General features: G+C 41.3%; 2 protein-coding genes across 2 annotated transcripts; one reads left to right on the top strand and one right to left on the bottom strand.

Annotated features, from left to right (window-relative positions):
• The first annotated feature begins 21651 nt into the window (after positions 1 to 21651).
• On the top strand, positions 21652 to 50986 carry LOC122671190 (plastidic ATP/ADP-transporter-like). The gene is made up of 5 exons (XM_043868293.1): positions 21652 to 22543; positions 48450 to 48704; positions 49733 to 49876; positions 49971 to 50318; positions 50402 to 50986. The coding sequence occupies exons 1-5, from the start codon at positions 21779 to 21781 to the stop codon at positions 50786 to 50788; spliced, it is 1899 nt and encodes a 632-aa protein (XP_043724228.1). The 5' UTR covers positions 21652 to 21778; the 3' UTR covers positions 50789 to 50986.
• A 16601-nt stretch (positions 50987 to 67587) lies between these two features.
• Positions 67588 to 68199, bottom strand: LOC122672200. The gene has a single exon (XM_043869697.1). The coding sequence runs from the start codon at positions 68197 to 68199 to the stop codon at positions 67588 to 67590; it is 612 nt and encodes a 203-aa protein (XP_043725632.1).
• Between the last annotated feature and the right edge of the window lie 3890 nt (positions 68200 to 72089).

Genomic DNA, 72089 nt, shown 5'->3' with positions numbered 1-72089 from the left:
AATGCAATTTGAGGCAACACATAATCACAAACTTGAAATAGATATCCCTAATAAATGGAAAAGAGGAAGAAAATGGAAGGGCATAACTGAAAACCCTAGAAGTGGAGAGGAAGAGGGTAAGGAAGGGAGAAACAGGGAAGGATCCCTTACCTGGAGACAATAGAGGTGAGTCTTGATGCCTTGAACCTTGAATACACAGAGAGAGGGGCGAGAGATGCATGAATGGAGGTTTCTTAGAGATCCTTCATGATGTGGTTCCGTTCTTCTCTTTTAGAGCCCAAATGAGTTTGAAAAACTCGTGGCTGTGTTTTTATAAAATTTAGCGAATGGACGCACGAACGGATCCACCATCGTGATTCCGTCCATGAATCCACCCAGCATAAAATTGTAATTTTTCGTTCTTAGGACTGCACGAAACATTGAACGGATCCACCATCGTGAGTCCGTCCGTATTTCCATTCGTCTCCGTATTTTTACCAAACTAAACTTTCTGGGAATGGATGAACGAACGGATTCATGTTACATAATCCGTCCGTTAATCCGTCCTGCCCATTTTGCGATGGAGCCATGAATGGACTCACAACAATGATTCCGTTCGTGAGTCCGTCCGTATTTCCATTCGTCTCGGTATTTTTACCAAACTAAACTTTCTGGGAATGGACGAACGAATGGATTCATGTTACATAATCCGTCCTGCCCATTTTGCGATGGAGCCATGAATGGACTCACAACAATGATTCCGTTCGTGAGTCCGTCCGTCTTCTTTTAGGAATTTGAGCCCAAATTTTGAGACCTTGTGGCCACACCTATATATGATGATTATGTGCCTATACCCTAGTTTTACACCCATGTTGTTTGGGCTATTCGTGGTTATTGTTTAACCGAAATTGAATGCTATGAGGTCGAAATGTTAGGGCCTACTCCAGCCGGACCAGCCAGCAGAAAATCGTGACAGACACTAGTATATGTTGTGACTCCCCTCTCATGTGAGAGAAGATGAGTTACCCTTGAGGATGAAAATCCTTCACCTTCGTGATCAAATAAACCAAAATTAGTCAAGAAACCTAAACCTATACAATATGGAAACCTTAATGAGAGTATCAAATGCAAGTTTGTGGCCAGACAGAGCAAGAAGGGTAACGACCTACTGTCAGGCTTATTACTTTAGATGACTTAGTTTAAACAACTAATGGAGACCTTGTGCAGGCAAAAGCCATTCATAAAACCTCTCGGGTTAGTGACAGCCCTAATTAGAATTTTACTTGGCCTATCCAAACCTTTAAATTAGAGTCGTAGATGGAGTTCCAAATTGTATTTAGAACTCCTAATTGACCCGTACTTAAGATTTGCTTACCCTTATGGATTAACCTTGTTGGCGGATACATTCTTAGGGACGTGAATATAATTATTGAGTTTATTTTGTACTTATGCATATGTGAAACATTGGAACCAAATAAGTACCTCCCTCAAACCTTAATGTTTAACTATGATGGCTTTCATGTATTACTAGTATGACCTTGCTTCGATCGTACTATGTTAAAAACTAGATCGAGTCCTGGCCTCAATCAAGTTAACTATGGGACAATGGTCCCTAAATTTAATATTGGCCTGGGTAGGTCATGGGTAGGTTGATTGGCGGGACCTGCTTAAAAGAAATGACTTAGACCAAAACTGATAAGAGATTGTGTAGTTCTCGAAGGAGGACTAATATGGGCTTACTTCTGTTGGAAGGTTAAATTGTGGGCTTATGAGTTCATGAAGGCCGGAACTGAAGGGTGTGACAGGACCTTTTCCAACAACAGATATGAATGAGGTAATGGGTCACCAAATGCGTTCCCTCCGTGCTGGGAGTGAACAATAGGAGATTCCATCAATATTCCAAGTCATTCTAAAGTTGGGTTAGATAATGAAATAAGCCGAAGTGGAACCATTCAGAATTTGAACTCTGTGTCAAGGGCTAAATAAAGTCAAACCCTGTAACTTAAGGGGGGATGGCATATACTATTGACTCGATCGGAAGATCAAGGGACTTTTTGTTCCTTGTGACTTGACTTAGTGTTCGAGGCCCTATTTTCTTGGTACATTTTAATCATCGACCCTTAACCCGACGGAGCCCCGGGTTACTGTGAACCACACCCCCTGTGGTAATACGACTCTACAAGAGAAATTTTAAATCCTGACTTGCTATGCCATGTAGGCATTGCCCTACTTTGACTGGACCCCTAACTTAGTCCGTATGGAAGTTGAGTAGGAGGTGTTATTACTTAAATTGTCTTCACCCATTGGAATCCTTAGATGTGTCAAATTTCGAGGACGAGATTCTTATAAGGTTGGGGGAATGTTACACCCACACCCAAAATACATCCTAATACCCTGGGTCAATTTGGACTTTTACTAATGGGTAATGCCACGGTGACAATGGTCGACACCCATGACCTTGGAACTTTAAGTTCTATTATAAGTATCTCCTCGCAGTCCTGAAAGAACGGGTCAAAGCCCCGCAATTTCTTTAAGGTTTGGGCCCTGACAGTTGCAACAGAATCACTAAACTGGTTCTGTTCGTGGATCCGTCCGTACTGTTTCTTGCCCTTCTGTTGTATTTTCGTGTGGGACCCATGTCCCCGTGTCCCGGACATCATAATTAGATCCTCGGACAGGATGGACCTACACCCTTACCTTCTTTTGGTTAGTTGGGCCATGAAAGTAGGCCCACAAGACTTAACTTAAGTGAGTAATGGGTTCTCCTATTTAGCTTGAGCCAAACAAGCCCTTAAACTAATATGCCTTTATAGGACCTTAGGCTAAGCCAAATGTGCCCTAACCAATTAGACTTAATAGGTTGTGACTGTAACGCCCCCAAATCGGCCTAGGGGTAAGGGTCGTCACACAAATCCACAAGATCGAAATGGTGTTAGATAGGTGAACCAAAATTGAACCATTAGTCAAATCTCCTAATAAATCCTCAATAATACCATCATATAACACAGTGGAAGACTTAAACAGTTAAATTCAACATTCGATTAATATGAATTGGAATATTCAAAACTAAGGTGTTGGTGGCACCACACTAAAAGTAAGAATAAATCCTTATTACATCCATCCATCCAGATATTAAAACAAATCATGTATCAAGGTCAAATCATTACAACCATCCCAAATAAAAGAAGGTAAATGATTCCATAAATTTTCTAATCATCCCCAATCTTAGTATCATCTCCTCCAACAATTCCAATGCACACATCACATGAGCATGGCTCCTGACTCTCGTTCTCTGTGTGGTTAAATAAAGGGGTAAGCTTGGGAAAAGCTTAATGAGTAAGGGGAAACAGAACATAAATATCGATAAACAAATGCATATCCAGAAATGTAATAGAATCTCAAAACATATGTTATATAAATCTGAAAATATCACAAATTCCAGTAAAACATATCATGAGTTCAAATGTTCATAACACCAATTCCAATTAACAGCCTCAGTAGGTTCATAAAGTGGCACTGCTAAAAATCAACATATCACCAATATAATCAATGGGATGGGACTCAGGCTCTTGGCTCACAGAACCGGTAATGGGCTCCTATGGAGGAGAAACCACGTTCCTTAAACGTCACGCTCTTGCCTCACCCCCCAGTCCACATACCTAAACATAATGGAATTATGAGCTTCGAGTGCTTGGCTCACAGAACCGGACCATGTCCTTAAACGTCACGCTCTTGCCTCACTCCTGTGCTCAACAATCCACCCCAATAAATAACCCCTTGTTGGAAGGGTTGCAATCCAACAATATTACATTCAAATCATATCTTATAAAATGACAAGTCTCATCATGCTTTTGATAAAATCACAATCATGCATTCTTTCCATAGAAATCAAATTATAATTCAAAACATGTAAAGTTCCTCAAAATAGACTTCAAAATAATTATGCACAAATAGTCACGTTGTTTCAAATCATGAAATTTCATAAATGATAAATCAAAGAAAAGAGATTTGTATATAAAAATAATACATAGGTTCTAATGGGTCTCACTCACCTTGCAAGTTTTAATTCAATTCTCACTGCACTTCAAATCACAAAAATAACGATCCAATATCCCCTACATAGATTATAAATAGCAAAATCAATAGGTTTATGTACCCTTACAAAGCTGTACCCAACTTGTAAACACGGACAGCCCTCAAATTGTAATATTTTCCCCACTTGTACATATCTAGAGACTCTCAAAATTTATAGGGGACCAATTTACCCTAATACCAATATCTCCACCAAGAACCATCTCTAAATTCTCATATTTCATATTTAAATCATTTGTTTCAATCTTAGTGCACAGATTCAGCCAGAATCTGCGCAACATATTTAAAAGATTCATAAATACCATATCCCAAACTTATTTTAATCCGAATTTTTTTTTATTAAACTAGACTGAATAATAATGATTAAAACCAAATTTCAAGTCTAAATTCTAAATATTACTTGGGTTTTCATTATTCCCAAGTTCAGGTTCAAATTCTGCCAAGACAGCAGACTAGTCCCAAGTTCTCATTTAGATGGGATACCAAACGAAATTGGATGGACCTCAAATTTGAAACAATATTCCATCTATATGTCATCCATAATCCCACCGAAATTGGGGTCCAAAATCTTCACTAATTAAGAAATACAATTTTTTTTCTAACAACAGACAGAATCTGTCCAAAATTGTACACTGTAACAATACAACCTCAAGAATCAATCTCCTATATTCAAATGATCATGAAATAGAGTATAAAAATATTAAAATGTATACCTTCAAAACATAGAACAAGTCTAATGAAGCCTTCTCTCTTGCTCTTACATAAAACTTAAGTTTTAATCTCTTAATTTATTTTACAGTTTATTAATTCATTAAACTTTAAGTTTCTTAATTCTCTCCCTTCCATTAATCTATCTCAACTTCTCAAGTACACCTTGACAAGGGAATCTCTCTTTTCCTTTTAATATCGATCTATAGTATCTAAGTCAAAAATCAATATTGTGTCCACCAAGCTATCCAAAGAAAAACAAATAAAATTCCTTTCAATTGCTTCCCTCATGAATTGATCCTTAGACCTCCTTAATTCCATATAGGGTCCTAACCATTAGGCTAACCTCTCTTAGATGTTAATAAACTTATAAACAAATATATTTGGATACTAGCAACATATAACCATGCACATAGAAGGAAAAATAAATAAATAAACAAGCATACCCTGCACTAACACTAATAAAATACTAGCAAGGTTTTACCTCTAGTGTGCATGCTAACAACCAAAATTCCACCCTTCATTGATCCATTGGTACAGATTCTGCACACAAAGTGAAAAGTCCAAATTACCCTTATATTTTGGGCATGCGTATTACAGTGACTCTAGCCAAACAGGCCTTGAGGCCCATTTAGACCTAAAGGACTATTCTTAGTCTTAGGAGCACCTAGGTAAACAAGCCCTAAGGCCTCTTTTGGTCCTTAAAAGATAGGGCTTAGCCCCATATTCTCCCATCTCTCCCCCTCCAAGCCAAACCGTGGAGCAGAAGAGGTAAGGAAGAAGAAGAAGAAGTAGGGAAGAGGAATGGGAGGGGAAAGGAAGAAGATGGAAGGCATGCCAAAGGGGTTTGGCTGCCCTACCTTCCCTCCTCTTGCTGTCTGGACAAGGATTGAAGAAAAGAAGAAAAATGAAAGAAGGAGAGAGGAGGAGGTGGATCTTCAAGGCTGGCTAGGGCTGGGATTAGAGCTCCACTCACCAAGGTATGTTCTATCTCTTGATACCACCCTCTTCTCCATTTGCTCTCTTGAGTTGGATAATTTTCTTGAGTTTTAGCTAACCTAGGGTTCCATTTGGGACTCAAGGTGAGGCTTAGCCCTTGAATGGGACGTTAATAGTGAAGACCAAGCTCTATTGAAGGCTTCCATCAGCTACCTTGCAGCTTTATTGCTGATTCCTTGATTTTCAAACCCCAAACCTCATGTTGGACCAAGATGGGAGTTAGATCCTTGTGTGATCTTGGATCAATGAGGTAGGCCTAGGTTCTAGTGACCCTAGGGAGACCTAGGACTCCCCTCCATGATCTTGAGGGCCATGTGAACTCAAGGTTCCAAGGTGGGGGAGAAAACCTTAAGAAATCTCAGAATGAACTCCGACGGATACACGAATGAAGTCACTATCGTGGTTTCGTCTGTTAGTCCATCCAGTGTATTCTAGTAACTGGTTCGAACAAATGCAGGAAGGGATTTACCCTGTTCCCTCCGTCCATAGTTTTGTCCGCTCTCGGGAATGTCTCAGGGACCAAACAAATGTAGGAACGGATTCATGAAGAGGTTTCGTCCGTAGTTTCGTCTGCTCTCGGGTATGTCTTAGGGACCGAACGGATGCTGGAACAGATCCAAGTGGAAGTTTTGTCCGTGGATCCGTCCCTCATACTTTGAACTGTTGGCCTGAACAGAGTCAGGGACAGACTCACCCTGTTGCTTCCATTCGTGAGTCCGTCCGTGTTGTCTTGGTTGAAACCCCATTTTAACTTTGGGGACATAGCATGGGACCACTTTATACATCATTTAACTTTTGCTCTCGCATTCTTAGGCTACCCAACTCAATGGATAGAAGGTGCACCGGTGAGATTCATATCAACCACGTCGGGTGATACCCGAGTTCGGTGAGTGGGTTTTGGGTGATTTGTTTGGATTTGAATATCTATTAAACAATCATTACCATGCTATTATATGAGTATAAGTATCTTATGCATTTCATTATTGATCTTGATTGTGAATAGTTAATAATGTGATGTGATAATGTTCTCATTTGGGTATCGGGTCACGGTGCTGACTGTACCGGTACCGGAACCCCAGAACTAATTATAAACTTGTTAACTGTCATTCTGATCTGTATGCGCAGTGTCGTGCTGGTTCCCGGGTTCTAGATGGAATGGGACGTTGATGCACCCGAAATACCTCTTGGGATGATAGGACTTGCATGTAGTATACCTGTGGCTAGGATTCTTGTTCTCTTATGCTACGACCCTTACCAACAAGGGTTTATGTGTTGGATAGTCTTAGCACCTGTTGCCTGTGGGGGAAAGAGGCCAGGTCAGGGGTAGTGATGGCTATCAGGGTCTGCCACTGTGTGGTCTGATGGCTTCTACCGGTGTGGGCTCCCTCGTGATAACTGAGGTTTCAATGTAGCGATAAGTTAAGTGACCCATAGTGTCTCCCGAGTTATCACAGTAGCATACACTTGATTGTGGAGCTAACCTTGTTGCGCAACCTCTTTTAGTTGATATGCAGGTAATCTCTTGATGAGCACCTATGGATGCGAATCAAGTAGAGCCAGTGGCTTGGACTTGGATATCGATGTACACCCAAGAATGGTGCCCCTGTGGCATGATTTAAATCTTTATTACTATATTCATCTTCATTCATGTATGAACTTCATGTGTAAATGTATGGAAATTACTAGATGGGTACGGGATATTATAACTGTATTAAATGCTATCATTAGAGAACCGATACTCTGTATTTATATGATTCAAAATGATTTACGCTTCCGCTAATCTCAATCTCTATATTTGGAACAATTTATTCCATTGGGTTTACGTTCCCTGCCATTATCATGCCTTGGTAATTGGTTAGACTCTGGTTCAGGACACTGCGTCTGTGATCCTGGTAGTATTGGGATGACACCTGTCGTCCCAGTCACCCATTTTCTTATAATATATCCTGTATTGGGATTGGGCATGACAGCTGATGTACGAAGGGCTCAGTCAGCTTGGAATTCCTTCAAGGTCTGTTGAGCTGATGGACACATACACAAATTGTTGGAGTAAATATAGGAAGCTGTTGAGCTGATGTGCGAAGGACTCGGTCGTCTGTTGAGTTGATGTGGCTAACAGCCCCCCTCAAACTGACGGCACACGCTGTTACATGAAGCTGGCCACAGAGAGTTTGGAATCGAGCTATAGTTAGACCTTTGGTGAAGCAATCTGCGATTTGATCACGGGTTGAAAGATAATTAACTTTCATATCTTGTCGTGTTACACAATCATAGGTAAAGTGGTAATCAACTTCGATGTGTTTCGTTCTGGCATGAAATACTGGATTGGTGGCGAGATTGATAGCATCGATATTGTCACACCAAAGTACAGGAACATCATTGATGAATACCTGAAGGTCTTTAAGGAGAGCTCGTATCCATGCTAACTTGGCCGCAGTGATTACAAGAGCGCGGTATTCAGATTCTATACTAGATCTGGATACAACTTGTTGTTTCTTCGCAGCCCATGATATTAAATTGTTACCCATGTAAATACAATATCTAGTAATGGATCTGTGGTCATCGACATCGCCTACCCAATCTGCATTAGAATATGCCGTACGATTTAAGTTTGGGCCAGGTCGTATGTAGAGACCAAGAGTGAGAATCCCTTTTAAGTATCATAGTATCCTCTTCACTGCTAGCAAGTGCGTTGTTTGGGGTGAGTGCATATATTGGCACACTTGATTGATAGAGTATGTAATGTCTGGCCTAGTGATGGCTAGATATTGGACCGCACCCACCGTACTTCTATATAGGGTAGCGTCATCAAGTGGGTCACCATCATTAATGGATAGTTTGAAGCCAGTAGATACTGGCTCAACAGCCGCCATATTCGTCTTTTGAAGAAGATCAAATATGTATTTCTGTTGGGAAAAATGGATTCCCTTATCTGTCTGTGTTGCATGTACACCGAGAAAGTAGTGTAAGTGCCTGAGATGCTTCATGGAGAACTGACTGCCAAGACTTTGGATGATTTGTTTTATAATTTCATTCGAACTCCAAGTGATGATTATATCATCAACATATAGAAGAATATAAATGAGGTTATTGGGTGTACTGTAGACAAATAGGGAAGAGTCAGCCATAGAGTTGGTGAAGCCAATTTCTAGTAGATAATTTGTGAATCGCTGAAACCATGCTCTGGGAGCCTGCTTGAGCCCATAGATGGCTTTGTGTAAGCGAAAAACATGCTTTGGGAATTGTGGATCCACGAAACCTTGAGGTTGATCCATATAAACTGTTTCATTTAGGATGCCATATAAAAATGCATTTTGCACATCAAGTTGTTTTATCTGTCAATTTCTACTAACTACAATGGATAAAACTGCCTGTACAGTGGTGTGTTTAACAACATCACTAAATGTGTCTGCATAATCAATACCCGATTGTTGGTGAAAATCCTTAGCCATAAGGCATGCTTTATATCTCTCAATAGAGCCATCAGGTTTTTGCTTTATCCTATATAACCACTTGCAACCAACCACGTTGTCAGACTGTGATGGTGCAACAAGAGACCATGTACCATTGGTTTGTAGTGCATCAAACTCCCTAGACATTTCTATGCACCATTCTTGATACTTATTGGCCTTGGTAAAACATGTTGGCTCGGTTGGAAGAGTAGTATGAAAAGCTATAATCAAAGGATATTTTATTAAACATAAAATCTTTTATTTATGTATATCCATTTTAGATCGTGTGAGCATGGAATGGGAATTGGTTGTTGGATTTGGATTAACTTGGGTAGATGAATTAGGTGTTGGGTCAATGTGAGGTTGTGAAGGTGGATGTGTATCAATTGGTCGATCTAATGCAACATTAAGTATGGAATTGATAGGGTGTTGGGTTGGTGTAGGTAGTGCTATAGAGCAATCTAGTGGTGGTTGTTGACTAGGTAGAGGTTGTAATGGTAGAGTAGTGGGTTGTGAGGTGGAAGGTGGGATTAAAAAAGAACCAAGATGTACTCGAGAAGATGGACGTATGTGTGGCGCGGTGGTAGTGTCCTAGATGTTAGGGTATGGAAATGCACTTTCATCAAATATAACATCTCGTGAGCTATAGACCTTTCCAGTGATTGGATCGAAGCAGTGATAATTAACCATGTTAATCCATACTGTATCATAGAAATATACAGTGAATGCTACGATATTCCAATTTGTTGGAGGTATATGGCCACGGATATGGGTAACAAGCACACCCAAACACTTTCATGAAGCAGTAATCAGGCCGATGGTTGTACATTATTTGATATGGGTTGTGCGCATCTTTGTGGTCCGATAAGGAATCCGATTGAACTGGTACAAATCAGTTTGGAATGCATCAAGCCATAGAGGCTATGGTAAGAATGCATTTGCTAGTAGAGGGCCCTGTTTCAACAACATGACTGTGCTTTCTTTTAACCTGACCAACCTGTTGAGGAGTATATGGACAAGCAAGACAATGACAAATACCCTTAGATTGTAAAAATGATCACATAGGAGCATTTATAAACTCGGTGCCACAATCAGTTTTCAAATTTTTTATGCTTAAGCTGAATTGGTTCTCAACTTATTTAGAAAATGCAATAAATGTATTAAGAACTTGAGATTTTATGGACAAAGGAAATAACCAAGTAAATTTTGAAAAATGGTCAACAATAAGAAGATAATAGTGACAGCCATAAACAAAAACCACAGGAGCTGGAACCCAGACATCCATAAATAATAATTCTAGAGGACTAGTGCTAACAAATGTAGTGTCATGAAATGGCAAGCGCTTGCTTTTGCCATACTGACAGGATGGGTAAATAGTAGCGAGAACACCGATCGAAGAAGGTAGATTATTGTGCCTGATGATATGACACAGTAGAGGAGAAGCAGGGTTACCAAGGTGGTGATGCCAAATGTTGGAAGAGGCATGCTCGCCAATGAGTGCACAAGGTAGCTTGGAGGAAGCCAAAGTAGCGACATTGGGAGGTGGGATCTAGACTAGGTATAACCCGTTATTGACTGGAACGCAGAGGAGGATTCACCCTATGGTTAGATCCTTAACAAGAAAACAATCTGGGTGATATTTTAAAAATACAATGATTGTCCTTAGTAAATTGGGAAACAAATAAAAGATTTTTAGTAATTGTAGGGACATGAAGAACATGATTTAGCATCAAAGAATTTGAAACTTATGAGAACCATAGTGTAAAATGTCCAAACCTGAGCAATCACCTATCATGAAAAGATCAAGGCCGATGTAGTCAGACTGAAGGTTGAGATTTGAAAGATCATTGGGGATATTATTGGTCACACCAGAGTCGGTTACCATGTAGAGGTGTCAGTATTGTAGGCAGTAATCTATTTAGTTGGCTGGCGTCCTTGATAATCTAAATTTAGACGATTGTAATAGTCTAAAGTAGTGTGGCCAATATTGAAACAGATTTGGCATTGTGATTACAATTGGACGATCAAAACGCAATTAAACATTATTTGAAATAATATACTAATATATTTAATAAATAGAAAATAAATTTTATTGTAAGACATTTACAAAATGCCACTGGATCCAGTCCGATTGATCACATGCATTCTCTCTACTTGATATTCCCCAATCAAGGGTAGTGGATTCCATGTTGAGCATCTCTTTCGTTCACGATGCGTCATCACAAATTCAACACACCAATATATAGTCCATGTGTCATCAATCATTGGTGTACTAAAACTCACAATGAAACACCATAACGATAAGGATCTCTTAGGTCAAAGGGTCATTGGTGATGAGTACGCATCTCTCCTTAATACGACAATCAATAAAACATGTGAGAATTTGTACCAGATTCTTTTCTATACACATATATTATGTGAACTTACATTTATGCCCTAAAAACAACTTTTCAAGTGATGTACAATGTAACGACCATATGAACAGGATGCCCGGTTCAATCCCTAGTCGAGAACCATTTTGGGTGAAGACCTATGGAACAAACTTATAAGTGTTATCCTGAACAAATTTTTGTTCACAATGCACCATCTCGAATCCAGCATACCGATATATAGTCCATGTGTCATCAACCATTAGTGTACCAAAACTCACAATGAAGCACCGTAACGATAAGAATCTCTTAGGTTAAAGGGTCATTGGTAATGGGTATGCATCTCTCCTTAATACGACAATCAGTAATACATGTGAGAATTTGTACCAGATTCTTTTCTATGCACACACCTATTATGTGTACTTACATTTATGCCCTAAAAATAAATTTTCTAGTGATGTACAATTTAACGACCATATGAACAAGATGTCCAGTCCTGTCCCTAGTTGAGAGCCATTTTGGGTAAAGACCCATGGAACAAACTTATAAGCCCATAAATGAATTCATGCAATAATAATAAAATTAAATTTATTTATCCCAAATTAACCAGTTGTGATGGACACAATCCAACAATGTTCTGTAAAGTGCATAGAGAAAGGGATCGAAGAAAATTTAGAAAAAAGGATTTTGGGTTTAGTGTGAGAAATTTGCTCAGTTCTAGGCCTAGTGGTCCTGTGGCCCAGATTCTGGTGGGTATGGCACATGAAAAGAAAGCATGCCACAATGTTTCCTGTTTGGAGTCACACACTGGACATTGGTCATCTGTGGTGCCTCATCTTGCACGAGGTTTGACTTGAAAGCCATTGTGAAAAGCCCTCCAGATGTGATCTCTGAATTTGGGATGCATCATATCCGAAGGTTCCATATAAAGGTCCACCATTGAGAAGTAGGATGGTTGTGGTGGGAAGGAGAGGGAAATTGATTTTTTGTAGAGGTATTTGTATGCTAGCTTTGTGGAAAATGTACTAGCTGATGACAGTTTACACCACTAGGTGTCAGGTCCTTGTGTGATGGGTAATCTGATGGTCGATGGAACAGATTAAAGAGGGAGGCTATTGGAACGAAGTTCAGTGTTCTAGGATGATGATTCAATGAAAGAAGAGACCTTGACCTAGTAATTCAAGGAAAGATGATCTGTGGGGGCAGGAAAGATAATGACCTATGGGGTTCAAGGGTCAGTCCAAAAAAAAGTGTTTTGGCCAGAATTAATTTTACGGATTATAATTGAGAGTTGGAAGAATACTGGCTATGCTATTCCAGGTGCAAGACTCTTGTTTTTTTGCTTGGTTCTAGGATCAAAAAGAAATTTGTTGTGGCCATATGTCTCTCTTCGGAATTTGGCCCATAGTGTATGAGAATTATTTAGAAGTCTCAACCCCTTTTAAGAAAGAGAGCCTTGTCTTAAGTGGTAGCCTTCCGAAGGCCCAATCCTCCTTCGGACTTGGGAGAGCAGATTGTATCCCAAGATATGAGGTAGCTTTTGTGAACTCCTTCCCTGTATCCATTTCAAAATCTTAAACACACGAGTCAATAAATCGATAAATTTTAATAGGAAAAGCAACACAAGATATAAGATAGTTAGGAAAAGTAGATAAATATGTTATGTAAGAATCTTACGCCTTGCATACATAAAAGGCTAGATTTCCAGTAAGATAATCTATTTTTGACTCTTTGAACAATTTGATGAAGACTCTGTGATTTGGATCTATAACGAAAAAGTTTGTTCCCAAGTAGACTACCGACTAAGAATTCCAAGAATATTGGAGAATCTTCTATGGTTCTTTGCAGGAGCATTGTGACTAAAACAAATTCCACTTTTATCCAAATCAATATATTGACCATATAAATCATAGAAGAAATCAAGAATGGATTTAATAGTAAGAATACCATCTATTGTTGCATGGCAAAAGATAAAGGTATCATTTACAAAAAAAACAGGTGAGATATTTTCTGGAGCATGTTGAGCCAATTTGATACCTTTAACCATATTCAAATCTCTATATGCAGATAGGAGTCTAGATAGAACTTCCATACGGGGGCAACCTTGTCAGATGCCTCTGGAAGGGTCTATGACATCAAATGAGCTTCCTTCCTACTTGATGGAGTAAGAAACAGAAGAAAGGAGATGGCTGATAAGATCACACCATTCCCCGTTAAAGCCCAAAAATTCAAAGATGGCTTTGATGAGATCCCATTCAATTCAATCATAGGCTTTTGCCATATCAAGCTTTAGGGCTATGAACCTTTGTTTACCTCTTTTTTTATTCCTTAGGAAATGGAAAATCTCTTGGGCTAGAATAATATTGTCAGAAATCTATCTTCCAAGTATGAGAGCAACTTGAAATGGGGAGATAAAAGAGTGCAAGAGACCTTTAAGCCTATTTGTTACATCCATGCCCTACCCAAACCTAACTATGGGCTTGTATGTAGGTACAGTCCTTACGGATGGCAATTTTGGTGATTTGGGGCAGTAGTTAAAGACTCCAGTAGACTGATGGTAAGCACATCTATCGTAGAGTTAGACACCCAACTTTATATGTTTAATATCATAAAATCAAGTGCCTGACCATTGGGCTCAAACCCTAGAAGATGGGTGAAGAAACCGAGAAAGAACCCAACTATTCTGGGCTACAACAAGCAGTTGGCACATCAAAACAGATCGGTTGTGTTGTACCGCATGGCTCTGATAGCAGGGCTGATTACGTTTTGACGGTGGGGCCCAGTGTGTGGGGAGTTGGCTTCTCATATTTTGACCCCACATACTGTAGACATTGATCATTAAACCATGCTCAAAATGGAATCCTAATGGTGGATCCACATGGACATAATTTGGGTTTAATGCACTTCTAAGTTGGGGTAGTCCCCTGCCAAATAGACCTTAAGTGGTTGGGTCTATAAATATGAAGTGATCTCATTTCTTAGCAATTTCCTTGCCAAATTGAGGAAAAAGTGTTGGAGAAGTTGGAGATGGGAAGAATAAGGGCTTAGAAGGTAGAAGACCTTCATTATTCAACAATTTCTTACAAGATTCAAAGCTTAGGTGACTATGAGGACAATGACATGGCATAGTATCACCACGTGTCCTCCACCTCAGAGAGGTTTGGTCTGGGTACGGGTCGAGTTACTGTCCGGGAAAGGTTTTAGGCACCCCAGTCCGCCCGGACTTGCCAGTCTTTCTATTGCTAGGCAAGGTAAGGTCATAACATGATTTTGGGAAGGAATGCAAAGTACAAGAAAGTAAATAAAAAAATGCAAGAAAAGGGTAAGAAGTTATACCTGGAGCTTGGTTGCATGGTAGGGGTTAGTATACATGAAAATAAAGAAAGGACTCAAAACCTACGTAACCTGAGCATGGTTGGCACTAAGCTAAGTAGGGCAAGATAATGGATGTATAGAAACAAAGACAATGATTAGGTACACATACATGGAGAAGCATATTAAAGGTGGGGCACAAAAATATATGCATGGCATGTGAAAAGGTTAATATAAATATATGTATAAGGGAGTCTTAGACTACGGGGGATGAGAATCATGGGGATATGCATGCATGAAGGTGAGATACAATATGGGAGAAAGAGGGAAAACAAGGAGCGTCGGTGATTACCATCTAGAGAGACAGGATCACATTCCTCCGGAGATGCAAAACGAAGTAAGACAGAAAACACATATATTAGACAAGATTTAAAGATGAAGAAGAACCTACCTAGTTTGAAGACAATCAAAACAAAAGCGTGGAGGTTTCCCTTTTGTAACTCAAGGATGGATCTTCTTTTCTCCAGCAAATTGTTTATTTCTTCATTCAAAGCGGCTAGTTGAGCATCATAAGAAATTTCAATCTCACGGCATTCATGAATGACCAATTGGAACTTCTTCACCTTCTCTGAAAGCTACTTTTCTCGGTCAATGACCTTTGTGGCATGCTTTAAAATCTCAAGACAAGCTGAAATTCTATTGGTCATCAATGGGATCATGTCTTTCAACCTTTGGAGATAGGTTTTGAAGACCAAATGGACATCGGGACATGCTTCAATAGTTCCAAGCGTTGTTCGTAAGTCGGTTAGTTTTTCTTGCTTTATAAGTTCTTGAGCTGACATACCTTCGACCAAATGCAGAAACTCTAATGATTCCTTTATAGCAGGAGAACTTACTTTTAGAAACAGTAAAGGAAGCTTTGGCAAGGGGACCTTCATTGTCAAGTCGTTCAGGAGAGCCATCATTTCGTTTAGAGTAGGAGGTGGCTAAAAAAAAAAAAGGGACTTGTTAGCATTGTTTAAACAACCTCTTATAAGGATTAAAAGCAAAAAATGGAATATGTACTTTTGGAGGTTGTTCGAATTCTTCTTCATCAAAAAATCATTGCTGGAGATCGAGCTCTTTGGTGACAAGTCCTCACTAAGGGGTATGGGGTCTTCATCTGTCTTTTGTGGCGCAAAGGGCTTGAGTTTGATCGTATACCTTCAACAATCTCCGAAGATGGTTGCCAGTTGCCATGGTACCAAGGCCAAGGGTACAGGGTCCAACTCAGTCGGTCTAGTGGATGATACCGAGGCGATCACAGAATGAGAAGGTGCTTGGACTTGCGAATAATAGGTCGTCCATCACAATAAAATTCTGTGGAGACCCACGATTCAACATGAAAGTCTTGAGACTTAAACTAAATAAGGTCTACTAGTTTGGCATAATCAACTACGTGGAATCTTTCACGATCAGTAAACACTTTTCGGCCTGGAAGACCATCTGCCAACGTTAATTCCAGGAAGCAAGGAATGGTCTGACCTAGGCCGAACTGACTAGCACTAAATTGTGGGTTGTAGGGCTCAACACCATAGATATTGTTTCCTGAACGCTAAAAGTTGATTCCATGATGAAGGTAACAGGCAACCAAAAACCGAGCCCACAATGCTCGGTCAGAAGGATTTAAAAGGGTAGAAAAGAGCCTTTCTAGGATGCCATTACTTAAATGAAAGGGGGTGAAAAGCTCTGGGGCACGAATGAAGGACAAACAATGAAAAAAAGAAATACTCGTCCAAAGGCTTAAGGGGCACCTTGCCCATAAATTTATAAGTGGCTATTGGGAAACGGTCAACTGGAAGGGGAAGCCCAAACTCGGGAAAATAGGCATATAACCAAGCTTGACAAAGCCAAAGGGGACCCCCTAAAGAAAGGTCAGACTTAACCAGCTTGGTACAGCCACGGTAAAGGGAGGAAATCACGAAGGCCACGAGATCAATAGGCCGATTGTCAGCTAAGGCATTGGCCAGACGTAGGTAAGTTTTGGCAGCTTTATTAGCCTAAGTATAGATTAAAAAAAAAAATTCAATAGAGAAGAAAGGCAACATACTCACCCTTTGTGACCTCGCCATTAGAACGTTGATAGTGAGTAAGGTGAGACAGGTACCCTACTTTCTTGGAGAAATCAATCCCATGATCCTCAGAAGATGCCATGGATTCTCCGTGGAATTCTTCTCCACCAGAACGAAGCCCTAGTAAAGCCCTAATATCCAACAGAGTTGGACTCATTGAACCAAAGCGAAAATGAAAAGTATTAGCCGACTGAGACCAGAATCATAAAGTAGCTGATAAGAGAGGTTTATTGGCATTGATGGGACCTTTGGAAAGATTAATGGCTTCTACTATACCAAGCCTTTGCTAAGAATCCATCTTGTATATAGCTACTCTATCAACCCAAGTGTTCCAAGCTTGCGAACATGTGGGCCAAAAGCAAGAAAAAGGGCGAGGCGGTCCGTTTGGAAAAGAAGGGATACCCGCAGAAAAAAACTTGGTCTCGCTAGCTAGTAAAGAAGTGACGAACTGTGTTTTGGAAAGAGACGGAATGCGAGGGTCAACCACAAAGTGAGAATGCGACGGAATGAGGGACTTATACTGAATAAAATCATCAAGCATGATACCTGTTTCCTTTTTCAGTCGATTGAAATAGGAGAGAAGTTGAGTTTTTGCAGGGAGAGAAGGAGTTGCCAGATGAGTTGGATCAATCGGAATATCGAAAGAAGAAGAAGCAGAGTTCATCTCAGCCCTTGCTTCTGATGATGCGAAAGGATATGGGAAATTCTCAGCCATTAACAACAAAATTAGAAAGAGAAGACGAAGAAGAAGAAGAATGTATGGAGAAACTTCAAAAAGCGCCAGAAAAGAGGGAAATGATCTTCTACAGTCGCTTGCATTCCCTATTTTAAACCAATGTTTTAGAATTTCAAATTGATCCAATCTCTAGGAAATCAGAAGCGTTGCCAATTGGGGGGAGGTAGCAAGGAAGCATTAATGCTTACGTTACTTTTGCCTGCAACTGTCAACTCAAACATCATTGCAGATGTTTTCAATTCCAAAAGGAATATAATATATTTAAAAGGAAGGAGAGGATTTTGAAGACCGACTATATGGTTTGATGAAAACCCAACCAACGGTCTAAAACAGTGTTGCAACTCCATAAGGACTTTACAAGCATCATCCTAAGAGGTTGCAAGGGGCATTGTTTACACCCTAAATTACCAATTAACCAGAAATGACAGACCGAGTACTCTTTTAGATCGGTCAGCAAGGTAGGCTTTTCAAAAGGAGAACGTGGGTAGTGCCAGAACGGTTACAACTGTGAAGCACCCACAATTAAACCACTTCCAAAGTGGTAATCACTCCAAGAAGATGTGATTCCTAAACAGTTGCAAAATCGTTAGAGCAATTGCAGTTAGGGGAACACGTAATACAAACTCCATCTTCACAAGTATAAAAGACAAAACCTTAGAAGTTCATTATCTTTAATTTTTTTCTGCATTTAGTTTAACTCCTTTCTTCCCCTGATCCTTGCAATCATTCTTTCTCTCTCTCCCCCTATCAAGTTCTTCTGCAAATTTCTTATAACAGTGGCACTTCCTTTGTATGTACCTACATCAGGAATCAATAGAAATTCTCGATTTCACATCTCACTATCAATTATTTTGTGATTATCTCTTTTTCTAAAAATATTGCAATTTGGTCTTTATTATAAAGTCCTTGAGGCAATTGAGGCAAGAGAGTGATCCACATAGCCTAATACGAGTCAGAAGTGCAAACTTCTACTATATTGAGTCTTATAGACTCTGGCACGCCCCCGCTCTCCACCAATACTATTTGACTATGGTAGACCAATCTCACGGTAAATCGATTGTTTGAGTAATCTGGAAAAAGAGCCAAACAGGGGTGTAGCAGTCATTTCGCCGCTACTGCGCTGCGCGACAGGGTGACGTTCTCTTTCCCTATCAATTTTATATTCTTATCAAAAGTTTTTTTTTTTATGAGATGATATCCCACTGATACATTGATGAGGATTAAAGAAAAAAAAAGATGAGGGTTAAGTATTCAGTTATTATATCTTTTTTTTTGGTTGAAAGAAGATTCATTGATAATCAACATCCATACAAGCAATGGCATCAAATGATCGGGGACACAACCGACATGGCCGACCTGGCCAAGGAATCCGCCACTACATTGGACAACCTTGGAATACAAAAAACTGCAAGAAGCAAAGGAAAGTTGTAATTGAGAGATGTCCTCACAGGTATTGAGAATCTCAACATTAAAAGACTTAGAGTTCAGCTGATAAATAAGCGAAGAGCAATCAGACTCGATCAAAATATTAGTGAGACCCCTATTAATTGCATGGAGGAGCCCTGCCCGAACCGCTAAAGCTTCAACCAACAACGCAGACTCGCAAAGAACTCCACAAGAGTACACAAAAACCAACTTTCCAAGATGATCCCGCAGCACAACGGCAATGCCCCCTTTTCTAGAATCTTTCTGCGAAGCAGCATCATAGTTCACCTTGATGTACTGTGGGGGGGGGGGGGGTAGGGGACCACTGGGCAGTAACAAACATTGGGGAATGAGGGAGGCATGCTCTCGGCAGAAGGCTGAGAATAGGAGCCTTTAGAAGTAACCTTGCTGAATTCCGAGAAGCCCTTACTAGCCACCATAATGACATCCTCCGGCTTCCAAGAGTGACTTTTGAAGATGAAATCATTGCGCACTCTCCAGATATACCAGAAAAGGAAGGAAACCAAAGAGAATCGATCCTGAGCTAGTTTCTTGTTGGAAATAAATAGAGGGTCCCAGCATTTGAGCCAATCACACATAGTAGGAAAAGCACATTGGGCGCTAATTGAGAAAGAGGAGAGCCGAACCAAACCGCCCTAGAGAAGGGGCAAGAAAAAAATATATGACCCACCGTTTCCACAGCATTGCCGCATCTAGCGCAAGAGGAGTTGATAGGAATGTTCCTCGAAAGAAAATTCTCACCTGCAACAATGCCATCCGCACAACACTTCCATATAAACATTTTTATTTTAGGGAGGGTCTTCACGTTCTAGATTCTTTTCCAATGAACTTTCTTCATCAAGTAATGCAGTTTGATACCAGAAGTGGACGACAATAGACGATTATTAGCTGTAGAGTCCTTGCGATTCTTCAAGATATGGTACATTGTCTTGACAGAAAAAAATTCTAGATTTGGCTCCCCCCAAACCAGCCTATCTTTGTGGGGGTAGAGGCTGAGTTGAATCTTGCAAATATTCTTTCTATCTTCAGGAAGGAAGACTGCATTCAGAACCTCCATTCGCCACATCCTAGTTCTTTGATCAATAACATTAGAGATTTTTTCAACACCACAATTAGCAGGTTTCATGAACCGAAATTTGAAGTTTGATGAAGAAGGAATCCAATTATCGTCCCAGATGGAGATTTAATCTCCTACCCTAACAATCCAAAGCAGACTCAAAGAGAGAGCATCACGGCCTTCAATGAGACTCCTGCGCCACCATGAAGGTTGATGGCCCAAAAAAACCTGCAAAAAATTGGAATTAGGGAAATACGTACTTTTCATTAATTTGGCCCAAGAGGAATCCGGGGTGGCCAAATACGTCAGGCATTTTTAGTAGGCAGAGCTTGATTATGGAGATTCAGTTATTATATCATGTTTATTTAAATTGTGAAGTTTTCTTTTGATAAAATTGTTGACGTGTTAGATGATCTAAGTTGGCACTAACTACTAAGTAGAGAAGGTGATTCTTAACGTTAAATGCATTGTGAGCCATTGGATTGGAATCAGAAGCAACAAACAATCGGTATTGAATGGATCTCATTCCGAGGATAGAAATAGACAACACGTCCCCAGATCTATACATATTTTTTTGATAAGGAACACTTCCCCAGATACGAACGTGGTATTGTGTACCCTTTCTTCCGGTACACAGGGACCCACCATCCATGTTACCATGGAAAATCTAGAAGAGTATAAAAAAAAAAAAAACTAGAAGAGCCACAAATTTAGACCGTAGATGTCGCTTTCATTGCAAAGGGACAAAAGAATAATATTGTGTAATCAAATATCTTAAGGGTAGCAAAATTTGTGGAAACTTTTGTCCTTTTTACGTTTTTATCACGTGATTGCTATGGAGTCTAGAGATGTTTTCGTATTTTCCTCTCATTTCGCGAGGACGGAGATACATGTAGAGAAAGAAATCTCATGTGCCCGATACAACGGGTACGTGAAATTATCACCGCACCTTGATCATTTTCGGGGTTTCATAGGGTGTCATAGTAATTTTTCATGTCGTGCTAGGACTCACATTGGACGGGATGAGTTGGGTGATCTGGGGGTATTCTCTCTCTTATTTGAAAATCATCATTTCATGGGCATGTGAAGGGACAGCACTCTGACCGCAGAGGATAAAAATTCCTCTTATGTCTATCTTTTCTCAAATTCATAAATGTATGAATTTTTTTCTTTTCATTTTTTTTTTCCTGGCTTAGAACCACCATTCTTATCAAAAAATAGCTTAGAACCAACATTAACCTTTGACAGTTTTTTTATTTTTACTTTTACAAAGAAAGATAGCAAATTTTTGACAGAGTATTACTGAGAACTTTCAGGAAAACCATTTCTCCTTTCTCGTGCATGAATCTTTTGCGGATTGGGTGATATAAATTATAAAAAAGATGCACTCTTTTCCTCACAGTGACAGACCTCTTTAAGAATCTACCTTCTCCGCCACCTTATCCCTCTCTTTGTCTTTCTAATGTTCTCCTTCTGAAAGCTTGAATTCTTGAACTTTTTGAAGGGGCTTGAGAGACATGGAAGCTGTCCATCAGACAAAAGGGCTCCTTTCTTTGCCTGCAAACCGTAGAACGAGAGTCTTAAATCCACCACAGGGCTTGAGACATCGTTTAAACACCAAGACCAATAGAGCCTTTGGTGGATTTTCTCTATCCGTGAATGGGTTCCCAAGATATATTGGTTCTGTGTCAAAGAATCATGGGTTTAGCAAGAATGGTAGAAAATTGCATATTTGCAGAGCAGAGGCAGCTGGTGCGGCTGCAGCAGATGGGCAGCCATTACTGGGTGAAGTGGAGAAGCCCAAGTTCTTGGGAATCGAGGTCGTGACCCTTAAGAAAATTATCCCTCTTGGGTTGATGTTCTTTTGTATTCTATTCAACTATACAATACTCAGGGATACAAAAGATGTCTTGGTTGTGACGGCTAAAGGGAGCAGTGCAGAGATTATACCATTTCTGAAGACTTGGGTGAATTTGCCTATGGCAATAGGGTTCATGCTCTTGTACACCAAGCTCGCTAATGTATTGTCTAAGCAGGCTCTGTTTTACACTGTCATCGTTCCCTTCATCGCCTTCTTCGGAGCATTCGGGTTTGTTCTATACCCACTTAGCAATGTATTCCACCCAACAGCCCTAGCGGATAAGCTTGTGGCGGCGCTTGGCCCGAGGTTCGTCGGCCCTGTTGCAATCTTGAGGATTTGGAGTTTCTGTCTATTCTATGTCATGGCTGAGCTATGGGGAAGTGTTGTGATTTCAGTTTTATTTTGGGGTCTTGCCAACCAGGTGAGGTTACTTATTGATGATATGGTCTATCTTTTTAATTTTCTTTTGAAATTTTATTTTGGCCATTCGTATTCGTGCTTGTGCTTTGGGTTTAGCATCTAAATTCTTATCATGAAAAAAAATAAAATTAATTGAATGTTTCTTCTCCTCCTCCCCCCCCCCCCCCCCCTTCCCCCCTCCCTTTTGTTTTCAATCTCATATTAGAAATTAGTAGTTGTTCCTCATGTGTAGGCTGCTAGATAATGATGCAGAATTTGGATGTGTGGTGTTGCATTTCTGTGAAATCTTTTGTTAGGGGATTTTCTTAAAATACTTGTGGATCATTTCATACTAGAAATCTTTCTTTCTTCCATTTGGGTTGGAAAGTTGTTGATAGGAATATCTGATAAATTCTCCTACTAATTGTTAAGTTGAGTGCCTTGATTTCTTAATTGGATGTCGATAACTGCTCTCTTTTTTCACTTCTTTTTTGGGTGGTAAAAAGTTCCCTGGTCTGTACAGACAATGGAACTTACCTAGTCTGCACACATAATTTTGCCACTTGGAATGATGATGAGGCAATTCTGGGTGTGGAATATTTCTGAAATGATCTAGATTGCTCATGTCTCAAATTTGAGCATCAAATTCAAACTTTTGTCCTCCTGTGTATGTCTATGCACCCTATGGGTTGTCCATGCATCCTTTGGCAGTACCAGAATTTTCATTGCATTGTTTTGCCACTTGTGGTGAACTCCATTTGGGCTGAAACTTGAAATGTGGCCGGGGGGGGGGGGGGGGAATGGGTGCGCTTTTGGTCTACTTATCCACAAAATTTAACCCGATTCAATTTATCAGGTTGGCAGATATTGTATGCAGACCAGGTAAGGTTACATGGTCTGTGCAGACCATGAAACCTCAACCTCTTTTTGTACAGATATATCTCTTTTCATAAACTTTCTGTACTTAACCTTTATGGCAGAATGGAAGCTGAAGAGATCTGTATTGGTTCTATATGTTGTTATAAGCGATTCAATTTTATGACTTGATGCAGAACAAAGGGTGTATTCAAGGAAGAAGAAGAAGAAGAATAAGGCTGCTGCCCAGAAGCAGCCACGATTTTGAGTAGTCTACTATCCACGGTTCTATCGGGTTGTTTTGTTTTTAATTTTTGAGTCATGTAATAAACCAATGAACTGGTTGGTTCAATTGGTCTAGTTTAAGTCATGGTCAAGTCTTGTGGACCAAGTTAGTAGTTGTATTTTCTATTTTCATTGTAGGGAGTTAGTTTCTATTTTCATTGTAGGGATTAGTTTCTAGTTAACTCAAGCAGTGGTCAAAATTGGAAGTTTCTAATTTTAGGACTTTCAAATTTTGTCCCCTTGCCATTCTTTCTTTATTGAAGTCAATAAAAAAACCCAAGAGGCCATATTGACCACGATTTTGATATTCAACATTGCTGTCAAGCTTTTACTTCTGCTGAAATTATTTCCTTGGTGTTCGATCCATGGAGGATGGAGCTGGTGTCTGATCCAGTTGACTCCTTGTGGTGAGAAGCCCAAGAGGTCCCTTGTTAATGCTATCTTCGATCTTCTTCAAGCTGTCAAACCCTTAGAAGACCTTTCTCCTACAACCAAGAGCCACTGCTGCCTTCCCCTTGCTGCTGCACCTGGTTTGAGCCTATTTTTCCATACTTTCTAATTCCATTCCCCCTCTCTCCTGCCCTATCCAGCCATTAGTTTTCTTCAAGCTTCTCAGGATACCTTCCCCAACCTAATACCTCCACTCGATCCTTGTTTCATCCCATTCTACCCAGCAGATTGTGGTCTATAATAAATCTCCCTAAAATCCTCAAAAACCTAATTCTCAGCCTGATACTTAAATCGGCAGAGAAGAAACTTTGCTGTTGATTTGTTTTGCTTAATTCCTTGACCTCTCTACTGTCCCAGACCTATTCCTTCATACTAGACCTAACCCTTGACCTAAACCCTAACCTATCAAACCATCCCAGCTCTAACCCATCGAGCTGAACCAATTCCCTTGATTCCAGATCCTATTTGGGACTGGTTGAGCCTTCAACCCTGTCCTACATTAAGTGGTATCAGAGCCAATGTCAGGGAACAATAATTCTAGACCTTCTGGTCCTGATACCATGGCAACTATGCTGGAGATGTTTACCAAACTGAGTAAACCAGATCATTGAGAGCCAGAAGCTAATGGATGAGAGACTCAGCAATGGAGCCTAGAGTTGCTGCCCCTAATCAACACACCTTCCACTTGATGAAGAAGTCCAGCCGGCTTCCTTTGCAGCCAATTTTCCTAACCGGAGGGGTGTAGGAAGAGGCACACAAAGGGTTCCAGCAGTACAACTGAGCTTTGAAGAGCATCTAAAGAGTTATTTTACTAGTGATCAGTCTAAACTTAATAGGCACATTGGTGATTCTCAAAAGGTTAAAGCTTGAACTCAAGGAATACTCGGGTAAGCATGATGCCCAAGTGTTCTATGACTGGTTGGCAGCGTTGGACGACTACTTTGATTGGTATGAAACTATGAATTGTCGAAGATGCGAAAGATGAAGCTAGCACGTACAAAGCTAGTTGGAGCTGCATGTGAGTGGTGGAGAACTCATGAGAATGAGTTAGAGGATCGTGGTAGAGCACTTGTCACATGGGAGGAGATGAAAGAAGAGTTGGTACTTGGTAGACAAGTATTTTCTATTCACTTTTACAGCGCGACTACAAGATAAATTAAATTCTCTTTGTCAAGGGAATTTAATAGTTGCGGAGTATATTGAGCAGTTTGATTCTGTCTCATCTCGTACAAGGATTAGGGAGAAAGATATTCAAGTCTTGTCACGATTCAGATTGGGTCTACGACCTGAAACTAATAGGGCCATTGGCGTTGCGGACGTGGTGAACGTTAGAGACTACTTTGAGAAGGTCCTACGTGCAGAAGAGTTATTGGCTTCCAATAACAAGAGGTTTGATTACCAAGCTGGGGAGATGGGAAGAATTTTCCAGCACCTAAACCTGCTACAACAGGCCCTAAGTTACCAAGCTGTTGCTGAACCTGAAAATGCATCTGAAGAGGAAGATCCTGGTTTACTCCCATACCCATTCGATGATATTGACTATTGATGTAGATTGTAGACAAGTCACTTAGGGCTTATTTTAGTGGAATTAAGCTTTGGGTTGGGTCATATATGTATTTGGACTTTGATCCCATGGGTTTACATGTAATTGACTAATTTAATGTGCCCAAAATATGGGTAGAAAGTAGGAAAACGGGATTTAGTTCATTAGTTTAATTAGAGTCCTATTTTGAGTCTGTTTCTTTATTATTTCACTTTCCTAGTCAATTTAGGGTACCTTATTAGTTAAGGATAGGGTTAGGCCTTTCCTTTTTAGTGTCTAAGTCTATTTTTTAGTCTTCTATATAAGTTTGTAAGGGAGGCCAGCATTGCACACGAATTTGATTAATGAAATATTGGCTTTAGCCTTTGTGAAAATCCTGAGATAGGTTGAGTGAGATGCCCAGGCTGAGATAGCCATTCCCTTCTCCAACCCCATTCCATCGATCTCCATTCAAGCTCCAGTTCTGCCCTTGCTGATCTCTTGAAGAAACGTATTCAGTTGCTGGAAATTATTTGCAAGGTTCAAGATATTTTCAAACAAGTAAGTTTGAAATTGAAATTCTGCAATTATTCTTCTTCCCTTCTAGAAGGTCACATGCGAGGTGATTTTTGTGAGAATTCTGCCCAGCCAAATCTAACCGTTAGAATCTGTTGAAATTTTGATCAAATCTTTCTCAAACCCTAAAAAAGACTTCATCCAAATTTCATTGCCATCTACTCAGCTGATTGTTTGAAATTAACCTTTTACCCCACAATCCTATTTCTACTAGGATTCCTTAGTAACTTCAGATTTAGTCATCTGATTTAACTATAACTTTCAGCATCTCTTCTCTCCCATATAATCCACTCTCCTAACTTAACCCTAACATCTAACCTTAGGTCCCATCAACCCTAACCCTAATTTTACAATTTTCACATATTTGACCTAGCTGAATTACCCCATTCAAGAACAAATCCTGGTTATTGGCTTCTAGTTGATCTTCTGCCAATCTAGAACTACATTATTTCGTATCAAAGCCTATCATCTCCTAGGATTGATGTTAACATAAGGATAATGGAGCCAGAAGTTCCTTACTTTTGCCAAACAAAGGGCTCCATTCCTATTCCTTGATTGGTTGGATTCTCTAGAGGAAAATTTTGACTGGTACAACCCAACAGAGGCAGAGAAACTTAGGTTTGTTTACTTCCAATTGACTGGTTATGCTAAACAATGGCGGAAATCCCATGAAAAGAGACCCAGAGCTAGAAGATGTGAACCTAGGACTTGTGAAGAGATGGAGCACAAGTTAAAGAACAAGTACTTACCGGAATATATGCGAAGAAAGCTCTCCCTTCGACAAGATTACCACCAAAAGACATTTACAGTTGAAGAGAACTTGAACCATTTATTGCAATGACATCTATGAGGTTAATGCTGAAGTTCTTGCAATTTATGTTGTCATGGAAGAGTCGATCCTTGATGTTTCGAATGTCGAGGCTTGCATTGAAGAATTTGAAGCAAGTAAAGTTGAGACAATGAACGATGTGGAATTTGGTACTATAGATGACAAGGTGGTTGAAGAATCCATTGAAGGGACTGTGAGCGACAAAGAAGAACTTAAAGAGTTAGAGTTTGAAGTAGAGAAGATCGAAGGCACAACTGTAGAAGACCCCATGGACATGACTGTTGATTTCAAAGTTAAGCACATAGAGTTTGTCATGCCACCAGAGTTCTTTGAAAAGAAAGTTCCATGCCTTGAAGACTACATTCCTAACATCCATGAGCTGCCTGAGTACTGTTATGGGTCGAAGACAGATCTTCATCACACAAAGTTGATTCCTCCATTTTGCAAAATTTGAGGCTGAATTTTTTTCAAGAAGAGGAGAATTGATGTAGATAAGTCACTTAGGGCTTATTTTAGTGGAAATAAGCTTTGGGTTGGGTCATATATATATTGGGACTTTGATCCCATGGGTTTACTTTGATGTAGATAAGTCACTTAGGGCTTATTTTAGAATCCTATTTTGAGTCTGTTTCTTTATTATTTCACTTTCCTAGTCTGTTGAGATTTGTATTATAGGGGCAAAACAGTCTTTATTTTTATGTTTATTTCTGTCCTTAGTAGGGTTGATTATGTAAGGGCATAATTGTCCTTTTATGTTTGTTACATTCTATTATTTTTATATAAGGGAGCAGACCTGCGGCAGAGTCTCTAATTCTGTCCGTAGGTTCTCTCCTCTTTTGAGTCTTGTGGAAACCTCTCTTTCTTCTTCTTCTTCTTCTCCTTTTCTCCATGCTCTGATCTGGTTATTAATCTCTGGTTTACTAACATAGTATCAGAGCTCTTTTAGTCAGATCAGAGTCCCCCCGACGGTCCTCTCCTGATCTCTTTCTTGCGATTCTCTCGTGGTGTGCAGCCTCCTATAGCTGTACTTCTTATGGCTTAAAACCACTCCTTTCTGAATATTAATGGAGTGATATTTGTTACTTCTTCTTTTCATGGCTTATTGGAGTTTTACATCTCTAGTTCTTGAAGATTATTAAATCGATGCCAGGATTTAAAAAAAAAAAACAAACCTGCAAATCAATTTTTTTCTGGAGGCTTGGTTTTTGGAGTTCTTCGATGCAGCTCTTCTTCCCTATTATGTTTGCATCTTTTGGTGGCCATTACAACCTGGAGTGACTGAGTTTGATGCTTCAAGGGCCTTCTATTTTTCTCACAATACCCAACATCGATTTCTCAAAAAAAAAAAAAAAAAACCTGAGATCGATTTTCTTTTTTGGCTGGCTTCTCCAGTCTTGATATTGCTGATGTTTGGTGCTACTCTCCTTGCTGCCGAGAGTTTTATGTGATCAGAAGTTGCTGGTTTCTTATCTTCTACCTACTTCACAATCGGTTGCTGCCCTGGGTGCCTGCTCTTATCGATTTGTGAGGATACTTATTACGGCTGATTCGGCGACTTCTGACAATGTCAGTGTTCAGATTACCTCTATCAAGTTGAAGGGGAATTCTAATTACTTATTGTGGCACAAGCTGTCCGGGTTTACATTATAGCTAAGGACAAGCTTAGCTACATTACCTCTCCTCCTCCAGAACCTGATTCCAAGGATTATAGCACCTGGAATAAGGAGAATGCTATCATACTTATTTGGTTATGGAACAGCATGGAGCCGGATGTTGCTGCCAATGTAATGTTCCACACCACGGCTAAGGGGGTGTGGGATGACCTCAAGGAATCATATTCTCAAGAGAAGAGTATGACCCAGATTTTCGAGCTCTGAATTTTTTTTCAGTTTTAGTAGTCGGACAAATCCCTCCAAGATTATTACAGTGCCTTTAAGGGCATAGTTGAAGAACTCAATGTTTTCCAGCCACTTACCATTGATATTGAGAAGTTGAAGGCCCAAAGGAATAAATTTTTTGTCTCTAAATTTCTGGCCGGGTTGAATCCTAGCCTCAAGGTTGTAAAGGAACATCTTGCTGGTGAATCTGTCCCCACATTGAATGACACCTTCTCTCGACTCCAACCCATTGTATCTCCTAGTTCCAAGCCTGAAACCAACCCTAAGGAGAATTCAGCTTTTACTACTACTACTAGAGGTTGTGGTTCAGGGGGAGGACGTGGTTTTGGTGATCGAAATTCTGGTGGGCAGCATGGTGATAAAGCAGCCCAGTTATGTTCTTATTGTGGGAAGACTAATCACACTGTTGATACTTGCTGGTCCAAGCATGGTAAACCTGAATGGGCTCAAAACTTGGCCAATCATGCAGCTCCAGAAGATGGTACTGATTTTGTTACTCCTAATGATCCTAAGGCTGGTTCGACCGTGGGAGATTCTTCTACCAACCTCCGTGATGAGATGCAAGTCGTATCAAAAGTCTAGAGGCATCTATTTCCACTACTGGGGCATCCACTACCGCTGCCATACTGGCTTATGTAGGTACACCTACTGCTTTCTTTTCCACTTCCACACCCTGGATCATTGATTCAGGGGCTTCCACTCATATGACTGGTAAGTCATCAATTTTTAGCTCTATTTCATCTGACTCCCATACCCCTCCTGTTATTGTGGCCAACGGTTCTTCCACACCCATTACCGGTCATGGTACTATTTATCTTGATTCTAATATTTCCCTTTCCTCTGTTTTTCATGTTCCCTAGTTTCCTTTAAGCCTTCTTTCTGTGAGTCAACTTACCAAGAATCTGAATAGTTCTGTGACATTTTTCCCTTCTTATTGTGTTTTTTAGGACCTTCACACGAGGAAGAGGATTGATGGAGGTTGTGAACGAGATGGGCTATATTATCTGAGTGGTGCTGCCCCTTTTGCTTCGACTGCGGCTACTATTGTTGGTGGAGAGTCCCCTTTTAGATGGCCTTGTAGGCTAGGCCATTTATCTTTATCTAGGTTATAGATAATTTTTCCTCAGTTTAAGACTTTGAATAAATTAGAGTGTGAGGGCTGCGAGTTGGGTAAGCATCATCGTGCTACTTATCCCTCTCGTCCTTTGTCCTGTAGTACTTCTTTATTTTCATTAGTGCATTCAAATGTATGGGGTCCTTATCGGGCAAGTAATAGACATGATTTTCGTTATTTTGTGATTTTTGTGGATGATTATTCCAGAACTACTTGGTTGTACCTTTTAAAGGATAGATCAGAATTTTTAACTATGTTTCCGAATTTTTGCAATAAAATAGAAAATCAGTTTAATGCTTCTATAAAGGTCTTTCGGTTTGATAATGCTTTGGAATTTGTTCAATTTGAGATATCCTCTTTTTGTGTTACTAATGGAATAATTCATCAAACTAGCTGCTCCTATACTCAACAAAATGGAGTAGCGGAGAGAAAAAATAGGCACTTACTTGAAGTTGCCCGGGCCCTCATGTTGCATATACAAGTGCCCAAACATTTGTGGTGTTATGCAGTTCTTACTGCTTGTTTTTTGATTAACCGAATGCCATTATCTGTTCTTGGTGACAATTCACCTTTCTCTGTTTTGTTTCCGGATGTTTCGAGTTTTACTTTGCCACCTTGTGTTTTTAGGTGTGTTTGTTTTGTTCATAATCACCATTTCCATGGTGATAAATTGGATCCTTAGCCAACCAAGTGTATCTTCTTGGGTTACTTTAGGACCCAGAAGGGATATAGGTGTTATGATCCTCTTACTAAGAAGCAATATGTTAGTGCTGATGTCACCTTCTTTGAAGGTACCACCTATTTTCGGATTAGACTACCATGTCTAGTGACCTATTAGTTGTGTCTGACCCTCCTCCTATTCCCGCCATTGTTCCTTTGTCTTCTCACTACAGGTGAACCAGCACGAGAGTTACTTTGGGCAGCTCCATTCAGATCAGCCTGGCCCATCTGCATCGCTTCCTGTACCTTCCTCAACCTCTGGTGGAGATCTAACCTTACCTACTTCTTCTGCCCTTCTAGCTAATCTAGCTCCTGATGGCTTACCAATTACCACTCGGAAAGGTAAACGTTCATGTACTCAAAAGTCTTTAGTTGCCTATCCAATCGAGAAATTTGTCTCCTTGTCCCATCTTTCATCTTGTCCTCATAGTCTTGCTACTGCCTTATCTTCTTATTCTGTGCCTCGCACTCATACTGAGGCTCTTACTATCCCTGCTTGGAAGAATGTCATGGATGTGAAAATGGATGCCTTGCTAACTCGACATACATGGGAGTTGGTGGATTTACCTCCTGGTAAAGATCTGGTTAAGTGTCGGTGGGTGTACACTATTAAGTATCTTTCTGATGGGTCTGTTGAGCGGCTTAAAGCCCATCTGGTTGCTAAGGGGTACACCCAGACCTATGGTGTTGACTACTTTGAGACCTTCTCTCCTGTGGCTAGACTGAACTTTGTTCATCTAATTATATCACTTGCTATGAATTTTGATTGGCCTTTATACCAGTTGGACATAAAAAATGCTTTCCTTTATGGTGACCTGCTTGAAGAGGTCGATATGGAGAAACCTTCAAGGTATGTTGCTTAGGGGGAGGATAGTAGACGTGTGTGTAGGTTACACAAAGGATATTTATGGGCTAAAACAGTCCCCCGAGCATGGTTCGAAAAGTTACTTTCAACAACACTTTCAAACTAAAGATTTGGGTCAGCTTCACTACTTCCTTGGGCTTGAGGTTATCCGAAGTAAAAAGGGAATCAGTCTGTCCCAAAGGAAATATGTTTTAGATCTCCTGACCGAAACTGGTATGCTTGCTGCAAAGCCAGTGGACATTCCTATGGATCCTAGTCACAAGTTTGGCTCTGATGATTGTGAGGGTCTTAAGGATGTACATGCCTATCGAAGTCTGATTGGGAAGTTGCTATATTTGACACTCACTAGGCCAGATATATCCTATTCTGTTGGGGTTCTCAGCTAGTTTATGCAATCCCCATGTAAGTCTCATTGGGATGCAACAGTTCGGGTTCTTCGGTACTTGAAAGGAGCCCCTGGGAAGGGACTGATTTATCGGCCAAATAGACATATGGAGCTTGTTGCCTATTCTGATGCAGATTGGGTAGGTTCGGCTAGTGACTGTTGGTCTACTACAGGGTATTGTACCTTTGTTGGAGGAAACTTGGTTACGTGGCAAAGCAAGAAACAGACCACTATTGCCAGGTCCAGTGCTGAAGTGGAGTATAGAGCCATGGCTTATACTACTGCAGAGTTGATGTGGATTAGGTCTCTCCTTCTTGAGATGGGGTTTCCTATTCCAACCCTTATGAAGATGTTTTGTGACAACCAGGCAACCATCCATATTGCTAGTAATCCGGTCTTTTATGAGAGGACCAAGCATATAGAGGTGGATTGTCACTTTGTTCGGAGCGCCGTCTTGAAGAAGCTTGTTGAGACTCCTTTTGTCTCGTCATCTGGTCAAGTTTCTGATGTGTTCACCAAGCCCTTGTTTGCTCTTAGTCTTCGGTCGTGTTGTAGCAAGATGAGTATGGGTGATATATATGCTCCAGTTTGAGGGGGAGTGTTGAGATTTGTTATTATAGGGGCAAAACAGTCTTTATTTTTATGTTTATTTTTGTCCTTAGTAGGATCGATTATGTAAGGGCATAAATGTCCTTTTATGTTTTTTACATTCTATTATTTTTATATAAGGGAGCAGACCTGCGGCAGATTCTCTAATTCTTCCGCTGGTTCTCTCCTCCTTTGAGTCTTGCGGAAACCTCTCCTTCTTCTCCTTGTCTCCATGCTCTGATCTGGGTATTAATCTCTGGTTTACTAACGTAGTCACTTCAGGTTACAGTTGGTTTTTAGGTTGGGAATATAGGTAAGTGAAGGAGAAGAGGATGGAGAAGAAGAAGAGAAGAAGAGAATGGAGGAATAATATTTCGGTTGTAACTTGTGTGTGTGAGAGATGTCTCTCCACAGCTATATTGATTCATTAGTAGAAGTAAAAGAATTACATACACCTCCCTAAGGAGGTAAACAGTAAAAAAGGGAAAAAGATAGAAATTACAAAATAGGGCAACTAGTTAATAGGCTAGTTCCCAAACTACCCTTAGAACATAACTACTAGTAACTCTAACACTGCCCCGCAAGCTGGAGAATATATATCATGCATTCCCAGCTTGCTTAAGAGTGTACTAAACTGAGGAAAAGCAAGAGCTTTAGTGAAGATGTCTGCCAGCTGATCACCAGTCTGCACAAATGGAGTACAAATGTGGCCAGAATCAATCTTCTCCTTGATGAAGTGCCTATCAACCTCAGTGTGCTTGGTTCGGTCATGTTGAACCGGATTATGGGCAATACTGATGGCAGCCTTGTTGTCATAGTAGAGTCTCATAGGGCCTTCAATAGCAAATCCCAGTTCCTGAACAAGCCTTTTCAACCATATGAGTTCACAAACACCATGAGCCATAGCTCAAAATTCTGCTTCTGCACTAGATCTGGCTACAACATGCTGTTTTTTGCTTCTCCAAGTAACCAAATTACCTCCCACAAAGGTACAATAGCCAGAGGTAGATCTTCTGTCTGTAATGGAGCCAGCCCAATCAGCATCAGTGAAGCCTTCCACTCTCGAGTGATTGTGTTTGGCATATAATAGTCCTTTCCTTGGAGAAGACTTCAAATACCTAATAATGTGGTACACAGCATCTAAGTGGCCACTCTTGGGAGCATGCATGAATTGGCTCACCACTCCCACTGCATAGGAGATATCTGGGAGAGTCATAGCAAGATAGATAAGCTTCCCCACTAGCCGTTGGTACTTTCCCGCATCAACCAAAGGAGAACCACAATCTTCTCCCAGTTTATGATTCTGCTCAATGGGAGAATTTGCTGGTTTACAGCTTGACATCCCTGTCTCTGTCAACAAATCAAGGACAAACTTCCGTTGACATTTGTTGATTCCTTTCTTGGTTCTTGATACTTCAATCCCTAAGAAGTACCGCAAGGGACCCAGATCTTTGATTTCAAACTGTTGTGCCAGGTAGTCTTTCAGTTTACTTATTTCAGTTATATCATCCCCTGTGACCACAATATCGTCAACGTAAACAATGAGGGCTGTGATAGTACCATTGCCCCGCTTGGTAAAGAGAGTGTGATCAGCTTGACTCTGGGAATACCCATTTCTCAGAATAGCCTGTCGGAAGCGCTCAAACCATGCCTTGGGAGATTGTTTGAGACCATATAATGCTTTCTTGAGAAGGCACACTTTCCTTCAGCTGAAGGCATTTTGAAGCCAAGAGGGGTTTGCATGTACACCTCTTCTTCCAAGTCACCGTGAAGGAAAGCATTCTTCACATCTAACTAATATAAAGGCCAATCATTATTGGCAGCCAAGGATAAGAGGACTCTTATAGAATTGTGCTTGGCCACAGGAGCAAACGTCTCCTGATAGTCAATCCCATAAACTTGACTGTATCCCTTGGCAACCAACCTTGCTTTGTATCTTTCGACACTGCCACCAGATTTATATTTGATTGTATAGACCCATCTGCAGCCAACTGGGACACGTCCCTTAGGAAGGTCCACCAATTGCCAAGTACCATTCTTCTCAAGGGCCATCATCTCCTTAGACATAACTTGTCTCCACTTTGGGTCAGACATAGCATCGATGACATTCCTGGGAATAGAAGCTGTAGAAAGAGCAGTAATAAAGGCCATACTTATGGGAGAAAGAGCATCATAGGAAATAAACTGGGCTATAGGATTAGTGCAAGCTCTTTTCCCTTTTCTAACAGCAATAGGAAGGTCTAAATCACAAGGAGGAGAAGGGATGTCACCTAACTGAGAGTGATGAAGCTCAAGATGTGGATCTGGATCCAAAGAGGACTCTTGGTAGGTTTGCTTTCTTTGATTATGTATGCCTTCACCCTTTCTGTATGTAATGTGGTAATCCTTCTCCTTACTAGGACCACTTTCAACCACCAATTCTGTGTTCACATCTGATTGAGATTGATCACTAGTATTAACCACATCCACAGTCCTGTGTGTACTCAGAAATGGTCCTATCACCTTGTCGCATGGAGTTGATCTTTTGGTGAAGCTGGTAGACCTTGGCAGAGTCACCCACCTGATCATAAGTTTGTGAAACGCTGCCCCAGATGGCCTTGGCAGTCTCCTTTCTTATAAACCTCCGTCCAATCTCAGGGGTTATAGAGAAAATCAGCCATGTCATGACTGTAGAATTGTCGGCTTCCCATTGTTCATAAGTAGGTGAGGTAGGTAGGCTCAGGAGCCGTAATGGTACCGGTAATATAGCCAAGTTTCCGTTTGCTTCTTAGTGAAAGCCTTACGGAGTGTGACCAATCCAAATAGTTAGTGCCATCAAGTTTCACAAAGGAAATCTGTGTAGGCACATTCTCATAGACAACTGGAGGAGCTGTGGGGAGAGGCTGTGAGGTAGCCGAACCAAGTTCAGATGTAGGTGTATCAACCATAGTGTATGGGAAATAGCACTTGACCATAAACAGATAACAGCCAGCAAGGGGGAGTGCACACTCAACCCACAGAAATTATCCCAACACACAAAACAGAGATTCCAGCAAGAAAAAAGCTTCACTCCCACACTCCCCAATAAGAAAAAACAGCTTAAACAAGCTCCAATACTCACATACAGATATTCATAATCACTTCTCAACCAGACAAGAAGCCCAACATACCCTAAATGCAAGAACAAGGACAATACAGCATTATCGGGCTTACCTGGGTAGAAAATCTGTCACCACGAAACTGAGGTGGGCTCAAAAGATGCTCTCATCCATCAAAGAGGACCACAAGCACAATAAATAGGACCCCTGTACGATCCTAGTGGGCTGGTCCAACAGTCAAACCCATGCTGAAATGAAGCTGAGCCATGGATTCAACCTTGAACAGGCGGAAATCTGGGCAGCAGAACAGTTCCAACGAAACTGAGCTATGCTTGAACAATACCTTCATTCATCAAGGAGGCACACTTGGAGCATAGAAGGGACCCTTGTACGATTCTATTGAGCTATTCCAAGCTCCAAAAAGATATCGAAAGAAGGACTGAGATGGTTTGCAACCTTGAACTGGCGGAACCCTAGGCTGCTGCTTGGTTTACTTGAAAATAACTTCAAAGGAGCTCCACACTATCTCAAGGACCATCTTCAATCACCAAATAGGTTGTAGAAAACCTATGTCATATTACTTCAGCAAAAGATTTACATATGAACCTCTTCTTTGAAATCCTAGAACTCAAAGGATTTCAAAGAGAGGGAAAAAATGTGGAAAAGAGTGGTGATACGACTCTCAAACCTTTTGGCTCTGATACCAAGTTGGTTTTTAGGTTGGGAATATAGGTAAGTGAAGGAGAAGAAGAAGAGAAGAAGAGAATGGAGGAATAATATTTCGGTTGTAACTTGTGTGTGTGAGAGATGTCTCTCCACAGCTATATTGATTCATTAGTAGAAGTAAAGGAATTACATACACCTCCCTAAGGAGGTAAACAGTAAAAAAGGGAGAAAGATAGAAATTACAAAACAGGGCAACTAGTTAATAGGCTAGTTCCCAAACTACCCTTAGAACATTGGGTGAGATGCCCAGGCTGAGATAAGCCATTCCCTTCCCCAACCCCATTCCATCGATCTCCATTCAAGTTCCATTCAAGCTCCAGTTCTGTCCTTGCTGATCTCTTTAAGAAACATATTCAGTTGCTGGAAATTCTCTGCAAGGTTCAAGCTATTTTCAAACAAGAAGAAAGTCTGAAATTGAAATTCTGCAATTATTCTTCTTCCCTTCTAGGTCACATGCAAGGTGATTTTTGGGAGAATTCTGCCCAGCCAAATCTAACCGTTAGAACTTGCTGAAATTTTGATCGACTCTTCCTCAAACCCTAAGAGAGACTTGATCCAAATTTCATTGTCATCCACTCAGCCAATTGTCTGAATTATCCTTTTACCCCTCAATCCTATTTCTACAAAGATTCCTCAATAACTTCAGATTTAGTCATCTGATTTAACTATAACTTTCAGCATCTCTTCTCTCCCATATATAGTCCACACACTCCTAACTTAACCCTAACATCTAACCCTAGGTCCCATCAAACCCTAACCCTAATTTTCACATATTTGACCTAGCCGAATTACCCATTCAATAACAGATCCTGGTTATTGGCTTCTAGTTGGTCTTCTACCAATCTAGAACTACAATAACTATGGTGGGGCTGAATATGATGAGGATGATGCTAATGATGAAGGTACTTATGATGTTCATGTAGTCAGAACTGTCAGCTGTATATTGGTGACTGAAACCAAAGGAGAAAATTGGTGGCGCAATTGTATCTTCTACAGCCGCATGAAGTCAGACGAAAATAATGCATTGGTGATAGTTCACAGTGGCAGTTGCGTCAATGTCACTTTGGACACCTTTGTAAAGAAGGAAAACTTGAAGGTGGAGAAGCATCCTCAACCATATAAGGAATCTTTGCTGAATGGTAACACCTTGGAAGTAAATCAATGTTGTTCTGTATCGCTGAAACTTCAGAAGTATGAGAAAGAGATATGGTGTGATGTGATTCCTATGTGCCTCACTGAGTTTTGTTTTGTGGACCATGGATGCATGACAATGATGTCATGGTCGGTGAAAGGAAAAATCAGTGTGTATTCAAGTTCAAGGGAGTTCACACCATCTTTCATCCAATCAATGTACCAGCTGAGTTGCGCGAATGGAGAGCCTTGAGAACCAACCAAAAGAGCACCGATGATGAGAAGAAGGTTCAGGCTGTACCACACAAGGAGCTGTTGGCTGTTCTTCACAAGAATTCCTCCACACCAGCAGTGATACGGGAATGGTATTGGCCCTTGTTATGAGGGAGGTTACTCCTCAACCTGAGGTAACATTTTCTCCACCCATCAAAGAGTTACTTTCTGATTTTTCTGATGTGGTTCCTGATGAGCTGCCAGATGAGTTACTGCCTGTGAGGGATATCCAACATGCCATTGATTTGGTACCTAGTTTGGTGCTACCAAATACATTGTTCCAATTTTCATGCTCTATTTCAGAGTCATTTGAATATAGGAGATTTGAGTTTTAAGGTTGTCTTGCTACAGTGTACTGTTTTGGACAGATTTTGTCTGCTGTTAGAAAAAGGATTATAGTTCTTAATAGGTGAGGATTTTGGGCATAGTTGTCACGGCGTCACGGCGATCCAAGTTGGTGGAGGGGTGTCACGTCGATATATTGACATGTCGCCCGCCATGGCGTTGCCATGGCGAGCATGTCGACCATGTTTTATTTTTTATTTTCTCTATTTTTAATGGTTTAATAGATGTATACTCAAGCCATGTTTTATTTTTTCTCTATTGTTTCTCAAGTTTTAAGGATGGCAATCTTGTAATTAAGCAGAATCTAAGAAAGGGCATAAAAGGGTTTTGATTTAATGACTAAGGGTAAACTTGGAGGGATGTGTAAAGTATGGACAAAGGGGAATAAAAGAAGAGAAGGGAGGAAAAAATAAGGGTTTGTAATAACCCACGATCGGATTTATGGTTATCTTCAACCTGGGACGGAAAAAGGCAAAGTACGAAGGAGATAACTCCTTCAACTCTTCTCGGTCCAGTCTAAACCTTCAAGCAAAGCATCGCCACATCATGTTCTATCAATTCCAGCAAGAACTCATCACAGAAATCAACTAAGCAAGGAGTATTTAATTCCTGGAATCAGATCTGGAGACTTCTTAGTTGCAAAACAGAGACAGAGAGACAGGAAGAAGAAATCGAAGAGGGAAAGAAGAAATAAAGAAGAAATCGAAGAGGGAAAGAGAGATAGGAAGAAGAAATCAAAGGACGCCATGGCGTAGGTCGCCATACAGGCTTCTCCAGCGCCAGGACGCCATGGCGGCGCCATGGCGACGCCATGACAACTATGATTTTGGGCCCCAATTTCGGTGGGATCATGGATAACATTTAGATGGAATACTATTCCAAATTTAGGACCCATCCAATTTCGTTTGATATCCCTTCTGAATGAAAACTTGGGACTAGTCTGCTATCATAGCAGATTTTGAACCTGAACCTGGGAATGATGAATGCCCGACTAATACTTGGGAACAACATCGTTATCAATAGTAACCAGCATTGCATGATCCCATGATCCATCTGGGTTGATAACATCTTTAACTTGAGTATCCAGCTCTATATGATGCACACCATCAACATGATCAATCAGGGTACCTTTTCCACTCCAATCTTCCAGCCAAAATCAAACATTACCCTTTCCAATCAACCATTTCGAAATTAGCAAGAATGATATGTTTGAGCCCCAATGATCGCCTCCAGGTTTTAGAACCAAAACTGTTTGGCCTTGCAAAGATGAGATGATCCTCCCAAAGGAATTTAGCCTTGAAGAAAGAGCTACAAAGAGAGCACTCAAAGATTATTCTCCATAGGCCTTTGAGTCTCATAAATAAATTGAAGTCCTCTAATGACCTAATACCCAAACCACCCTCCATTACTGGTCTACACATTTTTTGCCAACTAACCCAATGGTGTCGCTTTTCAAACTTTGAGCCTTCCCATAAGAAATTGGAGCAAATGGTATAAAAACGAGACATAACCACTCGAGGAATATCAAGGCAAGCTAGAATGTGGATAGGCATGGAAGATCGAACATGCTTAAGAAGGATTAATCTCCCCCCAGAGGACAAGAGTTTTGTTGATTAACCTAGAGAGGGGTGAATAGGTTAATTCTAGCGGAATATACCTCTTTTTCGATTCTTACAATTAAATATAAAATTTGGACTCTATGAGATTGAAATATAAATATTTGCAATGAAAATAACCACAATTAGAGACGAGATTTTATAGTGGTTTAATGCTTCGAATCTACATCCACTCCTCTCAACCTTGAGAGAATTCCACTAGAGCTTCCCTTTTAGTACAATAGGTGGGGAAACAATCACCTTTACAATCTTGTTTAAGGATAAGAGAATCCTATCTCTTTTAAGGCTAAGAGGATCCTTGCACAATCTAAGTACTGTCTAGGTTCAATGCTACACCTTACTCATCTAGAGTTTCACCAAACTCAAGAGTAAGAAAAATAAAAACAAATACAAGAAGGTTTAGAATTACCTAAGCAAGAAGTGTCTTGCAACACTTCTTGCGAGTGAAGATGAAATGTATGCAATGAATGATGTTTACTCTAATATGATTCTCTTTTGACCAATAGACTTTAAATGATGATGCAATGCTTGGAGAATCTCAGACTTGAATAGTTGAGTCAATGCTTGTGATAGAGACTTTTCTTCAAGGTTGACCTAAGACTCAAAAGCATAGGGAACTGAGCTTCCAATTGACTTTTTCTCACTTTCATAAAGCACTCTTTTGGATTTTTGTGATAGTAAAAAGGTCTGACAAGTCTGGTATTTATAAGCATTAATTAATGCTCAAATAGACATGGGTCAATTAGCTCTAATGGATATAAAATAGCTAGTTTTTTATTTTACTGGTCGATCGTTGAGCAAAATAGAGCCGTTGAACCATAAGGGTGTCCTGTCGATCGATGTCCGATCGACCACTAGAATGATTGGTTGGTTGTGGGCGACCGGACTAGACTGGCGGATCGTACCAGTCAAAAATGCCTGTGGTGTCCGGTTGACCGGTGGATCGACCACCACGTAGTCTTGGTCAATTTTGATTGTCTGTCTCTGAAAAATTTATTCTAGATGAATCCAACCTATGTATAAGTCCGTGAGGGGTACTTTTTTACCTCCTAAGGTCACCTAAATGAATTGTGAATAAATGATATGCATTTTTACGTTAATTATGCATCACATCATGCTACTGTGTACTAAGTGCATACAAGCTGAATAATATTTGTCATTTGGAAGGTTTTGAGTCTTCAATCTTCAGACTTGTTTCTTCTCAGGTGATGTTCTTCAATCTTCAAGATCTTTTCTTCTTTCTTGAACATTAGTGACTTTGACTTCTCAGTGTCTTTGACTTCTTGATCTTGAGCATTCTCTTGAACACAAGTAACTTGACTTTTTTGAGCTTGAGTTTTCTCAAAATATTAGTATGATTCTATGTTTGTTATCATCAAAACCACAAGGGAGTGTATGTGAGAATGCGTTTTCCAACAAGTTTTCCTTTCCATCCCACTACTCTTTTTCTCACTTTAGCCAAGGTATCATCAAAGTAAGATACTTTCAGTCTGCTAGAATAAAGGGGAGCCCCAGATAAGTTATAGGCAGTTTTTTCCTAACAAAACCTATTGTTTTACCAACCACTCTGCAATGATGGTCAGAGGCTTTCTGACTCATTACAAAACAGTTTTTATGCCTAATTACAAGCTGCCTAGAGAAACTTTCATAATGGGAAATAGAGCCCATAATTTGTTTCAAAGATGATTTAAGACCTTTAGTAAAAATAATGGTATCATCAATAAAAAGGCTATGAGAAATACCTGTACATCCATGGGGGAGGTGAAAAAAACTAGCTCGGCCCTCTACAAAAAGATTTGTCAAACCCTTACTCAAAACCTCTTTATCCAGAATAAATTAACTGGGAGATAATGGGTCCCCTTGACGCAGCCCCTTTGTTGATTTGAAGAAACTAGAGGGACCAGAATTCATTACTATTGAAAACCAACAATTCTGAAGAGTCTTCTCAATTAGGCCAATCCAAGTTTGGCAAAAACCGAATGTTTTAAAACCTCAACCAAAAAATTCCACTCAAGGTGATCATAGGCTTTGGCTATATCCAACTTTAACATGACATTCCCACCTTTGGTCTTCCTGTTAAGATCCTGGATAACCTCCTGCACCAGAGCAATATTGTCATGGTGTTGGTGGAAAAATCCAACACCTACACACAATGGCACACGCACGTGGTGGAGGTAGTGCGGGGGTGCCAGGGCCTTTGCGCAGGCTCAAACGAGGCTGGGAACAGCCTATTCTAACTTCCAACCAGGACAAAACAGTCTGTTCTAACTTCTAACCAAGACGAAACGGCCTGTTCTAACTTTCAACCAGGACAAATGTGAGATCTTTCCAGTGCCTGAGTAACTCTAATGACTTTTGGGTAAAGAAAGATCACAATAGAAGAGATAAAAGAAGATTGAAAATCAAATTGATTACTTAACAATAACATAGTCATTGAAAAAGCTTACACCTGGCCGTCTACGGGCTGTTGAACTACACTAAACTACACTAATCACACCAAATCTCTTGTTGCCAGTAGCGCATCCGTTGAAGTGCTCGCATCTTGCTTAGCGATGATCTGTTGAAACTTGCAACTTAATTCTGATGATTGTCTTCTGAAACACGGGCCAAAAAAACAATACTTGATCAGTAGGAAACATCTTCTGAAACACGGGCCAAAAGACGTATTGCTAGAGTTAGTCTCCAAGCAAGAACTAAAGGATAAAAGATAAAACATCTACATCTGAAAAGATGAGATGCTGAAAGATAAAAAAGATAAATTGTAAAGAGTGTTGTTTGTCTTGGCGGGGGGCCTGTTCTTCTTCGTTCTCTCTCTTTTTTATAACTGCTCCCTTGGCGGTTCAGGTGGTTTCTGTAGTTACCAGGTAGTTTCATAACTACCCACTTCTTTGAGAATTTGTTATAACCACAACCTACTTCTTTGAGAACTAGTTATAACCACCCTGCTGACCGTTTATCGGTCATTAACCGTTTTCTGACCATTTTCGGTTACTGACCGTTTCCGATCATTGACCATTTCTAACCGTTTTTGGCCTGACTATTTCTGCTCGTTTTCAGTCACTGACCGTTTTCCTGTCACTTACTAGCAGGTCAGTCTTGATAGAAATAGATTTCGGTCTATTCATCTATTGACCGAAATAGACCAAAAATAGGGTGTGAAGACATGGATACACCGGCATTTGACAAATGCACCCTGTTCTTCTGAAATCAATCTAAGGAGAAGCACCGCCAGTCTGTTGGGGATGATTTTAGCATTAATTTTGTAAGAGAAGTTGCATAGACTGATCAGTCCAAAATCTAACATAAACTTAGGTGACTCCTTTTTTGGAATAAGGACAAGGTGAGAAGAAGTGAAACTCCTAGGTAAAATTCCTCCTGCAAACAAATCTTTCACCGCCCCCCGGTTGCTAATAATATCCCAACATGATGTAAAAAATTGCCTAGAGAAACTGTCCGGCCCTGGGGCACTTTCCGTAGATAAAGAAAACACTGCATCCCTGACCTCCTCCAATGTTGGTATTGAAATAAGAAAAACATTGTCTTCTGCATTAACAACTGCGGGAATTGCCTCAAGCAAGGACGGGACAGGTGAGGTAGGCCTAGAAGAGAAAATATCACTAAAGTACTTCACTAAAGTACTTCACCACTTTAGAATTAACACCATCCGCTACAAAAATCCACTCACCCTGGCAGTCCTTAATTTTGTCTATACCACAGTTCTTCCGCTTGACGTTAACCACAACATGGAAGACTTCAGTATTTCTCTCCCCTTCTTGAAGCCATTTAATTCTTGATTTTTCCTTCCAAAAAATTTCCTCCTGAAGAGGAGTTTGCTGCAAGTGGTTATAGGCAAGTTGAAGCTGGCTAAAAGAGTTTTCAGAGGAATCCAAGTCATACGCCACTTCAACATGGGTAACCTTATTTTCAACATCTTTGACATTTTGGTGGATGTTCCCAAAGACTTCTCTATTCCAAAACTTGAGCCTTGCCCGAAGATATTTCAATTTTAAAAAGAGAACCTGGAGAGGAGTTCCCACAAAGGACGTAGACCATGTGTCTGAAACAAAATCGTTGAAATCAGGGTGGGAAAGCCACATCTGTTGAAATTTGAAAGAAGATGGTTTTTTTGGAAATTGAAGCGGCTAACTCCAACCAGATAGGGGAGTGATCCGAGCAGGATCTATTCAAATGGAGAGCCTTGGAAACTTGAAATGTGGACAGCCAAATGTGATTTAAGAAAATGTTGTCCAATCTAGCCTTTTACCATTCCTCTCCCAGATTGTCCATTAGACCAGGTGAATAGACTGCCTTCATAACTTGCATCAACAAGAGCAGCCCCATTAACAAAATCACTGAACTCTTCAGATGATGTCGCACACGGAGGCCTTCCACCAGCCTTTTCCAAAAGAGATAAAATAGCATTGAAGTCTCCACAAACGGCACAGGGAGAGGATACGGTTGTAGGAAAAAATTCAAGCCTTTCCCATAAAATACGCCTCTCTGAAACCGTGCACAGAGTGTGAACAAAGGTGACAATAAAGTTATTACATGAACCCACCATCCTACAAGAAAGAGTAATGAACTGAGAGTGACTCTCCCGCACCTCCACCTGTAAATGATCTTTCCAGAACACCCAAATCCTATTACCACCATCATTACCATTGAAAGAGCACTGATGCATTCCAATCTTTCTCATAATGTGAGGAGCTTTGCTAAAAGGGATTTTCGGTTCGCCACCAAATCCATATTAGAAGACTTAACAATAGAATTTAAATGCCTAACAGTAGGCTTGTTTCCCATACCACGACAATTCCAAAAGAGAAAAGTCATGGTAAACTCAATAACCATAGACCTTGTTATACCTGACAGTAGGTTTGTTACCTGGGGTGATAGACCTTGTGATACGCCTTTGCATCATTCTTAACTTGGTAGTTTGCCTTGTGATACCTAACAGTAGTCTGCTGAAGTTATTTCCTTGGTTGATCCATGGAGGATGGAGCTGGTGTTTGATCCGGCTGACTCCTTGCGGTGAGAAGCCCAGAAGGTCCCTTGCTAATGCTATCATCGATCTTCTTCAAGCTGTCAAATCCTTGGAAGACCTTTCTCCTACAACTGAGGGCCACTGCTATCTTCCCCTTGCTGCTGCACCTGGTTTGAGCCTATTTTTCCTTACTTTCTAATTCCATTCCCCCTCTCTCCTGCCCTATCCAGCCATTAGTTTTCTTCAAGCTTCTCAGCATACCTTCCCCTCTCTAAGACCTCCACTTGATCCTTGTTTCATCCCATTCTACCCAGCAGATTGTCTTCTACAATAAATCTCCCTACAATCCTCAAAAACCTAATTCTCAGCCTGTTACTCAAATCGGCAGAGAAGAAACTTTGCTGTTGATTTGTTTTGCTTAATTCCTTGACCTCTCTACTGTCCAGACCTATTCCTTCACACTAAACCTAACCCTTGACCTAAACCCTAACCTATCAAACCATCCCAGCCCTAACCCATGGAGCTGAACCAATTCCCTTGATTCCAGATCCTGTTTGGGACTGGTTGAGCCTTCAATCCTGTCCTACATTATGACTGCTTGACTGAATGTAGAACATTTAGCTCTTTTCTCAAATGTTTGCTGTAGGAAGTACTTATTTTCAATATTAGGAAAGGTTTTTTCTTACTAGTGTGGTGACCAAAAGGCTGTATTGGCAAATTTTCTTGGGCAATAGACTTGCATGTGAGCTTGAGTCCATGTTGTCCTGTTGATTTAGGGCACAGTTCTTACAAAACATGCACACAAAAAAATGAATAATTCCATGGTTGACATTGGAAGTTTCCAGTGAGTGATTATTGGTTCCCGTGGGCTTTCATGGTCTTAAACAGTAAAATTTATGCTGGACTTCTAATTCTAAGAATTTCCAACTTCCAAGTCTTATTTCTCCCATTTTCTTTGTTTTCTATCATTTTTATTCTCTTCATTTCGTTGTACTGAAAGATATGAAAAATGCCAGTATGCATTAGTATAAACTGAAGACAGTCATCTGCAGAAATCAAAACTTGTCCTAACTAGAGTGAATGCATGAAAAATTATTATGAGTTATTATTCTGGCAAGCATGTTTTTCACAATTCCCCCTGCCCATAACCCAATTGAAGAGGGAAAGGGCACTGGGTGGGGTGGGGAGGGGAGGGGAAGGAAAGGGAGAGGGGTATAATGAATGAAGAAGAGGAGGAGGCAACATAGCTAAGTGTGGATATGAACGGTTTGAGAGCAGTGAAACCCTTCTTTTTCAAAGTGGATATTAAGTAATGTACCGAAGAGTGCTTGTTTCATGTATGCTACTATGAAAATTTTACTTACAAGAGTGATATATTTGCCAGGAAAAGCTGTTAGTCTAACCATTTCTTTGGGCTAGCCCTTCAATATTTTGACTTGTGACCTATTTTTATAACTACTGGATGTGCACCAAAAAGCTGAAGATCCTTCTAGTTCAATCTCAAATAAAGAAGAATTGGATGCAACAGAAATCTTTCCAAAGTACCATATTCCGAAATTAAAGCTTGGTCAAAGGAAACCCACTGACTTAGTGATACAAGAGGGGGAACTGAAGAGCTAAAGAGACGCTACGAGAACATGTTTAGTGGTCTTCACTTAGCTTTGAAATAAATTGAATAGATATTGCTTGCTTGAGCAATACAGATGTGCATATGAAAATTCCATACTTGTATGGGAGATCTGAAGGATGTTTCAGTGAGGTTTGTTTGGCCACCTCTGTGAAATTTTCAATTTTTTTGATTGGAAATATCTACTGCCAGTCGTGATCTTGCTGTTATTCATGGGTACTTCTTCTTGACGAGCTCCTACATCTGGGATAAGATGTTATGTTACTTTATTTTTTATCCAATGCATAAAATTCAATTGTTATTTTGTCTTAAAGATAGCATCAAGTAGTATCTGTAATGGGTTTCACCAACATAAAATATTGCTTCAAATTTGTTTCGTCCTGTTAAGCATGCAAAAGATTTATTGATTTTATGTAGTGATCGAAGCAGAGCCCTGGTGTTTGTTGCATACCAAACCCAACCTAACCTGTCAAGAATAAAAAAAAACCCAATCATCTGTGGTGGTGCAGGGAAGGGCTTGGTTTTATTCGCTCCATAACCATTCCTTGCAGTATTGCAAGAAATGATTATTTTGCCAGCCAGTTAGTATTGAAAAACTAGAATTGAATCTAATCTCTGAGATTCATCATCATCATTGCTTTTGTACTGCTCTTATCTTTCTTTCTGTAAGTTCTGTTTCTGGGAGATTAATTGAAGGTGATCAATACCCATTTTCTGAGGACAATCTTCTTATGTACATATTTTGGCGAAGAAGTTTTCTCCAATATTTATATGCTCCAAATTTGGGATTAACACTAGATGGTTGAATAGAACATTCAGTGGGAAGAGACTTGGCATTTCTTTCAAAAGATCATGTTTGAATAGGACATTCAATTCGACTCAGCATTTCTTTCAGAAAATCATGTTTCCAATCTATTTTGGCGATATACCCTTCTCATCTAACCTATTCCTCTAACAGGTAGAAAAGAAAACTTTGGTGTGTTTATAGAATCTTGCAGCCTGGTTTCTATAAATTCTTTGAGCTTGTGGGTGAACTCTTCTCTTGCTAGGCTAGGTAGAATATGAGTTCATATCTTCCTCATTTAATTCTTGAGTATGTGGATATTAATGGTGTTCTGCATGGGTTCATACTGCTGACCTGGTTCAGAACTTTTCTTCATCTGTGTTGATATACATGGTATTAGAGTGGGTTTTCTCCAGTCATGCTAGTGTCTCTAGACCTGCATCCATTCATCCATGCACGTACGCTGTTGGGAAAATAGTCCCACATCGGTTATCCTGAGGTTTTCCATCCCCCTTCATATACCTGTGAGTCCCTCCACCCAAGAGTCTTTTGGATGAATACTTACACAGTGCTTTTAGAATAAGCAGTTTTAACATGGTGTTATAGCAAGGAGGTGAGTGTTCGATCCCTGGGAAGTGCAATGGGGTTCCCCAACACATTCTCCCTTTGGTGCCACATGATGGTGTTTCCACGTGAGTGCATGTCACGGTCAGGGCTGTGTGTTTACAGGTCTGCATGTGTGGGGGAGTGTTGATGTACATTGTTGTTATCCTAAAAGCTCGAGCTTTTAGGATAAGCGGTTGTAACATTGTTCTGTCAACTAACCGCTGGTCTACTTGTCATCAGATCGACTCAGTGCACACATTTTTATTGGAAGAACTGAAGTTTGATGTTTTACCTGCTTTCTTGAAGTTGTGTACTGATGTCATAAAAGAATCGAAAGAAAGAATTATAATGATTGTGATGTTAATTTTTTGACTTTTATTTCTTGCTGTATTTTGGTGATCTCTCTTAAATTCCTTGTAACTTCTACTCTGCATTAATTTCATACTATGGGCTTCTATCTTGGATGTTGAAAGGCATAACCTTGCTCCAATTTGTTAGCTGTTTGTGTTATCTTTACGTTATCACTTATTTCATGTATTTCCACAGCTACAAGTCTTTGCTGCTGGGACTTTGACAGTAATTTTTTGGACTCCTCAATTGATTCCTTTTGTTAATATTTGAAACCTTGGCAGTCAGAGCTGCAATATTAATGCCATTGCTTGATCTCAATTGCAGATTACCACTGTTGATGAAGCCAAAAGATTTTATCCATTGTTTGGTCTTGGAGCAAACGTTGCCCTTGTTTTTTCAGGTCGAACTGTGAAGTACTTTTCAAATATGAGAAAGAATTTGGGTCCTGGAGTTGATGGGTGGGCCATTTCCGTGAAAGCAATGATGGGTATTGTGGTTCTAATGGGCCTTGCAATCTGTTTTCTGTACTGGTGGGTGAATACATTTGTTCCTCATCCAACACGCAGCAGTAAGAAGAAGGTAAGCATTATAAAGGACATGATCGAGCTGCTTCTCTCCCATTTGCTTCATTCCTCCTTTTCACTAGCATGACTCAAATTGGGACATGCGTCTGATAGTCTCAGACATTTACATGATCCGTTTGACTGAGAAACAACAGTACTGAGATACAAACACCGTTTTTCCGAGTCTTGATGCTTCAAAGAACACCTATAAGTTCAGGTCTGGTGATCCATGCATTACACTGTCCTGGTCATCTATCCCTAGCATGGTTTGAGGTATCGGATCGGATCGGCCGGATCGGATCGGTATCGACTGAAACCGATTCCAAGATCAAACCGATTCCTTGACATCTGAGTGGAAAGGTAACTGCATCGGCAATCCTGTTTGGATCGGCCGATCCGATCCAAGACCTGGTCATTTGTCAGTGGTCAGTGTTATGATGTCTCGTATACTCTTTATTATAATATATTTATCCTTTTTCACATCAACGTCACTTCAAGACTTGGCAAGTTATATATGTATTATTTAATACTTATCACGAGTTCGCGTAATATCATTTATATTATATTAGTTTAAACTTATCTTTTTTTTATGGAAATTAGTTTAAACTTATCACATCAATGTCTTTTCAAGTTATATAATGTGTTTTTATATAATATCTTAATATAAGTACTTAAATTTTTATATTACTTTGACCGATACTGACCGATACTGGTCCGATCCAATCCGAATAAATCGTCCGATCCGATCTGATATAACAAAACTTACCACTGATGGCCGATACATAAGCCAATCCATTAAAAACCGATTTTCACCTGGTTTTTACCGATCCAAGCCCGATTTTCACCGATCCGATACCGATCTGGAAAGGTATTGACAGTGACCAATACCGAGACCGATACCGGGATTTTAAACCTTGATCCCTAGTTCCAAACATGAAGTTTCCTATTCCACTATTTTAAACCTTGGAGCAGTTGATTTGGATCTGTTAGTTTGCCCCTTGTTTGAAGGAAAAATGAATCTGAGGGATATTAATCATTCTGCAGGCAAAGCCAAAAATGGGTACAATGGAAAGCTTGAAATTCTTGGTTTCCTCAAGATACGTGAGGGACCTTGCCACCTTAGTGGTTGCTTATGGTATTAGCATCAACATTGTTGAGGTCACATGGAAGTCGAAGCTCAAGGCTCAGGTAATACAAATGTGATATAGTTCTATCTTCTCCTTTCTATGAAGCCAGCCAGTGTAGTTGTTCCTTACAGTCACTTTCTTCTGCAATTGTGCAGTTTCCCAGCCCTAATGAGTATTCGTCGTTCATGGGTGATTTCTCAACTGCTACTGGGATAGCAACGTTCACAATGATGTTATTAAGTCAATGGATATTCGACAAATACGGGTGGGGAGTTGCAGCCACAATCACTCCCACAGTATTGCTACTCACAGGAGTTGGCTTCTTCTCTCTCATTTTATTCGGGGGTCCAATGGCACCCATTATTGGGCAGCTTGGCATGACTCCTCTACTTGCAGCCGTGTATGTTGGTGCCTTGCAGAACATTTTCAGTAAGAGTGCGAAGTATAGTTTATTTGATCCTTGCAAAGAAATGGCTTACATTCCTTTGGATGAAGAAACCAAGGTTTGGGCTTTTGACACTCCATCTTCATAGTTTTACTTGCTAAGCTGATTCTTTTCTTAAGAGATTACTTTGCATGCTTGCAGGTTAAAGGGAAGGCAGCCATTGATGTTGTCTGCAATCCATTGGGGAAGTCTGGAGGGGCTTTGATCCAGCAATTCATGATATTGACATTTGGGTCACTAGCAAATTCGACTCCCTATCTTGGAGGAGTATTATTGGTCATTGTTTTCGCATGGTTAGCAGCTGCAAGGTCTTTGGATTCCCAGTTTACTGCATTGCGTAGGGAGGAAGAATTAGAGAAGGAAATGGAGAATAGAGCAGCTGTTAAGATACCAGTGCTGTCTGAAAAGGAGACCAATGCGTCTGTTGGGAGTGGGAATGGGACTCTTGCAACTGAATCTGCTTTGAATCAGACAACAGGTGATGCATCCAGCAGTTCATCTGGGATCACCAAACCCCGCAATATCTAACATATTTATGTTATATGGGGACATAAAGGATAACTAGTGATGATGAGAAATGTTTGTAGTGGGATATATTGGTAAGAGTAGTACGTTGTTCACCTATGGGTGAAATAATCAAAAACCTTTGTCTGGTAAGCAACCGATTATTTTATATCTATTTTTTAGATAGATAATAAAATGAATAGTTGTTTATTCTTGGATTTAGATTATTGAAATTAAACAAGTTTGAGTTTCTAAAAAGTATGTTTGCCTATATTCTTGCGATGAGAGTTCATGTTAATTTATAATGTTTAGAATTTGTTACAAAAGATGACTACATGAAGGATACCTCATCTTTGTAAAAGTTTTTGAGAGGGAAAAGAAGAGATTGGCTTTGACTTAGTATTTTCCTTATCTGCCTTGTCGCTTATCATATTTTGAATGTGAGAGCCATTATAGGTGTTATACTTTACATGCCCCCGCAAGCGAAACAGTTGTGGCTGAACGGTGAGCTTGGTGCGGAGGAGGCGAAAACGCGATGACAATAATCCCTTGGTCATAATATCAACTATTTGATCACTGCTGGAAACAAACTAATGTGGAGTTGTTTCACTACAATCTGCTTCCACACGAGTGGTAATCTATTTCAATATCCTTTGTGCGAGCATGGAAGATAGGATTTGCTACTAGATATGTTGTGCCAATGTTGTCGCAGTATAGGAAGGGTGGGGGAGACGAAAGACCAAGATCAAATTAATAGTTGTCAAAGCCATAATAATTCGGTGGAGGCATTGGTGAGTCCTATATGTTCAGATTCGGTTGAAGACATGGCCACCATGTGTTGTTTCTTGGAGCTTCAAGAAACAAAATTTGAACCAAGATAAATACAATAGCTACTTGTTGAGCATTTGGCCCAGTCAGCATCGATGTAGGCATGAAGTTGCAAAGAAGTTGATGGACGGAGATGAATCCCATAGGCAATACTGCCTTTGAGATATTGTAAGATTCTTTTGACGGCCACGGGAGTGCATGACTTGACAGACCTTGTTGACAAATAATGCAAGATAAATGCAAGAGCTACTTGTTGAGCATTTGGCCCAATCAGCATCGGTGTAGGCATGAGGTTGCAAAGAAGCTAACGGACGGAGATGAATCCCATAGCTAATACTGCCTTTGAGATATTGTAAGATTCTTTTGACGGCAACGGAAGTGCATGACTTGACAGACCTTGTTGACAAATAATGCAATATCAGGTCTGGTTAGTGTCAAATATTGAAGGGCCTTTACTGTGCTGTGATACAACATTGGGTCAGAAAACATATCACCCTAAGTGCGAGATAGAGGAGAAGTTGCGCTCGGTGTGGGCATGGGCTTTGCAACTTCCATTTAACCTTGTGGAGGAGATCCAATGTGTATTTACTTTGAGTGACATGAAGGCCTTGAGAGGAGCGAACATCTTCAAAGCCAAGGAAATAATGGAGTGGTCCAAGATACTTGAGGGCAAATTCAGTACCTAGGGATTCAATCACTTGGTGACTAGAAATCACTTTAGGGCAGTAATGATAATGTCGTCGACAGACACCATAATATAGAGTTTTTTCACCATGACAACAACAAACAAAGAGGGCGATGTCAACTTTAGAGGCTTGAAAACCAAAGGTGCATAGAAAAGCACTAAAGTGATGGAGCCTAAGCACGAGGGGCTTGTTCAAGGCCACATAACGCCTTGTGAAGGTGACACACATGATTGGGATAGACGGGATGAATGAAGCCTTGAGGTTGTGTCATAAAGACTTGCTCCTGAATATTTCCATGGAGGAAGGAATTTTGAATATCAAGTTGTCGTATGCCTGACAACACTACAATGGGCAAGACAATCCGTATTTGGGTTTGACAACAGGGCTGAAAGTTTCAAAGTAATCTAAGCCCTCTTGTTGGTGGAACCCTTTCACTAGTAACCGAGCTTTATATCGAGCAACAAATCTGTTAGAGTACCGTTTGATATGGTAGACCCACTTTGATCTAATGAGATTCATCGAGGGTTCAAAAGGTATTAGCCACCATGTGCCATTCTTGAGCAAGTCGTCAAACTCTTCATTCCTTAACAAACGTCATTTAGGGTCCTTAAAAGCCATATTGTAGGATGTGGGTATAGTTTCTATGTATGGAGATCAGAGAGTAGAGCATGGGATAGTGGGGATTCAGCCCTCTAAAACCCTATTTTTCTCACTTTTTCCACCAATCCCTTTGTAGGTTATCCCTTTTAGGCCCTTGTGACGTCGTTACTCTGTCCGTAATGCGAGTGTCAAAATCCTTTAGTCTTTTGTGACGCTGTTACTTTATCCGTGTTATAGAGAAAAATTCATCTTGTTTAGCTGTTACTTTGTTCGCATTCTAAGTGACTCAAACCCACTTTACATAGTCGTTACTCTGTTCGACGAAAGAGAGGTTAGCCATTTATCCATCTCCATCTGAGCAGGGAGAAACTTCACACTTGGCATTGGGAACATTTTTTCTCGCTTTTTTACATTGATTTTATTTTAGGTATATATTTCTTATTTTCTTTTCATTGTATCACAATATAGACCATTAAAATAATTGTTTTAGTGTAAATAGTAATGTTTATTTGTAGAAATAACATGTTTAGTCTTTTTTTATATATTTGATGCATGATAGCTAATTTATATGTTAGCCTTACATGTTGGTATATGACATGTTATTATGGGAGAACGCTCGGACTCAAGCATCTAGTAGAAAAATCGGTTTAACCAGGCAAGATGGAGGTGCTAATACCTTCCAACTCTCGTAACCTAACCTTTTACCCAGACTCTCTGACCAGACCATATGGAATCGTGGGTAGCCCTTTCCACTCACCATGGATAGGGCTACCTCCCATTGGGTCTTAGGCCTGAATCCTAAGTGGTGACTCATTTTTATTGTAAAATATCATCACCCCAAACCCCCTGTTGCCAAGGGAACCAGGTTGGACCCACCTGCAAAGCAAACAAAGAAACCTTGCTCCGGAGGTCGCGGAACGCATATGTGGGGGTGGGGAAGATGGATTGGACAGTGGTGGATTGAGAGATGGTAAGGTTGTTTGATCAGATGTGATCGGTGGGAAGAGAGGGGTTTGTGGGTTAGGAGGCGAACGAACAAGAGAGGGATACAAGAAAAGCTATTCATCGAAGACAATATGGCGTGATGTATAGGTTCGATCAGTGACCTAATCAAAGCACTAGTAGCCTTTGTGATAGGAATTGGACCTCATAAAAATTCATTGAGTATTGCGATATTGAAGCTTGTGGTTGTTATACGGATGGAGCCACGGGTAACAAGCACAACCGAAGGTACGGAGCATGGTATAATTAGGTATAGAGCCAAAGAGCACTTAAAATGAATAACGAGACCGTAATGAGGGTGTTGGAGGTTAATTAAACAAATAATCCGTTGTTTCAAAAGTCGAATCTCAAACAGTCGAGTCTCAAAAGGATTGAGGAAGTGCCTCATCGGAGAGAAGTGTTAGGCCCATTTCAACAACATGGTGGTGCTTGCGCTCAGCCCTTCCACTTTGTTTTAGAGTATCGGTACAAGAGTATTGGTGAGTGATATTGATGAGCACATTAATGTGTGAAATCTTAGGGTCATAAGCATGCATTTTACTCATATTTTACGGAGCTACTCGAGTATGTTTCTGTGTTTTTTAGGTTTTAGGTCATTTTTGGTCATTTTATCCTATGTTGGACTATCGAGCTCCATATCTCCCAAGTTACACGTAAAGTGGTCCAATTTCTTTTCATGGTTACGAAGAGGACGGAATTCTGAGCAAGGTGGACCACTTGCATGTCATGTACGCATTTGTTTAGGCCATAATGCAAGCAATTATTCTTTTTGGGCCAAGAAAGAATAATGGGCCAGAAAATGAGTTGAAGTGCAAGCCCGAACCCAAAACCAAGGAAGGATTTGATGCAATCTAGGCACCAGTCTACCCATGGATTGATTCACATGCGATCAAGGGCGTGATGGGAAGAAGTTTCACTGAAGATCCAAGGGTACAATCGTAATTTCAAAAAATTGAGAAATTTTCAGAAGATATCCAATATTTGACTCATATCGTCGAGAACATTAATTGAAGCAACTTTAATTCTCGGATTGGGTCCATCCGGGGCCAGGATGGAGAGATATTTTCGAAAAAAGGATTGCATCCACTTTCCAAGTCACTTTTCTATTTTATTTTATTTTTCCCAAACCTTTCCACGGTTCCCATCTCTCCTCTAACTCCCCACCATATTTCATCTCTCCCATATTTCCAAACCCCTCCTCTCTCTCCTAAAATCTCTCCTCACACACACATTCTGCCCACACCTCTCTCCCATCTCTCCACGGCTCTCACATCTCTCCTTAAAACCCATCTCCCCTAATTTATCTCCTCTCTCCCCAAAAGCCCTCCACGATCCAATCTCTCCCATCTCTCTCTCTCTCTCTCTCCAATCCCCACACCATTCTCCCTATCCCATCTCACTCCACGATCCCACAACTCCATCTCTCTCACAGACTCTCTCTCTCTCTCTCTCTCTCGGTCTCTCTCCCTCCTACCTCTTATCTCACTTTGCTCCCCTTTTTTTTTTTTTTTCTCAGTCTCCCACAATTTCCAACCGTGCTCTCTTTCCTCCCCTTGATCTAATCCTAGCCCTCCGTCTCACCTACTTTGTGTAAACCCTAAATCCTCTTGCACACCTTTATATACCCTTTTGTAAAAACATAGAGGAATGCTTAGCTTTCAATTTTTATTTTTTAGTCTCTCGCTCATTCCCCCACGAATTCTCTTAGGCTCTTTCTTTTCCCTACCCCCTTACTCATGTATTGAGCTCATCTTTTAGTCTTTTAATTTTTGTTCTTCATTGTAATAGCTTTTAAGTTTAATGCAAGTTTTATTTCATCTTCTTTACTTGTTCTTCTTAGATTAGTTTTAATGGTGATGTAATTAACTAGGATAGCCTATATGGATTTGTAATTAATTAATTAATTAGCATCTTCATCACTCAAGCTTCTCCAACTTGCAAGATCGTGTGGGGAGTGCAACCTCTCCCCCAAGGTAATTGTCTTATTCTCTTATTTTTATTTTATTTCATTTTAGCATTTTAAATTGTTTCTCATTCTCAATTTTGGATTTTATCCTAGGCAAATTAGGTCCTTAGTTTTTAGGTTCATTCTATTTATAATTCAATATTTTCCGTATCTAGATGAATGTTTTGGACGTCAACTTCGGTAGATGCATGTGTTAGGACCATAGTTTGGCTTAATCTATCACTTGTTCACTTTGCGTTACTTTAAATGAGTAAGATAGAGTGACTTATCTCCTTGTGTTTGACCCGTAGCTATGATTGACCCGTACGCTTGCGGTATTTTTTTTTTTTTTAATTCAAACAAGTTTTTGGCACCGTTGCCGGGGAGATAATTGTCCATTCTATTTTTTCCTCTTCAGTAATTCGAAGTGATTTTATTTTCTTAAAAAAAAAAAAAAAAAAAAACCTCATCTTGTTTCTCTTCTGTTTCAAAGGATGTGCACTCAACCCAAAATTTTTCATATGCCCAAACCCAGCCAATCTTGGTGTACCTCATGGGATTTCACCACCTATGACGCTGCCCCTTCATTCGTTTAGGTGGTTTGGATTGGCATGTGACCCATTTTTGGAAGTGACCAATTTTGATAACAGGAAAGCAACAGAGTGAGTGATTTTGTTTGAAAACAAAAACGTATAATAGTCCTCCACTCTATATCAGAATCTACTTGGAGTCGCACGTAGGTGCTAATGAAGACTATACGGATTCTCTTGCTGTCAACCTATATGACAACCTTACAGCTTTGAAATCATTGTTTCAATCTTTGAGGGGCAGATGCACCAATTGTCTTTAGTTCCCTCATATTTTTTAGTGATTTTCCTAGTCTTTTTTATTTTTCTTTATTAAAAAACAAAAAAAAAAAAAGAAAAAAATAATACATTGTTGTGGAAATCTGAATTTTGGATAGGTGGTTAGTTTATGTATGTTTGGAATTATGGGAGATACACCTCCACATATGACTTTGGGGGAAAGGTTTAAACAGGTTAGGGCGGCCAAAAGTAGTGAGTTAGAGAACAACTTTGCACCACCCCCAATACAATTTTGTTCCCCAACCCAACTATGCACAATGGAAATACCCATTAATGGAAAAAACAAAAAGAATATCAGAATTTGGCGAAACCCTATTGAGACAGTTATAGACTATGCAACCCTACCTATACTATACCAAAGCATACCCACCCAGGAAGAACAAACAAGGCAACTGTTAGAACACCCGTCGAAGCTATTCTTCCAAAACGAAATTAAAGAAGACTTTAAGGAAAAAGATACAATACTAAAACTATATCAGCGAAGTACACCGACAAAAGGAGAACACTTGAAAAAGGTAAGACGCAAAGGACTCTTTACCAAGAAAGAAAAAAGGATCTTAATTAAATCTAAAAATAAAGAAAAAGAGGAGGCTTTCAGGAAATTTTGATTGGTCACATCCCCAGACTATCCATGTTATGGAAGGATGCCCTAATCTTTATGAAGGTAGCTATGGTGATGAGAATGTGAGTCCTCTATTTCAGTACAATTTTTTTCGCACTTACAATCAGAGGTGGAGTGATCATCCCAATTTCTCGTGGGATCAATGGAATAACCAAGCTGGACCACCCCATTTCCAATATCATGGTCAGTTTGGCCCTCCAATGCCCAACCCGTCATTGAATCTTAATGAGCCACCTCTCCTTGCACCATATCAACAACCCCTTGAGTTTCAAAAAATGGGTGAGGAGGTCGAAATGAGTGAGTTTGCAAAGAACGTTGCCCTTTTCATAGAAAGTAGTAATAACATGGAGAAGCAACTCTCTCAATTGACCACCATAATGCAAGAGAAAGAAATGAGTAAATTACCTAGTCAACCTGAACCTAATCCATGTTACCAGATCCCAGTTCAGAATGAACTGCCCCATCCCCAGTTTAATGATGTTGTAAGTCCACCACCCCAGTTTGAAGTTAATGAGAGTCACCCCCAACAAGATGATTTATTTGTTGAGATTGAGTTTCCTGAAGATGTTAGTGAAGCAAAGTTTGATGAGCCACCTTGGGAAGTCCAACTTTTGCCTAAAATTTCTTATTTTAGTGAGCCTAGTGTTTCTACTGGTTTAGAATCAGATTTTCATGATGGCATAAAAACCTAGGAAATTCGGTCTCCCTCTCTCTCTTTTGAAAACCCAGATAATTGTCATTTTGAGGATTCAATTGTCCCATATGTTAATTTGTCCAAACTTATTATGTTGGATGCTTTTAGTAGGTTGGATGTTTATCGTGATCCTTATTTGGCAAACCAAGTTATGAAAAGGGCGGATAGTTTTATTGCTAGGATTGATTTGAGTAAACCTCCTAATTTTTATGATTATCTTGGTGAGGTTACTGATATTCATGATCCTTTTGATGCTTACTGCGATCCATTCTTGGTTGGTTTTTGCGATAAAGACATGCATTCTGCATTGACCATAGGAGGAAATGAGAGGATTTGTCTACATGGACTATTTTTCACCGTCGCATGTGGACAGATTTTCCTATTGGGTATTTATCGTTTGTGCTTAACTTCTATGTTATTTCTCGCTTTACTAAAATTCATGGTCGAGTATTTTTTTGTTCTGAAGCTATTTCTACATTTACCAGCCATGGATTGAGATTTTTGTTGATGCTCCTAGTACTTTTTGTAGAGCTCATGACTCTTCATGATCCTCTTTGTTGATTATATCTGGCAAGCCTCCTCATCTCGGTCCTTATACTTTATTTTCTGCATGCATTGAGGACACTACATAATTTAAGTATGGGGGGTGATTTCATCGAATTGTAGTCTTTACTTTGGTTCGAGAATGAGTATGTAGCATCTTTAGTTTACTTTTCTGAAGACTTTGAGAGCATTCAAATATCTGACACTTTGAAGTAATAAAAATTCTGCACTAAGGAGGGAATTGGAATATACTGATCAAAGGGATTTTAAATTCCTTTAAAGTACACTGTCTGCTGAGAGAGCCGATTTTGTTAATCATCCTATTTACACAAGTTTTGGTTAGGTGCTAAGGTTGAACCATGATACACTTGCATGATATAGTTGATTGCCCAAAAGAAAATTATTTTCTCTTTGATCAAGTCTTGGCTTGTAGCCTATTTAATTTGAGTAAGTAAGCCCGAGGGGTGTTTTACACCTAATTCCTTAAAGCCGTCTGGTTTGAGAGTAATTGGCCTAAGCTCGCTACAAGAGCCACCTAGAAAGCCTAAGAGGTCAAGACATTGCACGGGTTGGAGTAGAATAAAAGAAAAAAATAAAAACTAAATAAATTACAAGTTTGAACTCATACTACATTAATGTCTAAAGCCACAATGTGACAATCAAATGATATATGCATTGAGAATCTATTCCAACACTACTTAGTAACTTGGTTGTCTGGTGCAAGCCCTGCATGTCATTCAAGCCAATTGTAGTGGAGGGACATTTGAGTTCAATACTTGGAAAAATATGACAAGTAAAATCAAAGAGAAATTGAAATTTTGCATGTGTTTAAAGGTTCTACCAAGGTTCTGAGCTGAAATCTTTTGTAGCCTAGATGACCTACTCAATCTAATCTCAAGGAAAAACAGTGTGACTCACCTTACCCCAAACCTCCCTAAGTTAGATGTATGACAATTTTCCAACTCAGAGTGAGATAATAAAGTTTAAGTGTGGGGGAATATCTGAAAGTCTCATAGTAAATAGTTTTCAATTTTAAGTGGCTGCACTCTTTTTCTTGGCCATGGTATGGATTTACAATTGAATTTTGGGTGTATATTCACTGCAAACACCCACGAGACTAAACTCGTCCACTAGGGGTAACCTAGGGGTTTAAACTCGGCTATTTTTTTATGTTTTTCAAGTTTTAGGTCCTTTTTTGTCATTTTTATGCTATGTTGGACTATAGGGCACCATATCTCTCAAGTTACACATAAAGTAGTCCAATTTCTTTTCACGGTTGCGAACGAAATTCTGAGTAAGGTGGACCACTTGCATGTCAAGTATGCATTCATTCAGGCCATCATGCAAGCAATTAATTTTTTTGGGCCAGAAAACAATAATGGGCCAAAAAATGAGTTGAAGTGCAAGCCCGAGCCCAGAACTAAGGAAGGATTTGATGCAATCTAGGCACCAATCTACCCATGGATCGATTCACATATGATTAAGGGCGAGATGGGAAGAGGTTTCACTGAAGATCCAAGGGCATAACCATAATTTCAAAAAATTGGGAAGTTTTCAGAAGATATCCGATATTGGGCTCTATTGCGTCAAGAACTATGCCGGAGCGACCTGTTCCTGCAATACGGAATTAGCAAGAGAGGGTCGGGCTATGCCGGTGTCTCCATTCCGATGCCTAAGTCAGAACTCTTAGCAACAAATAATGATAATAGAAATCAGATGATCATGGAAGGATTTTACCCTATTATTTATAGATGACGGTGGGCAGAATCGTGCCATAATAGGAATGTAGAGTCCTCGGCGTGGAGTGAGAGATTTTAGGAGTGTTCTTAGGGATAGCGTTGATCCCTTAATCCCCTTCGCGCCTTACTAGGCCCCATATGGGCGATAATCTCAGGCCACGATAGTTCATGGCAGGCTTTGTGTTAATTAGAGTGAAGTGTTCAGGTTGTCCTCTCTCGATATGGGTCAGTCAACCTCGCAAGGGAGTCAGCCTGGCGACTCCTTGCAACCACATGAGATCCGTCTTCGTGTGGGTGCTCTATGAGGTCTGATGTTCACCCAGACCTCGCTCTTTAGTAATCTGGTAACTTCGCACTCGCCCTTCATAGCCTCAGCTCATCCCTTATACACGTGTCAGCTTCTGATTGGCCGATGTTTCTTAACATATTACGAGCCCCCCACTCCTCTGGGCATTCTCGCTTAGGGGAGTCAAATCGATTCTAGGTTCTGACGCCTGCTCTTGTGCGTGTGGATACGATGGTTGGCAGTTGGGAGATGAATCCTGATTGACACGTGGCGGGAGTTATGATGGTGCCTCGATCAGGGACCGTCGTTTGAACTAGACGGCATTTGATGTCCCATACGTCTTTTGACGCATGGATCTGTGCATTTTTGTGTATGGTCGCTTAAGCTCTATCGTCTCCAGTGTTCCAATCGCTGGCTGACACATGGCCTATCTTTATGACGCCTCAGGTATGCCCATCATCGCTCACCTCTAGCCCTCCGATGGGTTTTACCCTAGACCGTTGGATCTTGGCGGTTCTCCTTCTTCTCCTCGTTTTAAATTTGGGGCCTTCTGCCCCTTTACCTTTCCTATTGCTGCCTCTGAGTCTTCTGGTTTTCGTCTTCTTCCTGCTGCTTTGTTCTTCTACATTCTTGTGCTCTTGTCTATGCATTGTCAGTGTCTTCAACAAGTTTTAGTTTCTTCTACTCGCGTTGTTTCCTTCACTCGATCGTCCTTTGCTTCAACGTGCGAGCTCCGTTTCCTGCTTCTGTGCATTTCTTTTCCTAGTAAGTTTTCTGCACTCATGCGTTCATCTTCTTCCCAACCAAAGCCCAGTGGAGGCTTCGGCGATGTTTCTGGTATGAGTAGGGGCTCAGACCTTGAGGTGAGTTCCGAGAGGACCCACGACGATGATTTTTCTCTTTTTAGGTCCAAGTGGTTTGCTGCCTAGTATGGCCATTTGTCCAGTTCTTCTTTTGTTCCTTCCAGTGGGAGCATCCCAGCCCCTGCCCAAGCTTTAGAGGAATGGGCTACCAATGTAGGTGAGGCCCTGGATGAGGAGGAGGGGGGGGACTCCGCCTCCAAAGTCCCCAAAGAGGGTGTAATGGGGGTTGACTCTTACGAGAGTACCTTGATCGAGTAATCTTTGACCGCATCTCTAAGGGCCCAATAAGGGTTCCCCAAAGAGGTGCGTGCCTGGGTACCAAAACTAGAAGAGAGGGCGAATACACCACCCCTGGGGACTGTGTGTCTATACAAGGTCACATTTATCTATGGCCTCCATCTGCCAGTTCGGTCTTTCATGGTGGATCTCCTTCGTCACTATACCCTTTCTCTGAGCCAGCAGGTGGCGAACTCATAGAGGTAGATCTGTGGCTTCTACCTCTTTTTTGCCCAGCTCGACCGTAGGCCGTCCTAGGCCCTTTTTGCCCATTTTTTCATGTTGAAGAGGGCGTCAGGCGAATGGTACTATCTGGCGTTGCACGTCCAGAAGGAGTCATTAAAGGTCATGCGGTTCATATGCCACATGCCCTAGTCTGCTAAGAAGTAGAAGGATCACTTCTTCTTTGCGCAGATACCTGGGGACCCCTTCAAAGTAGAATGGGGGAAGATCTAGCTGAGGACTGTGAACCTCGTCCTTGAGCTGAGCCAATACGATCGGGAGTCTCTCAGTTTGTGCTTGAATGGCTAGGCCTTCGACGTGCGTGAGCTGAAGAACAAAGGACTGCTGGCCCAGTATGGCTTGAGCTCAGCCCAGGGTGAGAGTCTTTAGTCCTTAGTCTTGGTTCTTCCTTCATTCATCATTTGTTTTTTTTTTTTTGTATATATATCTAATTCCTCTCTGTTTCTCTGACAGTGGACTTCAAGGTGAACCACGACTCGCTCAAGAAGTCTGCTATGGAGGGCGGCCTGAAGGCGCGAGCCAACTAGACTACTTCCAGTGGTACAGCTCCCCTCCCTCCCCCCAAGGATAAGAAGAAGGTCCCCCAGCCCAAGGACCAAGGTCTCCCTGAGGGTCAATCGTAGGCCTTGACCCCCAACAAAAGGAAGGAGCTCGAGAAGAAGAAGGGCAAGGAGAAGGAGGAAGAGGTGGAGATTCTCATCATTGAGCACGAGAAGCGACTTAAGAGGCCGCCCTCGCCAGGTATCAAGAGCTCGGAGGAGGCATACCTGGCCAACCAGGCCAGGGAGGTCGCGTAGGGGAAGCGCTCTCGTATTGTGCAATGCTAGGAGATCTATGAGGGGGAATCTGCCCTCGATGACCCAGATGTCGCACGCGAGTTGGTGACCCAGAGCGTGATTCCTAAGGACTGCAAGTCAGTGCAGTCTATGTGTGATGAGGATCTCATCTTATCGTTCGATCCTGATGTCACAATAGTACGTGTTTCGCGACCTTCTGACTTGCATTTCTCTTTTCGTTTATTTATTTTTCAATGCCTGATGGTGTCTTCTGTCTTGCAGCTGGCGGCCAAGGCCAGTGAAGTCCTTCACTGGCTGGAAGTCTACCATGATCTCTATCATCATGAGAGGCGAGCTCGTCAGGAGGTGGATGCGCATCGGCTGAATCTGACCAAGGACAACTCCAACCTGGAGTCTAGGGTCAGGGACTACGAGAGGACGCTTAAGGCCTTGGCCGACAAGAAGGATGTCCTGTAGGGTGAAGCCAAAGTTGCGGCCAAGCGAATCAAGGCTTTGGAGGAGGAGTTGACCCAAGAGAAGGCCAGGAAGGCCCAAATCCGGGCCAAGGCCATTGAGGAATTCAAAGAATCGGCCGAACTACATGAGCTTCTAGAGCTAAAGACCAAGGAGGCCTACGACTATGGTGTGAGCGACACGGTTGATTACATCCTTGACGAGACCCCAGGCTACAACTTCGAGAAGTGTAAATTTTATGTTCCTCCTCCACCTAAGTCTCCTTCTAACGAGCCACTCCCTGCAGATCCTCCAGCCAATCCCTGATGTATTGTTTTTTTTTTTTTTGAATGTAAACATTTGGATTCCCATAATGAAGAAGTTCTTTGCTCTCAGCTTTGGTATCATTAATATTATCTCCTTATTTTTGCAACTCTGTAGGTCGTTCTCTCCACACGTTCACGGTGTTGGGTAGGTCTTTTGATTCCAACCTCTTGAGGTCAATTTTTAGTGCCGGGTAGGGTCTTTTGTGCCGATCCCAAGGATCAGGCTTTAGTGCCAACCCTTTGGGGTTGGTCTTTTGGTGCCAATACTTGAGGTCGGTCTTTAGTGCCCCATAGGGTCTTTCGTGCCGATCTTAGAGATTGGGCTTTGGTGCCAACCCTTTGGGGTTGGTCTTTTGGTGCCAACACTCGATGTCGGTCTTCAATGCCCCGTAGGGTCTTTCGTGTCGATCTTAGAGATCGGGCTTTGGTGCCAACCCTTTAGGGTTGGTCTTTTAGAGCTCCAAATTGGACAGATGTTTTGCTCAAACCATAAACTATATTGAAGGAGGTCGTTCTTACAATAGTTTTACTAAAAAATTTTTCTCAAATTCTTTGAGTTCCAAGGTCGGGGTATCTTATTGGTCCCTGGGGCCTTCAAGTGATATGTGCCTGGCCTTATCTGCTTGGAGATCACATATGGACCTTCCCAATTCGCGTCCAATTTTCCTTGGTTTTGAGGTTGTGAGGCACTGGTTTTCCTTAGCACCAAGTCTCCAGCTCTGAATACTCTTTCCTTTACTTTCGAGTTGTAGAAGTGAGCCATCCTTTATTGGTAGGCCATGTTTCTCATCAAGGCGTCTTCTCTTACCTCGTCTAAAAAGTCTAGGTTTGCCGTTAGTCCGTCCTGATATGTTCTCTCATGGAAGATGAAGTTCCTCAGTGACCCTGCTAGTATCTCGATCGGTGCTAGGGCTTCTATTCCATAGGTTAATCGAAATGGGCTCTCCTCTATTGGAGTTCCGACCACAAGACACTTAGCAGCTCGTCTACCCATTTTTCTTTGGCTTCGGTCAACCTTCTTTTTATCCCTACCAGCAGTGTGCGGTTGGTGACCTCCACTTAGCCATTTTCTTGTGGGTATGATACCGACACCGTCCTCAATTCTGTGTGGTAGTGCATATAGAATCCTCAAAATTCTGGGTTGTTGAATTGAAGTCCATTGTTTGTTACCAGTACCTTAGGTAGCCCGAGCCGATAGATGACTTTATCTCTGAAGAATTTCTCCATTTGTTGTCGTGTGATCTTTGCCAGTTGTTCTGCTTCTACCCATTTGGTGAAGTAATCTATCGCAAAAACTAGGTATTTTCTTCCTCCAGAGGCTGGGGTGAAGTTGCCTACTGCGTCCATTCCCCACATGGTGAATGGAATGGGGCTGAGTACTGAGGTCAACTCGGTGGCCAGTTGATGAGGTATGGGCGTGAACTTCTAGCATTGTTCGCACGTCTTCACGTATTGGATCACGTCCTTCTACATGTTTGGCCAATAGAAGCCCAACCAGAGTACCTTGTATGTTAGATTGCGACCTCCCATGTGACTACCACATATCCCTTTGTGTTCTTCCACCAGAGTGTATTGGGTGCGACTAGGCGTTAGACATTTTAGCAATGGGGATGACATCGACCTTTTAAACAGCTCCCCTTCGATCATGGTATATTTCGCTACTCGTCCTCGTACCTTTTGCGCCTCGACCCTATCCTCGGGCAAGGTGTCGTCCCTTAGGTAGGTGATGATTGGATCCATCCAGCTCGGCTCCATTTCGATCAGCGCAACCTCTTTAGTTTGATGGGATGGCTCAGATAAGTTTTCAATGTACATCAACCCGTCCAACTGTGCTAATTCCTCGTTTGAGTGGCATGAGAGTGCGTCAGCTTTGGTGTTCTCATCCCTTGGTACACTATGCATCTTGACTGCCTCGAACGAACTGACTATTTCTTTTGCTTTGGCTAGGTATGTTGCCATCCGATCGTCTTTTGCCCCGTAATCACTGTTCATCTGGTTCACAACCAGCTGTGAATCACTTTTCACCACCAACCTTCTGACCTGGATGGCCTTGGCTATTTTTAGCCCTACTATCAGCACTTCATACTCGATCTCATTATTGGATGCTTGGAATCCAAAATGCAATGCGAACTGTATTTTGAAGCCCTTTGGACTTGTCAATATGAATCCTGCTCCACTACCTCCAGAGTTACTCTAACCGTCCATGAACATGGTCCAGGATGGTTCAGGCTTGATCTCTTCATTAGCTCATTCTGTCAGGTCCTGCCCGATCTCCCCCAGTATACACTCGACCACGAAGTCAGCCAGGGCTTGGCCCTTTATTGTTGTCTGGGGCTTGTACTTGATCTGGTATTCGCTCAGTTCTACTGCTCAGACTATAAGTCTTCTTGATATGTTCGGTTTGTGCAATACCTTTTTTAAGGGTTGATCTATCATTACCGAGATTAGAAATAGGGCTTTAGCTTTCTTGCCGCTTTGTCCAACGCGAATGCGAGCTTCTCAATTTTTGGGTAGCGACTTTCTGCTTCCAGTAGGACATGGCTAATGTAGTAAACCAGTTTTTATGACCTGTTCTCTTCTTTAACTAAGGTCGCGCTCACTGCCAAAGGCGATGTTGCCAGGTAAATCATCAGCTCCCCTTTTGGGTTAGGTCGTGCCAGCAGAGGTGGGTTGGCTAAGTATTCCTTCAAATCTTCAAATGCCTTCTGACAGTCATCAGTCTAGGTGAAGTTTTTAACCTCCCTCAGGTTTTTTAGAGTCTTAAAGAAGGGTAGACACTTATCTCCCGACCGCGATAGAAATCTGGTGAGGGTCGCTATTCTTCCATTTAGCCTCTATACTTCGTGGACCATTCTTGGCAGGCTCATCTCCTGTATAGCTCGTATCCTGGCTAGGTTGGCCTCAATCCCTCGCTGGGATACCATGTATCCAAGGAACTTACCCAAAATTACACCGAAGGCGCACTTTGTTTTGTTCAACTTCATATGGTGCTCGCGCAGTACTTGAAATACTTCGTCGAGGTTGGCTAAGTGGTCCTCGGCCCGTACACTCTTTACTAGCATATCTCCACATACACCTCCATATTTCTATTGATCTAAGCTTTGAAAATCCTGTTGACCATTCGCTGATAGGTCGCCCTGCATTCTTCAAGCCAAAGGGCATGACCCGATAGCAGAAATTCTCCTGGTCTGGCTGAAATGCCGTGTACTTCTCGTCACCTTCTTTCATCAGGATCTGATTATATCCTGAGTACGCATCCATAAAACTCAGCCTTTCATGTCCTGCCATCGCATATTTGGGGCAGGCTTTGTTGAGGTCGGTGTAATCTACACACATCCTCCATTTCTCGTTCGGCTTCGGTACCATTACGTCATTAGCCAGCTAGGTTGGGAATTGTTCTTCTCAGATGAAGCCCGGTGCTCTTAGCTTTCCTAATTCTTCCTTCATCGTGACCTGTCGCTCCGGGGTAAAGCTTCTTCTCTTTTGTTGGATCGGCTTTCTGGTAGGATCCACATGCAGGGCGTGCTCTACTATGTGGCGTGGGATGCCTAGCATGTCAGCAGCCGTCCAGGCTAACACATCAGCATTCTTTCGAAGGAAAGACCCGATCTCTCTCGCTTTTTCTTCTTTTAGTAGGGCCCCAATCTTCACAGTCTTCGTGGGGTCCTGGTTATCGATTGGAATTTTGATGAGTTCTTCAACCGGCTAGCCCCGTTGATAGCACTGATCTCCCTCGCGGTTGTCATTGACTTCTACTGCAAAATCCGTTCCTCTGTAATTGCCTTTAATCTGCTTCAAGAAGGCAGCATGGTACTCTCGCACTTTCTTCTACTTGGATCAGCACTCTCCTATGTCGTTCAAGGTAGAGAACTTGACCTTCAAATGCTTAGTAGAGACCACGGCCCCCAGCTCATTCAAACTCGGCCTCCCTAGTAAAACATTATAGGTTGTCGTGACCCAAACTACCATAAAGTTGACCTTTATGGTTTTTTGGCATGGGGCAGTTCCCATGGTCATTAGGAGTTCGACCGTCGATCGGGGTGGGTGCTCTTGAGAACCCGTACAAGGGCGCGATCTAGGGCTTCAGCGTGCCTGGCTCGAACTTGAACTGTACGTAGGCATCGTACGACAACATGTCTACTGATGCCCTGGTATCCACCAAAATCCTGTGCACCAGACGGTTGGCTATAACTTCCTGAACCACGACTACATCGTCGTGTAGCCAGCTCAGCCCCTCAAGATCTCCATCGGAGAAGGTAATTGTTGGCTCAATTCGTGTTTTCTTCTCGGATACTTCCGCTAAGGCCACAAACCGTGCTTTAGACTTTGCTTTTTGGGACGACTCCTGCCCCGGGCCTCCCAGAATGGGGAGAATAGCCGGGGCATTGGAGGTGTTGGCCTCAGTGCCAGTTCCTCGGTTCTCTCTCTGGTCATCTCGCCAGTCGTCCCAGGGATCTCGCTCATCTCTTCCTTTGGGTCGGTCATCCCTCTTAGGGTCGCTCTTTGTGCTGTCTCGGCCCCGAGGATTATCCTTTCTGTCCTCCCTGACGTATCTCCGGAGGTGCCCCTTTTGGATCACATCCTCGATCTCTCTCTTCAGTTGGCGGCAGTCTTCAGTGTCATGACCGACGTCTCGGTGGAACTTGTAGTATTTCTTCTTATTTTTGTCCTCGGGCTTCGAGAACATTGGTCTGGGCCACTACAGCAGGCCCCGATCATACTTCCATCAGGATCTTAGTCCTAGTGGTATTCAAGGGCGTGTACTCTGGGCTCTGATCTCGGTCCGAGTACTGATCCGACCTTTGCTTCTTGGTGTCCTTCTTTTCTTCTTTCTCGCTCGTTCTCTTCTTCTCTGTCGCGTTGGGGTCAGCCGTTCTTCGTGCCTTCATGATGTCAAACATGTTGGCGTACTGATAACACCGATCAAGCAGTTGGGACATGGTGGTGACTAGTTCGAGGGCTAGTAACTTCACTAAGTCATGATTGGTTACCCTGTTATGCAGGGTGTTGAAGGACATGCCATCGTCTAGGTCATTGATCTCTAGAGCTTCTCCATTAAATCGAGTGATATAGTCCCGTATGGACTCATTGGGTCGCTGCTTCACCGCCAATAGGTTAGCAGCCGTCTTCTTTTGCTTGACACTGCTTTGGAAGCGACTAATAAATGCCCTGGCCAACTCCGTGAAGCTTCTTATGGAGTTGGGCTTTAGCTTGGTGAACCAGAGCGTTGCCGGTCCTTTCAGGGAGGTTGAAAAAGAGCGACATGACACGACGTCAGATCAGCCATATACTGTCATCATCGCGTTGAAAAAACTGATATGGTCACTGGGGTCGATCTTCCTGTCATAAGCCTCAAAACAAGGAGGTTTAAAGCCTCGGGGGAGTTCAGCCCTCATAATCTTGGTGGTGAAGGGATGTTGGCCAGGCTTGAAATCCTCCTCGAGGATGCCCCCGTTCTCCAGGGCTTCCAATAAGGTGTTGATCCCTCTGAGCTTACGATCAAGCTCGCTTTCCACGACCTGATTCGCTATCAGCTCGGCCCGTCCCTTGCGCCCGTTCACTTCTTGTTGGTTATCTTGCCTGATGGACCTTTGCGTGCGTTTGAGTTCTTAGTACGGCTTTGCTCTGTTCTACCGTGGGTCCCTCTAGGTGTTGAAATTGATGGCTCCAATATGCGAGAAGGATTGATCCTCGTAGGCAGGTCTCCGGTACAAACGATTCCTGGAGAGGGAATGTTCCTTCGGGAGGGGGTGAGACGACCCTACCCAACTCCTGGTCCTACATACTTCTCCTTCTCTCGGAGCCCTCTCATCTTCTCACACTGGTTTTGGGATAACCGGTGGCGGGGGCAGTACCCATGCTACAACAGGTGTAGGATTAGCTATTCTCACGGTCTGCAATTCTCTGACCACCTCCCTGAGGAAGTCGTTCTACTGAAGAACTTGCCGTTGTAAGTCGTGTATCTGGCCTACCATAGCCGACACATCTGGGTTCATTCTCACCGGGATAAATTCGTCTGGCAGCGGAGGTGGGGGTGGTAGAGCACTCGCGCTTTGGCTGGCCTGAACACCTTTTGGGACTATACTTGCTCCAGCTACCATTGCTGTTGATGGCTGAGACCCAGCTGCGGTAGCCTGTGGCCGGGATCCAGTCGCTGCTACTGCTGCCTGGTGTGTAGTTTGTTCCCCTGCCTATCCTCCATCGCGAGTGTTTTTTGTCATCCGGCGGGCTGTCTAATTCTCAGCAGGTTGGGGAACTTCGGGATTGGTGGGAAGTGGGAACCACATTCTGTTCATCGGCCATCATTTTTGGTTAGCTTGTAGAGCTTTGGGAGGCTTGCGATCGTCGTTCCCACAGACGGCGCCAATCTGTTGTGTTAAGAACTGTTTCGGAGTAACCTGTTCCTACAATATAAAATTAGCAAGAGAGGGCCGGGCTATGCTGGTGTCTCCACTCTGATGCCTAAGTCCAAACTCTTAGCAATAGATAATGATAATAGAAATCAGATGATCATGGAAGGATTTTACCCTGTTATTTATAGATGGCGGTGGGCAGAATCGTGCCCTAATAGGAATGTAGAGTCCTCGGCGTGGAGTGAGAGATTTTAGGAGTGCTCTTAGGGATAGTGTTGATCCCTTGATCCCCTTCACACCTTATTAGGCACCATATGGGCGATAATCTCGGGCCACTTGGGTTTTTGGGTGAAAAATCTAGGTTTTCATGGATTAGATTGAATGGTACTTCAAAGAGAGGAGCAAGGCTGTACAATGGAGTGCAAAGCCTCCAATAGAGCTCCTAATCATAACCCCATGGGCATCTCTAGATATCTACCCATATATTTCCCAAAATAGAAAGCCGTAAAACCTATTTCTACATTAGGAAGTTGGAGAGAGAGATGAACTCACCAAGATGATAGGGTGTGAGCTTGAGGAAGGGTAGCTCCTCTCCTTCTTTCCTTCTTCTTCTTCTCCTTCTCTTTCTTCTCTTTTTCTTTTTCTTCTTCCTTCTCTCCATGATTTCTCTTCCCTTCTCTTCTTTTCAAATTTTACAAATGAGAGGAAGAGATGAGGATGTTAGGTTAATAAATGACTTTAGGGCTTAGGGTTTGTTTGGGTAGGTTCTAAACCCTTAGGTCCAATTAGTTAGGGTATGTTTGACTTAGCTTAAGGCCCTAAAGTGAGTTTTAGTCTAGGGCTTGTTTGGTTGGGCATCTTTAGGACTCAAAACTCATTAATGCCCATGATGAGCAATTTGGGCCCACCATCTTGACTTCACACAGTATGGAAGGATGGGGATGGGGTCCACCAGGCCCGGGAATACCAAGGTGATGTCCGAGACAGGGGGCAAGTGGGTCCTACATGAAAATTTACCCATTTAGAGGCTCAACAGTACCATCGCATCCAAGCCCGGATGCAACAAGCAGTCTTGCATCCGGCCTTTAAGCCAATCCTAAGAAAAGGTCTTTTCACTTCCTGTTTGGCTTCAGGCTGTGACCTGCACTTCAAGGGCTTTAAGGGGGTATGTATACATAACATCTAGGGTTAAAAGCTCACTCTTGGGTGGTGACATTGACCATCAAGGCAATGATTCCATCCTTTGGTCGAGCTTTCACCCTTGACTGTCAAGGCCTAAGGTCACAGGCGTCGACCGTTGGCAAAGTCACCCCACCTACCAATGAAGATCCAATTTAGCCCAAAAAATTAGGGTTTATTTTGGGCACGGGTAAAACAACTTGGGACTTGAGCACCACCCATATGGAATCCATTGCCCCCTCTGAATTCCATGTTGTACGAGGACACTCCTTGGGACTTGAGCACCATCCATATGGAATTCACAACCCCCTTTGGATTCCATGTGGGTGGTGCTCAGGTCCCAAGGAATGTCCTCATATGAGGACCTAAGCTGGACTGGGTTATAGCTTCATGATTGGGTTGGATCAGATGATCTGTCTAGGGATCTACCCTACCCAAACTGGTACTGAGATTTACACCCATGTTTTATGACATTGAATGATATAAGGCACCATAAATAGTCATTTATCTAATGATCAAATGATTGAGACTCACCATACGATGGGTCATACCGTCCAAGATTAGAGATTATATAAGCCATATATTAGCTTGATCTAGCAATCAAAGCCATAAGATCTTTGTGGTGTAGACTCTTTCCATTTTAGGTATTATGATCATTTGAACATACGACATGAAGAGTGTTTTTATCCTACATAGATTCATAGAAAAAACCAAGTTGCTCCAAATAGGTTTCCACAAAAAAGATGGTCCAAGATAAGGGTATCAATTGGTTTGGTTTGGTTCGGTTAAAGATACAAAATTTAGAAACTATAACTGAACCAAACTGAGAATAAAAATACATTTTCAAATTGTCAAAATTGAACCAACTTGACTTGGTTCAATTTCGGTTTTAATTCTCTTTCATATTCAGTTTATGTCTTACTTTATGCATTCTAGTCAACTTTTTTACATCTTCACCAACAAAAAAACCCCCCTTTATTTGTTAGTGTCATAATCTATAATTTTTTCCCCTCAAACATTAAAGGAATAGAATTTATCATCTTCG

This window comes from Telopea speciosissima, chromosome 8 (assembly GCF_018873765.1).
Source record: "Telopea speciosissima isolate NSW1024214 ecotype Mountain lineage chromosome 8, Tspe_v1, whole genome shotgun sequence".
Classification (NCBI taxonomy): Eukaryota; Viridiplantae; Streptophyta; class Magnoliopsida; order Proteales; family Proteaceae; genus Telopea; species Telopea speciosissima.
Note: the sequence above shows the minus strand (reverse complement) of the source record. Positions and strands in the feature narration are given on the sequence as shown.

Excerpts from the sequence above, each read along its gene's own strand:
- LOC122671190 (XM_043868293.1), top strand. The coding sequence starts at position 21,779 with ATGGAAGCTGTCCATCAGACAAAAGGGCTCCTTTCTTTGCCTGCAAAC. Across the intron at positions 48,705-49,732 it reads CACGCAGCAGTAAGAAGAAG|GCAAAGCCAAAAATGGGTAC; the intron begins GTAAGCATTATA and ends ATCATTCTGCAG. Across the intron at positions 49,877-49,970 it reads AGTCGAAGCTCAAGGCTCAG|TTTCCCAGCCCTAATGAGTA; the intron begins GTAATACAAATG and ends GCAATTGTGCAG.
- LOC122672200 (XM_043869697.1), bottom strand. The coding sequence starts at position 68,199 with ATGTTCTCGAAGCCCGAGGACAAAAATAAGAAGAAATACTACAAGTTC.